The sequence below is a fragment of the Salarias fasciatus genome, unplaced genomic scaffold (assembly GCF_902148845.1).
Source record: "Salarias fasciatus unplaced genomic scaffold, fSalaFa1.1, whole genome shotgun sequence".
NCBI classification, from domain to species: Eukaryota; Metazoa; Chordata; class Actinopteri; order Blenniiformes; family Blenniidae; genus Salarias; species Salarias fasciatus.
Genome location: NW_021941404.1, coordinates 47,050 through 118,530, shown reverse-complemented (window position 1 = coordinate 118,530; position 71,481 = coordinate 47,050). Strand labels below are relative to the sequence as shown.

Below are 71,481 nucleotides of genomic sequence, written 5' to 3'. Positions count from 1 at the left end.
CTTACCTCATTCATATGCTGTCAAACACATAATTGAAACAATAAAATAAAAAAGTTAGGCATGATTCAGTTCTGTTAATTAACAAAGGCCTCATCAGGCACCTACAGTCTGAATGGAAAACAATAAATGATTAGAACACTGATCAGGTTATTGAATGAAATGAAGAAAAAGGACATCCAAAGTCTTTCTCTGCTTCACACGTTGCTGAAAGTCAGGACACAGTAAACAGGATCATGGTAGCTGTGATATGATCTCAGGACACCAGACTGGACACAGTGGTCGGGCTGTGAAATGAAAATCAGGTCCAGCAGTGTGTTCTTCTCTGTGGTGGAAGCAGTGATGAATTGAGCGTAACCTCTGGTCTGAAACAGCTCTAGAATGGGCTTCTTGGCTGTGGATGAAAGGTTTTCATTAAAGTCTCCACAGACAATGATGGGCTGACAGTCGAGAATCTCCAGAGAGTCCAGAAAGCTGCTGAGATTAGCCAGGAAAGAAGTCACATCATAGTTAGGAGGTCTGTACACTGCTGCGATGATAGCACTCACTGGAGCATCAAGCTTCAAGGCCACAAACTCAAGATCAGTGACATTCAGCAGATACTGCTTCTCTCGAGCTTGGATGTGGTTTCTCACATAGATGGCTACTCCTCCACCACCTCTGCTGGCAATCTGAGGGAAGTTGCTGTAGGACAGGTGTCTGTTACGTCTGAACAGGTTGTAGCCTGGTAACTGAAGACTGTCAGCAACAAAGGAGCCCTGCAAATGGGTTTCAGTGAGACACAAGATGTCAGCCAAACACATTTCATGGTGGCTCTTGATGTCATTGATGTGAGCCGGTAATCCCTCAGTGTTATGGTGAATGATGGTCAGGGTATCAGGTCTGCTCAGGGTTTCTCTCATCTGTAGAAGGGGCATCATCTCAGCTGGACTGGCTTGTCTCATGCTCTCCAGTGCTGCAGTGATCTGTTGACTGGCATAGAACTTACTCTCATCCATGTCTACAATGTAGAGTCCACTGAGGGAAGTGACTCTGCTCACAGCAACATAAGCCATCCCAGGTTCAAAGATGTTCTTCAGTGACACCACAGCAGACTGCATACTCATTCCCTGGACCTTGTGGATGGTACATGCAAAAGCCAGCTTGATGGGGAACTGTCTGCGCACCACACCTTTCTGCTTCAGGTTGTCTTCCTCTCTCTGAATATAAACCACATCATCATTTTCTTCTGAAGACACATGGCTGTCCATTCGGAGACCCAGCTTAGTGACATGATCATTTTCTGAGATGCACCGCACCAGAGTGCCAAAACTTCCATTGACAAGACCACTTTGCACATCAATGTTTCTGGTCAGCATGACTCGAACGCCCTCAGCAACCTGTAGAGAATCTGGTAGCTCATTTCTGCCTCCTTTCACTGGTGTTTGTTTCCGTGTCATTCTGCCAGTCTGAGGATCTTTCTCGAAGTCATCTGCATCAACTGTGATTATGTTGTCAAACAGTTCAGCCAGCCTTGCAGAGTTGTGTGCATCTACCTGTTTGTTCGTAGCATAGATGTGCAGGACATCAGTTGGACAAAGAGCTGGTTCTGTTACAGTCTGATAAATCAAAGCTCGGTCAGCTTCAGACAACTCAGCAGACTTGTCTTTGACTCGGATCCTGTTCAGCATCTCTGCAAAAGCAACATCATCTTTCTGCCGCATGATCTCAGTCAGAGTGATCATCTGGAAGTGCTCGTGCCACAAGTCGATTTCAGAGGGGTCAAACACACACAGAGGAGTGGAATGCCTCACTGGAGGAAGTTGATAAAAATCTCCAACAGCAATGACAGAAACTCCTCCAAAAGGTCTCTGACTGCCTTTGATCTGCTTTAGTCGAGCATCAACATAGACAAACAACGGCCTGGAAACCATGGACACCTCGTCAATGATCAGGATTTCAGCGTTGAGGAGCTCTGCTCTGACTTCATCCAGCTTGTTACCAAGACCTTGGATTGGAGGTTTGAGACTTCTGGGCAGCTTCAGCAGTGAATGGAGAGTTGAACCTGAAATGTTAAACGCTGCTGTTCCAGTGAAAGCCGTCAGCAGGACAGTAGGCTTACTGATGTCAACCTCGTCACAATGTCGTGGAACATTCCTCAGGATCTTCGATGCTTCTGAGTGAATACATTTGATGAGATGGGATTTACCTGTCCCAGCCCCCCCATTAATGTAATAGAAGAACTGCTCTGGACGAAGGCCACAGACTCTGCGAATGCACCATTCTCTCACAGTGTAAAAGAAACTAGCCTGCTTTAGGTTAAGACTCTGATACATGTGTCTTAACACAGCTGGATCGATCACAGGAGGCTCTCTGGTCACTCTGGCTTCACTGACTGCATCAACTTGACGGCTGTACTCAGGGACATTTTCCTGCTCAGGATCATCAGGATGTGGTTGTTCTGCATCATCATCGTAGTCCACTCTCACAACTTCAGACTGAGGAGCAAGGTTACACCACTCATCCATCACACCTTGATTCTCTTGAAACTCTTCAACAGCTTTCTCAATCTCTTCACTGTTTTTCTCATATTTTTCTCTGTTCTGTTTGACGATCACTTGCACCGACTGGCCGTGGTTCCAGCCTGGCAGCTGAACCCAGCCGGCTCTGTAAAAGCTCTGGTAGGTTGGAAAGCCTGGTCTCTTTAGATCCTCATCTGATCTGTGTGGAAGGTACAGCTTCAGTAATCTGCCATGGAAGTTCTCAGAATCTCTTTCCTCTGAGCAGCGGTAATATCTGATCACAGCTGGCTTATCGTTCTTCCTCCTCTGTACAAAGCCCATGTCATTCAGCAGTGGAAACACATCTGTTCCTTTGCTCTCACGGACAAACCTGCAGGTGGCAGCAAACTCAGCCATGCACATTTCCTCAAACTCTGGTGTTTCTGGTCTGTTCTTATACTTATCCGCCAAAGACGTCATCCAGATGTTTGTACATTCATCAGTGGTGTTCTCAAGGAAGGAGAGAGGGCGACTCATTCTCAGTGGGTTCTCATCCGTTGGTATGAAAACTACAGCTCGGGAACACTTCTTCATCTTCAGTCCACATGCTCTGGCAACACATTCTTGTGCACTGATTTCTCGTTTCTTGGAGTAGGCCTGCATGACTGCTTTCATCTCCTCACTGTCATTCATGTTGCTGGCGTTGGAGTTATTGATCACTGTTTTCAGGTACTCTGAGAGTCCAGCTTCCTTCTTGGTGATGTACTTGGTCAGATAATGAATACAGCCATAGGCATTCAGGATGTAGGACACGTCAATGTTAGCATCCCAGGCTGTGAGTAGGTGTGGATTGTAGGCATTGATCCAGCAATCCTTTGGATCTCGCTTCAGCAGGACAGCACTGGATTTGTTCAGTTCATTCAGGTAAAACTCATATTCAGCCACGGTTAAATCACACTGAGCCAGAAGCTGATCTAAACTCATGGAAGCTGCTTCAGATTCATTCAGGAGTCTGTTCAGAGGTCTCAGCTTAGTCTTTGCAGTTGCAGTATGTTTACCACCATCAGGTCTCGTGATCATTACGTTTCTGCAGGGAGGTTTGGGAAACCCAAAACGGCACCCAGAGCCAACACTTTTGAAACACGTCTTGGTGTGTGTACGACTGTGTTTCTGGACTTCACTGACTTTCTTGTACAGGTCAGGTTGAGTGTGAGGGTCAGGGAGCTGAGCTGTGATGTATCTGGACACAAAATCACACACAGTCTGATCATCATCCTTTTCAAACACAGGTGCACCTTCAACCCAGAGCAGACAGTGAATGTGAGGACTTCCTCTGTGCTGAAACTCCACTCGATAAAAGAAGTCCACAACTTTACCCAGTGGCTGAGCAGGCGAAAGCAGCAAATCTCTGAATAAGGCCTCCACTCGCTTATCAAACATGCGCATTGCTGTCACAGGATTACTTCTCAGGATGTCACATTTTTCTGACCAGTCAAGCTCTTCAAAATTCACCTCCTCACCTTGTTGTCTCTTGATTGCTTCAATCACTTCAGGCCATCGCATCTCAGCAGCTGAAAACGTGCAAAAGAAGGTGGGAGTGCCCAGCTGTCTTATCATAGCAAACAGTTCACTGGTTTTCTGGTGCCAGTAGGCCGGAGTACCACGTAATGCTCTCATGAAGCGAAAAGCCTCGCGGTTTCTCACAAGTTTCTCTACTTCACGTCTGTCTTGCAGCATCCCAGAGGTTATTTTTCGTCCATCTCTGGTCATGGGTTTGCCTTTTCTCAACTGGATGGTCATGCTGTTGGTAGCCAGGTGAACCTCAATCACAAACTGTGCAAAGAACAAATAATTAGAGTCTCTGGCAAATCTGTCATCAATGGAGAAAAGTCTGGATTTGAAGTAACTGCTGGGTGATAGTTTGACACGTCTGCTCTCATCCAGGGTGTTTTGACCTGTAGGAAACTGAACAGGGAAAGCCATGGCCTCAAGTTTTGGGGTCATAAAAAAGCCGACTGGACTGTTTCTCTCAGCAGGAGCAACACAGTAGATTCCTTCACTGAAAGACATGATTTCCTCTGCTACATTAGGAGGTTGAAGACAAGATTCCAGAGCAAAGCCACCATTGGGCATGTCACCTTCCTGCTGTTCTTCAGGTCTGTTCTCTGGTTCTTCACCATCACATGACAGAACATCTAAACCATCCTCAGCCTCATTTTCACACAGAGCATCTTTCTCAAACCTGTCAATCTCCATCAAGTCTGCTTCATCAAACTCCTCCTCCATCCCTTCATCATCATCATCATCATCATCATCAGGCAGGGTGGGGTCACACAGCTCAGCTTCTTCTCTGATAGTGATTTCAGAATACTGTGGGTGAATGTGTTTGAGTTTATGCAGGGCCTGCATCAGTTTAGACCAGGTGACAGTCTGGAAGAGCTGATGTCCTCGGTAACACAGGCGTCTCTTCAGTTTCACTCTCATTATCTGGGATTCACTTCTCAGTCTGGGCAAAGCTTCAACCGTTTCCTGGATCTCAGATGGGACACACACCACATTTCCACGGATTGCACTCTGTCTGCCTTTAGGAAGAGGAATGATCTTAGCAAAAGGAATGCACTTGCTGATCAGATGTCTCTCTAAAATGTTCAAGTCTGACAGCTCTGATGGGATGTCAACAAGCTCCAGGTTATTGTGTATAGCCAGCGAGGGCATGGCTCCACGTCTCAGGTGATCATGGCAGGTATGACAGATCCACTCTTTCTTCCTTTCATCAGGAACTTTGCACTGTTTTTCACTTCTGCAGCTCTCATTACAGTGATGAACAAACTTTCCAGTGAGACAAGCTGCCACCAAGTTGGGATTTTTCAAATACTTTGTTCTGGTACAAACTTTAACTTGATTAGGAAATGAAGCTTTATGACACACAGTACATACGGATGTTGGTCCAGCCTTGATCTGAGACCTGAAAATGGATATGGCCTGTCCAATCAAACTGTTGTCTTGTTCCTGTGGTTGTCGCTGAATGTGACGGTATTTACGTCTTATCTTCAAAGCACATCTCATTCTGTGCATTAGTCTAAACACCTCATTGTTTCGATAACGGTCTTGCATGATCTTTTTCATTAGCAGCCTGTGTTTACTTCTGAATGTTTGGTCCTGGAAATAACGTTGTGTCACATAAGATTTCTGCCGTTGTCTGAAGACCTCAGAGTTTCTATATTGTGACGTGATGTATTGTTTTTGTTTCTGCTGGAATACAGGATCACTTCTGTACTGATCTCTGATGTATTGTTTTTTCTTCTTCTGGATCAAAGGATCATTTCTATAGAGTTCTCTTAAGTACTGCCTTTTCTTATGTCGGATTACAGCACTGCTTCTGTATAAATTTCTCATGAGGTCTCTGTGTTTTTGTCTGACAGCTGCACTGTTTCTGTAGGACTTTTTAACTTGATTTCTCTTTCTCTCTTTCAGTGTTGCAGTTGCATAAATTCTTCTGGAATAACACTTTTTACTTTCTCTGTATGTTGGGTTTGAAGCATACTTCTCTCTTCGTTTCCTATTTTGATCTGTTCTGAGGGAATTCTTTTCTGAAGCCAACCTTCTCTGAATCTTTCTTCTTTCATGTTTACTATGTTTTGACAGTTTATCAGAGGTTTCTTTCACCACAGCTTGTCTTTCAGTTTCTGGTTGCACTGAAGGGACATCAACTTGCTGATGCAGGGACACTGACACTTGACTTGAGCTGCTTTCCAAACAAACCTCAGTGGTTGTTGTGTTCAGACTGTGTGAGTTTGATTCATCAACAACAACAGGTGTCTGTACAGCGTGTGAAGCAGCAGGTTGTGGACTTACAGGTCTGATGCTGACAAATGTCACAGGTTTGAACTCATATTGGGTCATGGATGAGGCGCCATGCTCTCTGTAGCAGCGGAGGAGTCGATTCACCATGTCCTGGAGATGTTTGAACGTCACCATCACAGCTGTTCCAGCCTCTTTCTTTGAACCGTCATCTTTTCTGGAGTGAGGATCAAAGAAGCCATATCTGCCACTGGGAGTCCTGAACACTGCAATGCACAAGCTTGACATGATCAACAGAGCATACTGCACATCATCAGTCAAACAGTTCAGCCTGGAAGACAGGGAAAGGTAGGTATCAATATATCCAGATGGTGGGTTTCCAAAGCTGCCAAAGACAGGAAGTATTGAAAGATCAGCTGTGAGAGTAGAGCTGCGAGAAGGAACGAGGTTAGGAAGTTCATCAGTAGCCAAATATCCAGTACCATCAGTGGGGTGTATCTTAATAGCCTGTTGATATAAAACGTTCCCTTTATCCAGAACAAGGTCCAGGTCTGCTTTTGAGATCATCTCGTTCTCATGGAGGAAAGCCAGAAATGTCAGAGAGTTACATGTACACTGTTTGTTTCTATTGTCACCATACCTGGCAGAGCTCTGGCTGCGGGAAGCACAAACACGGATCTCAGAGGGCAGTTCTGTTATCATCATATTACCTTCATCACATGGGGTCATCATCACCTCACTGCTCACATCTTTGACTTCATCAGGAACCAGTACCACAGCTGCCATGTTCTCACAGAGATCAGAAGAACGCTCTGCTAACTCAGGAGTTGGATTGTGGGATTCAGTCTGCTGCTGGAACCGACGTTTCTGAGCTTGAGATCTCTTGTTGGTGCGAGGCATTGTGACAACAAAACTGGAAAATATAAAGAAGGCAGACAAGTGTAGATCAACGCAGAATGTATTATGTCAACACAAGTAGTTTGATATGAGTTTTTTTTGTTTGTTTTTGAAATAGAAGGGTTTTTTGTTGGGGGGACACTCAAAATTCGGGTCGAGTCCCAAGTTCAGAAGGGCCCCAATAAATTGAGTTGTCGACGGAGGCGTGTTCCCAATAAATTGAGTAGGTCGACACACAAGCTTGACTGGAAAAAAATTATGAGTCAAGTAACTTTTGACCAAAAATAAAACAAAAAACCAGGGAGAGTGGGACAGAGGAGAGGGACAGAGGAGATGGACAGCTAGACAGAGGTCCAGACAGAGAAGGAGAATGACAGGACAGATAGAGTGTTCAGACAGAGCAGGAGAATGACAGGAAAGACAGAGATTGTTTTTTAGACAGAGTGGGATAGATTAGAGGGACAGGGGGAGATGGACAGCAAGACAGAAATATAGAGGAGAAGAGGTCTTCAATGAAGATGGGTGGAGTTGATCCGGGTACCTGCAGGACAGAAATAATAAAATGAGTCGACTGTTTAAGGAAACAGCAGAACCAGCAGACAAAATGATCAGAACAATCTGTCACAGAAGGCAAAACTGTAAAAACACCGCAGAATTCATGACTTCACTGATAATTCTTTGACACATTCCAAGATTTAAAATGTGATTTTTACACGAGGGATAATTTAGCTCATTTTAACAGTTGTTGAATCCTTTAAGGTCCCCGATTTTACAGTATAATGGAGCAAATGAAGCAATTTTAACAGATTGACCTTCGACGGAACTGTGGTTTGTCCATCTGCAACAGTGGTCTGATCTCCACCTTCAGCTGAGGACATGTATGTTTCAGTAGAGTCTTCTCTGGGGATGTACTCGCTCCAATACTGTACTCGTACTTGTTAAAAACTGGCTCATGACAGTAACCGATACCTACAACACGTCAACCAGTGATTTCTCAGTACCAGTGAATCAGCTGCTGCTGTACAACACTTCTGTATGTGGTCAGGAGAGCAGCAGTAAGAGCTGGAGCCAGAGGATGTGGTGTTTGTTCAGAGGATTAAATAATGCTGGAAGGTTTCCTAATGCGCCGGTCTGTGCTTGGCCTGCTGGCTGCATGTCGGGGTTTGTTTTGGGGGTTTTTTTCAGGCTACCTGCTGCCACTCTGTCGCCACTCTCTGGATTTTTTTAAGCTGTCTTTCAGGCCAGCAGCATGAGAGAAGGACAAAAAAGATGATTGGTTTGTTTTGATTAACACCCCAACAGTCCTGTCAGTCACACAGACAGTGTGTGTGTACGAGGGGGTGTGTTGCATGTGTGTCTATGGGGTACCTGCGTGTGGCTCCTGTGAGTGTGTGTGTAAGTTTGTATGCTGTATATATGTATATTTTGTGGGTGGGTGGGATGGGTTTATTTTGTAATGTTGTCATTATTTTCTTCTTTTTTTTTTCTTCCCATCGTGGGACCAATAAAGTTTTATCGTATCTTTTGAAATGCTGTTGCTTTTATTACATGAAAGGTGCTTTATCAGTAAAGATTGAATATAACTTCTAGTCTCTGTTGGGCTGGGGATCTTATAACAGAGTGAAAGACTCTTGTTTCACCTGTCTTTCACCAAACGTGTTTCAAGATTCAGTAACAAGACGAGTAGCTTGAAATAAGAATCATGCAAAAGGAATTCATTCAAAATAGAACAACTGACTTCAAGCATGACTGACATCATAAAAGAGAAACCAGACAACTTTCCTCACAACTCATATGATCACACATGTTCAATGTTGACAACAGGATTCAAGTATTTAGGAGGTTCTGGAATGATTTCATCTTCTGTTTCTGATTTTTGGTTTTCACACAATATATATTTTCATTTACAGTTTTCTTTCAGAAACCATCCTGGATATATTGTAAGAACATCCAGACTTATTAAAAGAACAGAGCAGCTTTATGAACCAGACATTTATTAAAAACCTTCCTTTACTGTTTGAAGAGAAACTTTTCTATGAAGTAAACATCACTAAAACCTTGGAAGAAGCTTCAGTAATAAGAACAATAGAGACATTACTGCTCAAAAATAGATTTCACACTGGATCTCAACCAAAATGCTGAGCAGTGATTTAAAAAAAATTAGATTGTGAAGAAACAAATAATTCCTCAAAATCTTAGTTAAAATGAAAAAATAGAGATACAGTTTTTCCGTCTTTTATTTTTAAACAAAAGAGGTCACCCAAACCTGTTTCAATTGGGTGAATTCTACAATTCTACAATTTCATTCAGCAGATGCTTTTGTCCAAAGCGACGTACAACACAAGCAAGAATACAGACATAAGAAAGAAAGAAACCATTAGTAAATGCTTCAATTGCTTCAAGTGCGATTGGTCAAGGGAGTTGCCATCAAGTTGCAGAAGAGGAGCCACTACCCCCCCCCTTTTTTTTTTTTGTTTTTTGTGTGTCAACTTAGTCAGTGGTACATAAGTGCTGGGTTTTAGAACACCTGATCTATTCTTCCCCGAACATGGGATCGGATTAAGACCCTAGGTGTTCTCTGAACAATTGAGTCTTCAATTGTCTTTTGAAAGTAAAAAGAGACTCGGCGGAACGCACCGAGTTAGGTAGTTCGTTCCACCATTTGGGAACAACAGAGGAGAATAGAGAAAAAAGAACACTTCTTTTAAAAAACAGAGAGAATCAATTTTTTATAGTTTACTATTGAGCTTTCTTTAATCTAAAAATCAGCTTTATTAATAAAAAAAAAAAAAAAAGGATTTAAACTCTTGGATACTTGTCTGACAAATTTCTACATTTAAAAATCTTATTTCAACATTTCTTCTCCAATAAAATATATTCCCTGCACATACATGTGATTAGTTTTAAGTGATTTCATTCACATAATCTGTATTTCTATCTCATACTTGGGCTTCCTTTTTGTTGCAGTACCAAAAGAGGATGAAATGTGTTTCACTGGTTAAAAAGACATTTGTCTTGATCCCAGAGAGAAACTGTTTGTCTTCCTGGTCCACACCAGTGTTCTCTGGCCCTGTTCCTGCAGAGCCTCTATCCAGCAGCTTCCAGCTCAGTCTCTGCTTCAACACACCTGAGTCTAATGACTGTGTCCTCAGCAGCTCCCAGCAGAGCCACTAACAGCCTGTTACTGCAGCAGGTGTGTTGAAGCAGGCTGGACTCCACTGAGCCACACAGAGCAGACACTGAAAATAGGCTTCTATTTGAATAAAAATAACTGAACCACTATTAAACAGTCATGTGTGTGAAGTGTGACACTCACCAACAAACAGCAGACCAACACAGTTCTCTGTGTGAAGAGAGACATGAATTAAACCTCTGGTCAGCAGGAAACTGATGAAGAAAACTGCTGAGTCATGCTACATCTACTTCAAGCCTTACTGTTGACAGCTCATGTTAACAACAGCAGCTGGTGAGAAAAGCTCACAATGAAGCTAAGCTTTAGAGACAGCAATGAACACTTTAACACCCCTGAAACATTAATTAACATGACCAACCTGGCTTCATGTTAGCCACTTAGCTTCTGATAGCAGCTAACGTTAGCTCGAGCGTTAGCTGTCATTGATATCATCAAACACACTTTTAAAGACAACATAACTGTCATTCATTTGACCCAAGAGAGACCCCAGAGACTGGAGAGGCTCTTTGAAGCCAGTGGAAGTGAGCCACATGCTGTTTTATGAAGTTTAAACCGAGTTTTGACAGAGTTTTTCAGAGGAGCAGCGGACTTACCTCTCAGCTGCAGCAGCGGAGTGACAGGCTGACGGAGCGCGGTGCGTTCAGGGACGCTCCGGACAACAGAGCGTCAGCCGAGAAGTTCAACTTCTGAGCTTTTTTCAATCAAATAAAGTTTTCTGGTTCAATAAAATATCGTGAAGATACTGAAGATGGATAAACTTTATTAAAATAAAAAAAAACATGTTCATCTTGCATCTGCAAATAAACAGTTTTTATTTTTCACTCAGAAAATGGATGAATGTAAGCTGTGCATTACTTTTTCTTTCACACAAAGCTAATGAGGAACGCGCACACACACACACACACACACACACACACACACACACACACACACACACACACGCGCACACACACACACACACACACACACACACACACACACACACACACACACACACACACACACACACACACACACATCTCAGAGACAGACTAAGACAGAGTGTGTGTGTGAGAGAGAGAGAGAGAGAGAGAAAGAGAGCAGTGTTGTGCTTGGAGTAGTTTGAGTGTTGCTTTGATATTTCTACACATTATTGTGTTTTTCCACTGTCTGGGTTCTTTGTGTAAAGTTAACAGGTGTTTCATTCATCACTTTCAGCTTAAAGGGAGCACAGTCACTTTTCTCATAGTTTATGTTGGAGGAGTCATGGAGTCCCTCCCTGCGCAGCGCTCGCTGTCTCTGACCATCAGGCACAGGTCCGCGGTGGAGGCTGAGCCCTGGTACTCTGTGGACAGGTGCTGCTGGACATAGGAACCCAGATGGGACATATTAATGTTATGAGCTGCTTTCAGTGGAATCACTGGGCTGTAAACACGACATTGCTCTGCAGACAGAGCTTCATGTTCCTGAGCGACCGGGATAACACTCTGGAGGAATCTGGATATGACTGTCTGTCAGCTCCGGACTTATGGCTTTGATTGTGGACACCCGTCCATCCATCCATCCATCCCCGCTTATCTGGGGCCGGGTCGCGGGGGTAGCAGTCTCAGCAGGGATGCCCAGACTTCCTGTCCCCAGACTCTTCCTCCAGCTCCTCTGGGAGGATCCCAAGGCGTTCCCAGGCCAGCTGAGAGACATAGCCTCTCCAGCATGTCCTGGGTCTTCCCCATGATTGTGGACACGTGGGACACAAATGTTAACAACGTCCAAACAGAGAGCGTCCTGCATTGGCTCCACGGGCCACGACGCGTGAACATTTAAAGCAGTAGAGCGCTCAATCCCGATGAGCCAGCAGCAGAGACATCCTCAGCGACAGCAGCTCACCAGGACAGAGCGCTCTGCTGTCATAAAAGCTGTAATAAAAATGTTGACATATCCATGAAAGACTGAAACCATAAAAAAGTTGATAGAATAAGTAAAAAGTTTAAAAAGTCTGGTTTTTAAAACATAGTTTAAATAACCCGAAAACGTTGACACACACGAACACACATCAGAGACAGACTAACATACCACAGACAGACCGACTCACACACCACACACAGAGACAGACTGACACACACACACACACACACACACACACACACACACACACACACACACACACACACACACACACACACACACAGACTGACACAAACAGACACACACACCACAGAGACAGACAGACTCACACACACACACATCACAGAGACACACACACCACACACAGAGACAGACTGACACACACACACACACACACATCACAGAGACACACACACACATACACACACACACAAAGAGATCTTCAAAAAAAGATGAAAAAAGCATTAATATGCATAAAAAGTTAGATGTCTTAAAAGTGGAATTGTGAAAGTTAAGATATTGTTAAAAATCAAGAAAAAAACATTGAAATTATTGAAATGAAGAAGGCAATGCCATGAAAAAGTGTAAAATTAAAAAAAGAAAACAACTGAAAAAGCTGGAAGTCCTAAAAGTTGAAATGAAAAAGTTAAAAAAATGTCAAAATACGCTGAAAAATTAACATGTAAAACTTAAAAATCTGAAGAACGTTGAAGAAAGTATTAAAATCACTTAAAAATTTGAATGTCTTCATAATAAAAATGTTAAACTTACAATATCATTAAAAAACATGAAGCTGAAAACACTGAATATCTGTACAGTTGAAATGAAAAAGTTGAAAACATAAAACACTCGAAGTTATTTTAAAAAGCTGTCAAGAGTAAATAAAAAAAACTCGAAAATTTGTAGAAATGGACATGAGAAAGTTGAAAAAAGTTCAACAAAGCTGAAAAACATTGGAAAAGGGTGAAAAACATGAAAAAGTTTTAAAAAGGTGAAAAAAGTCAAACAAAAAAGGTCGAAAAAGTTGAAAAAAACTCAAAAATGTTCCAAAATACTGAAAATAGTTTACAATCGCTGAAAAAGTTGGAAAAAAACAGAAACAATTTTGAAAAATGGGAAAGAAGTTGGAAAAAACAATTAAGAAAAACCTGAAAAGAGTTGAAAAACTTTTGAAAATGTGAAAAACCTGGAAGAAGTTGAAAAATGCTGAAAAACTTTGAAAAAGCTTGAAAAAGTTTAAAGTTTGTAAAAGACTAAAAAAAAGTTGGAAAATATTAAAACTTCACTTAAAAAGTTCTTAAAACTTCAAAATGACTGAACATAGTTGAGAAAGATTGAAAAAGCTACAGAAAGCTGAAACATCGATTTTTAAGTTGAATGAAGTTGGAAAAGTTCACAAAAGTTGGTTACGTTACAGAAACCTGAAAAAAGTTGAATAAAGCTGAAAACAGTTCAAATCGGCTTAAAAAGTTGGAAAAAGCTGAAAAAGTTTTGAAAAAGCAGAAAAAAACATGAGATAAAGCTGTAAAAAGTTGTAGAACTTAAAAAAGTTGAAAATGATTAAAAAAGCTGAAAAAGTTCTCAAATACTGAATAAATTTGAGAAAGTGGAAAGAATTTGGAAAAGTTCGAAGAAAAAACTGAAAAGTTTAAAAACTGAAAAAGATGAAAAGCATCTAAAAAGCTGAAACACGTTGAAAAAATCTGAAGAAGGTTGAAAAGACTTTAAGAAGTTCAAAAATACTGAAAATAGTTGAGAAAGGTTGGAAAAGTTCAAAAAAGCTGATAAAAGTTAGAGAAACAAACATTCAATAAAACTGACAACAGTTGAAAAAAGTTGAAAAGGGTTACAAAAGCCAAAAAATCTTGAGAAAAGCTGAAAAAACTTGTAAAAATGTGAAAATGCTGAATAAAAGTTGTAAACCTTGAGAAAAGATTAAAAGGGTTAAACAGGCTGAAAAAAAACTTGAAAAAAGCTAAAAAAAAAAATTGTAAAAGGTTGAAAATGGTTAAAAAAAAAGGCTGAAAAAACTTGAAAAAGGTTGAAAGGGGCAATAAAAAGGCTTAGAAGTTGAAAGAGTAAAAGAGAGCAGTAAACAGCAGTAGAGTCAGTGTCAGAGTAACAGAGGATCAATAGATCTCCAGTCTTAATGGAAAAATCCAGACTAATCAAGCAGCAGCAGCACAACAGGTGTGTCTGTTGCAATGGAGACCAGCTGCACAGCAGCCATGACAGTGAATCAGCACTTTTTAATGGAGTGCGCATGGTTGAAGAAATGGCATTTCTCGGGGACCAAGATGTGAAATTGAAAAAGATTTTCACACAGTCAGATTCAGAAGCCTTTCATGAATTTAATGGTGCAGGAATCATGTCTGTAGGATCATCCATTCAGCCACGGCAATTGTGCGAACACGAGTGAAGTTTTGGATTCAGGCGTCTCAAAAATGCATTGGAGCGGATGGGAGAAAATTCTGCACTCTCCTCAAACAAATGCCTCTGGAGAGAGAACCGTTTGAGATTGAGACAAAGTGACTCAATTTTACGGGTCACAAGAAAAATTCCTACGTTTAGAGGGGTTATTGTGCAGATTGAGCCAGAAATGTGGCCGTATGGACGAGAAAATAATTTTTTTTTTGGTTAAAATTCAGAGCCTCCCGCACTCTAAATTTGATTCTCCCACTCTAGCTTTTCCAATACACACCCATTATAAACTTCAGAAATGGCTAAAATTCCCTCCATACTTGAAGCCTCACAGTTTAAATTTGGTAAAAGATCTTGAGATGATACTACATACCTGAATAGAGGACAAAAATGCCTACATTTTAAAAGTAAAATGACTTGTCTATGTGAAAGTATGACAAAGTAGTAAGGGTTCAAAGTTGAAGGAGTTGAAAGGTCAGTTGAAGGGTTTTCCCATCCACTTCAATGTTAAAAATAATTTTAAAAAGTTGAAATATTTCAAAAAGTTGAACAAAGTTGAAAAAGTTTAAAAAGGTTGAAGAAAGGGTTTAAAAAGTTGAATATTTTAAAAGTTGAATGGTTAAAATCGGTTAAGATTTGAAGGAGTTGAAGGGTTTCAAAGTTTGAAAAAATCTCCATCCGTTAACATGGGGCAAAAACTTGCACAAAAGTTGAAATATTTCAAAAAGTTTAAAAGGTTTTAAAAAGCTAGAACAAAGCAGGAATGTCCTTAAAAAGCTGAACATTTTGATATATGAATGGTTCAAATCGGACAAAAACTGTAAGAGTAGTTAAGCGTCAAAAAATGGGGGAAGAAGTCAGAAGAATAACTAGAAAAATTTGCAGTTCCTGAAGAAACTGCAAGTGTGAATGCTGAGCTGAAAATGCTAAACTGTAATGCAGAAGAAGTTCAAGAAGAAAGGTTGAAAAGGAAGTTGAAAAATTTTGACAAAGCTTGAAAACACTGCAAAGACTTGAAAAAGGTTGATAAAGGTTGAAAACCTTTGAAAACACTGCAAAAAGTTGAAAAACCTTGAAAAAGGTGAAAACGCTGCAAAAAGTTGAAAAAGGTTGAAAAGACTGCAAAAAGTTGAAAAAGGTTGAAAAAGTTTTAAAATACTGCAAAAAGTTGAAAAAGTTTTAAAAAAGGTTGGAAACACTCTAAAAAGTTGAAAAAGGTTGAAAACACTTCAAAAAGTTGAAAAACACTGTAAAAAGTTGAGAAAAGTTGAAAACGCTGCAAAAAGTTGAAAATCGTTGAAAAAGTTGAAAAACGCTGCAAAAACTTGAAAAAAGTTGAAAAAGTTTGAAAACGCTGCAAAAAGTTGAAAATCGTTGAAAAAGTTGAAAAACGCTGCAAAAACTTGTAAAAAGTTGAAAAAGTTTGAAAACGCTGCAAAAAGTTGAAAATTGTTGAAAAAGTTTGAAAACACTACAAAAAGTTGAAAATCGTTGAAAAAGTTCAAAAACGCTGCAAAAACTTGAAAAAAGTTGAAAAAGTTTGAAAACGCTGCAAAAAGTTGAAAATCGTTGAAAAAGTTGAAAAACGCTGCAAAAACTTGAAAAAAGTTGAAAAAGTTTGAAAACGCTGCAAAAAGTTGAAAATCGTTGAAAAAGTTGAAAAACGCTGCAAAAACTTGAAAAAAGTTGAAAAAGTTTGAAAACGCTGCAAAAAGTTGAAAAATGCTGCAAAAAGTTGAAAAAGGTTGAAAAAGTTTGAAAACGTTGCAAAAAGTTGGAAAAGGTTGAAAAAGTTTGAAAACGCTGCAAAAAGTTGAAAATCGTTGAAAAAGTTGAAAAACGCTGCAAAAACTTGAAAAAAGTTGAAAAAGTTTGAAAACGCTGCAAAAAGTTGAAAATCGTTGAAAAAGTTGAAAAACGCTGCAAAAACTTGAAAAAAGTTGAAAAAGTTTGAAAACGCTGCAAAAAGTTGAAAATCGTTGAAAAAGTTGAAAAACGCTGCAAAAACTTGAAAAAAGTTGAAAAAGTTTGAAAACGCTGCAAAAAGTTGAAAATCGTTGAAAAAGTTGAAAAACGCTGCAAAAACTTGAAAAAAGTTGAAAAAGTTTGAAAACGCTGCAAAAAGTTGAAAAATGCTGCAAAAAGTTGAAAAAGGTTGAAAAAGTTTGAAAACGTTGCAAAAAGTTGGAAAAGGTTGAAAAAGTTTGAAAACGTTGCAAAAAGTTGGAAAAACTTTAAGAATGTTGAAGAAACAACAGAGTCAGTGTCAGAGTAACAGAGGATCAATAGAGCTCCAGTCTTAATGGAAAAATCCAGACTAATCAAGCTGCAGCAGCACAACAGGTGTGTCTGTTGCAATGGAGACCAGCTGCACAGCAGCCATGACAGTGAATCAGCACTTTTTAATGGAGTGCGCATGGTTGAAGAAATGGCATTTCTCGGGGCCCGAAAGGCAAAATTGAAAAAGATTTTCACACAGTCAGATTCAGAAGCCTTTCATGAATTTAATGGTGCAGGAATCATGTCTGTAGGATCATCCATTCAGCCACGGGGATCGTGCGAACATGAGTGAAGTTTTGGATTCAGGCGTCTCGAAAATGCATTGGAGCGGATGGGAGAAAATTCTGCACTCTCCTCAAACAAATGCCTCTGGAGAGAGAACCGTTTGAGATAGAGACAAAGTGACTCAATTTTACGGGTCACAAGAAAAATTCCTACGTTTTGAGGGGTTATTGTGCAGATTGAGCCAGAAATGTGGCCGTACGGACGAGAAAAGAATTTTTTTGGGGGTTAAAATTCAGAGCCTCCCGCACTCTAAATTCCTTTCTCCCACTCTAGCTTTTCCAATACACACCCATTGTAAACTCCAAAAACGGCTGAAATTCTCTCCGTACTTGAAGGTTCACAGTTTAAATTTGGTAGAAGATCTTGAAATGATACTACATACCTGAATAAAGGACAAAAATGCCTACATTTTAAGCGTTAAATGACTTGTCTATGTGAAAGTATGACAAAGTTTTAAGGGTTCAAAGTTGAAGGAATTGAAAGGTCAGTTGAAGGGGTTTTCCATCCACTTCAATGTTAAAAATAATTTTAAAAAGTTGAAATATTTCAAAAAGTTTAAAAAAGTTTAAAAAGTTTAAAAAGGTTTAAGAAAGGGTTTAAAAAGTTGAATATTTTAAAAGTTGAATGGTTAAAATCGGTTAAGATTTGAAGGAGTTAAAGGGTTATAAAGTTTAAAAATTTCTCCATCCGTTAACATGGGGCAAAAAGTTGCACAAAAGTTGAAATACTTCAAAAAGTTTAAAAGGTTTTAAAAAGCTAGAACATAGCAGGAATGTCCTTAAAAAGCTGAACATTTTGATACTTGAATGGTTCAAATCGGACAAAAACTGTAAGAGGAGTTAAGTGTCAAAAAACGGCGGAAGAATACAGAATAATAATAAAGAAACAGGAAAACAAAGGTGTGAATGCCTTCAGCATTCACACAACTAGAAAAAATTTGCAGTTCCTGAAGAAACTGCAAGTGTGAATGCTGAGCTGAAAATGTTAAACTGTAATACAGAAAAACTGAATAAGAAAAGGTGAAAAACCCTGAAATAAAGTTGAAAAAGGTTGAAAAACTTTGAAAACACGGCAAAAAGTTGAAAAAGGTTGGAAACGGTTGAAAAACACTGCAAAAAGTTGAAAAAGGTTGAAAACACTGCAAAAAGTTGAAAAAGGTTCAAAACACTACAAAAAGTTGAAAAAGGTTCAAAACACTACAAAAAGTTGAAAAGGGTTGAAAAAAGTTGAAAAAGGTTGAAAAAGTTTGAAAACACTGCAAAAAGTTGAAAAAGTTTGAAAACACTGCAAAAAGTTGAAAAAGTTTGAAAAAGGTTGAAAACACTGCAAAATGTTGAAAAAGGTTGAATGAGGTTGAAAAATGTTGAAAACACTGCAAAAAGTTGAAAAAGTTTTAAAAAAGTTGAAAAAGTTTTAAAACACTGCAAAAAGTTGAAAAAGGTTGAAAAATTTTGAAAAAGGTTGAAAACACTGCAAAAAGTTGAAAAATGTTGGAAAAGATTGAAAGCGCTGCAAAAAGTTGAAAAATGTTGAAAAAAGCTGAAAACACTGCAAAAAGTTGAAAAAGGTTGAATGAGGTTGAAAAATGTTGAAAACACTGCAAAAAGTTGAAAAAGTTTAAAAAAAGTTGAAAAAGTTTGAAAAAGTTTGAAAACACTGCAAAAAGTTGAAAAAGGTTAAAAAAAAGTTGAAAAGGTTGAAAAAGTTTGAAAACACTGCAAAAAGTTGAAAAGGGTTGAAAAAAGTTGAAAAACGTTGAAAACACTGCAAAAAGTTGAAAAGGGTTAAAAAAGTTTGGAAACACTGCAAAAACTTAAAAAAGTTGATAAAGGTAGAAGAAGCAGTAGAGTCAGTGTCAGAGTAACAGAGGATCAATAGAGCTCCAGGCTTAATGGAAAAATCCAGACTAATCAAGCAGCAGTCAGCACAACAGGTGTGTCTGTTGCTATGGAGACCAGCTGCACAGCAGCCATGACAGTGAATCAGCACTTTTTAATGGAGTGCGCATGGTTGAAGAAATGCCGTTTCTCGGGGACCGAGATGTGAAATTGAAAAAGATTTTCACACAGTCAGATTCAGAAGCCTTTCATGAATGTAATGGTGCAGGAATCATGTCTGTAGGATCATCCATTCAGCCACGGCGATTGTGCGAACACGAGTGAAGTTTTGGATTCAGGCATCTCAAAAATGCATTGGAGCGGATGGGAGAAAATTTTGCACTCTCCTCAAACAAATGCCTCTGGAGAGAGAACGGTTTGAGATAGAGACAAAGTCAGTCAATTGTACGGGTCACAAGAAAAATTCCTACGTTTTGAGGGGTTATTGTGCAGATTGAGCCAGAAATGTGGCCGTACGGACGAGAAAAGCATTTTTTTTTTGGTTAAAATTCAGAGCCTCCCACACTCTAAATTTGATTCTCCCACTCTAGCTTTTCCAATACACACCCATTATAAACTTCAAAAATGGCTGAAATTCTCTCCATACTTGAAGGCTCACAGTTTAAATTTGGTAAAAGATCTTGAAATGATATTACATACCTGAATAGAGGACAAAAATGCCTACGTTTTAAAGGTTAAATGACATCTCTGCGTCAAAGTATGACAAAGTTTTAAGGGTTCAAAGTTGAAGGAGTTGAAAGGTCAGTTGAAGGGTTTTCCCATCCACTTCAATGTTAAAAATAATTTTAAAAAGTTGAAATATTTCAAAAAGTTTAAAAAAGTTTAAAAAGTTTTGAAAGGTTTAAGAAAGGGTTTAAAAAGCTGAATATTTTAAAAGTTGAATGGTTAAAATCGGTTAAGATTTGAAAGAGTTAAAGGGTTATAAAGTTTAAAAATTTCTCCATCCGTTAACATGGGGCAAAAAGTTGCACAAAAGTTGAAATATTTCAAAAAGTTTAAAAGGTTTTAAAAAGCTAGAACATAGCAGGAATGTCCTTAAAAAGCTGAACATTTTGATATATTAATCGTTGAAATCGGACAAAAACTGTAGGAGGAGTTAAGCGTCAAAAAACGGCGGAAGAATACAGAAGAAGAATAATAAAGAGAAACAGGAAAATAAAGGTGTGAATGCCTTCAGCATTCACACAACTAGAAAAAATTTGCAGTTCCTGAAGAAACTGCAAGTGTGAATGCTGAGCTGAAAATGTTAAACTGTAATGCAGAAAAACTGAATAAGAAAAGGTGAAAAACCCTGAAATAAAGTTGAAAAAGGTTGAAAAAATGTTAAAACACGGCAAAAAGTCGAAAAAGGTTGAAAAAGGTTGAAAAACACTGCAAAAAGTTGAAAAAGGCTTAAAACACTGCAAAAAGTTAAAAAATGTTGAAAACGTTTGAAAACACTGCAAAAAGTTGAAAAAGTTTAAAAAAAGGTTGAAAAAACTGCAAAAAGTTGAAAAACGTTGAAAAAGGCTGAAAACACTGTAAAAAGTTGAAAAAGGTTGAATGAGGTTGAAAAATGTTGAAAACACTGCAAAAAGTTAAAAAAGGTTAAAAAAAGTTGAAAAGGTTGAAAAAGTTTGAAAACACTGCAAAAAGTTGAAAAGCATTGAAAAAAGTTGAAAAAGTTTGATAAAGTTTGAAAACACTGCAAAAAGTTGAAAAGGGGTAAAAAAAAGTTGAGCAAGGTTGGAAAATTTTGAAAAATGTTGAAAACACTGCAAAAAGTTGAAAAATGTTGAAAAAGGTTGAAAGCGCTGCAAAAAGTTGAAAAATGTTGAAAAAACTTGAAAAAGTTTGAAAACACTGCAAAAAGTTGAAAAGTGTTGAAAAAAGTTGAGAAAGGTTGAAAAATTTTTAAAAAGGTTGAAAACACTGCAAAAAGTTGAAAAATGTTGAAAAAGGTTGAAAAATGTTGAAAAAGGCTGAAAACACTGCAAAAAGTTGAAAAAGGTTGAAAAAGGCTGAAAACACTGCAAAAACTTGAAAAAGGTTGAAAAATGTTGAAAACACTGCAAAAAGTTGAAAAAGTTTGAAAAAGATTGAAAACACTGCAAAAAGTTGAAAAATGTTGAGAAAAGTTGAAAAAGTTTGAAAAAGTTTGAAAACACTGCAAGAAGTTGAAAAGGGTTGAAAAAAGTTGAAAATAATGCAAAAAGTTGAAAAAGTTGAAAAAAAGTTGAAAAAGTTTGAAAAAGTTTGAAAACACTGCAAAAAGTTGAAAAATGTTGAAAAAAGTTGAAACAGGTTGAAAACACTGCAAAAAGTTGAAAAGGGTTGAAAAAAGTTGAAAAAGGTTGAAAACACTGCAAAACATTTAAAAATGTTGAAATACCTTGAAGAAGCAGTGGAGTCAGTGTCAGAGTAACAGAGGATCAATAGAGCTCCAGTCTTAATGGAAAAATCCAGACTAATCAAGCAGCAGCAGCACAACAGGTGTGTCTGCTGCAATGGAGACCAGCTGCACAGCAGCCATGACAGTGAATCAGCACTTTTTAATGGAGTGCGCATGGTTGAAGAAATGGCATTTCTCGGGGACCGAAAGGTGAAATTGAAAAAGATTTTCACACAGTCAGATTCAGAAGCCTTTCATGAATTTAATGGTGCAGGAATCATGTCTGTAGGATCATCCATTCAGCCACACCGAGGGTGCGAACACGAGTGAAGTTTTGGATTCAGGCGTCTCAAAAATGCATTGGAGCGGATGGGAGAAAATTCTGCGCTCTCCTCAAACAAATGCCTCTGGAGAGAGAACCGTTTGAGATAGAGACAAAGTGACTCAATTTTACGGGTCACAAGAAAAATTCCTACGTTTTGAGGGGTTATTGTGCAGATTGAGCCAGAAATGTGGCCGTACGGACAAGAAAAGAATGTTTTTTTTGGTTAAAATTCAGAGCCTCCCGCACTCTAAATTCCTTTCTCCCACTCTAGCTTTTCCAATACACACCCATTATAAACTCCAAAAACGGCTGAAATTCTCTCCATACTTGAAGGCTCACAGTTTAAATTTGGTACAAGATCTTGCAATGATATTACATACCTGAAAAGAGGACAAAAATGCCTACGTTTTAAAAGTTAAATGACTTTTCAATGTGAAAGTACGACAAAGTTTTAAGGGTTCAAAGTTGAAGGAGTTGAAAGGTCAGTTGAAGGGGTTTTCCATCCACTTCAATGTTAAAAATAATTTTAAAAAGTTGAAATATTTCAAAAAGTTTAAAAAAGTTTAAAAAGTTTAAAAAGGTTGAAGAAAGGGTTTAAAAAGTTGAATATTTTAAAAGTTGAATGGTTAAAATCGGTTAAGATTTGAAGGAGTTGAGGGGTTTCAAAGTTTGAAAAAATCTCCATCCGTTAACATGGGGCAAAAAGTTGCACAAAAGTTGAAATATTTCAAAAAGTTTAAAAGGTTTTAAAAAGCTAGAACATAGCAGGAATGTCCTTAAAAAGCTGAACATTTTGATACTTGAATGGTTCAAATCGGACAAAAACTGCAGGAGGAGTTAAGTGCCAAAAAATGGGGGAAGAAGTCAGAATAAAAACTAGAAAAAATTTGCAGTTCCTGAAGAAACTGCAAGTGTGAATGCTGAGCTGAAAATGTTAAACTGTAATGCAGAAAAAGCTCAATAAGAAAAGGTGAAAAACCCTGAAATAAAGTTGAAAAAGGTTGAAAAAGGTAGAAAAACACTGCAAAAAGTTGAAAAAGTTTGAAAACACTGCAAAAAGTTGAAAAGGGTTGAAAAAGTTGATAAAGGTTGAAAAATGTTGAAAACACTGCAAAAAGTTGAAAAGGTTGAAAAAATTTGAAAACACTGCAAAAAAAGTTGAAAAATGTTGAAAAAGGTTGAAAGCACAGCAAAAAGTTGAAAAAGGTTGAAAAATGTTGAAAACACTGCAAAAAGTTGAAAAAATGTTGAAAAAGGTTGAAAACACTGCAAAAATTTGAAAAAGTTTGAAAAAGTTTGAAAACACTGCAAAAAATTGAAAAAGGTTGAAAAAATTTGAAAAGGTTGAAAAAGTTTGAAAACACTGCAAAAAGTTGAAAATGGTTGAAAAAAGTTGAAAAAGGTTGAAAACACTGCAAAAAGTTGAAAAGGTTTAAAAAAGTTTGAAAACACTGCAAAAAGTTGAAAAAGTTTAAAAAAGGTTGAAAACACTGCAAAAAAACTTTACAAGGTTGAAAAAGGTTGAAAACACTGCAAAAAGTTGAAAAAGGTTGAAAACACTGCAAAAAGTTGAAAAAGGTTGAAAAAGGTTGAAAAATGTTGAAAACACTGCAAAAAGTTGAAAAAAGGTTGAAAAAGGTTGAAAACACTGCAAAAATTTGAAAAAGTTTTTAAAAAGTTGAAAAAGTTTGAAAAAGTTTGAAAACACTGCAAAAAGTTGAAAAAGGTTAAAAATTTTGAAAAGGTTGAAAAAGTTTGAAAACACTGCAAAAAGTTGAAAAGAGTTGAAAAAAGTTGAAAAACTTTGAAAAAGTTCGAAAACTCTGCAAAAAGTTGAAAATGGTTGAAAAAAGTTGAAAAAGGTTGAAAACACTGCAAAAAGTTGAAAAAGTTTGAAAAAGGGTTAAAAACACTGCAAAAAGTTGAAAAAGTTTGAAAAAGGTTGAAAATACTGCAAAAACTTTAAAAAAGTTGATAGAGGTAGAAGGAGCAGTGGAGTCAGTGTCAGAGTAACAGAGGATCAATAGAGCTCCAGGCTTAATGGAAAAATCCAGACTAATCAAGCTGCAGCAGCACAACAGGTGTGTCTGTTGCAATGGAGACCAGCTGCACAGCAGCCATGACAGTGAATCAGCACTTTTTAATGGAGTGCGCATGGTTGAAGAAATGGCATTTCTCGGGGACCGAGATGTGAAATTGAAAAAGATTTTCACACAGTCAGATTCAGAAGCCTTTCATGAATTTAATGGTGCAGGAATCATGTCTGTAGTATCATCCATTCAGCCACGGTGATTGTGCGAACACGAGTGAAGTTTTGGATTCAGGCGTCTCCAAAATGCATTGGAGCGGATGGGAGAAAATTCTGCACTCTCCTCAAACAAATGCCTCTGGAGAGAGAACCGTTTGAGATAGAGACAAAGTGACTCAATTTTACGGGTCACAAGAAAAATTCCTACGTTTTGAGGGGTTATTGTGCAGATTGAGCCAGAAATGTGGCCGTACGGACGAGAAAAGAACGTTTTTTTTGGTTAAAATTCAGAGCCTCCCGCACTCTAAATTCCTTTCTCCCACTCTAGCTTTTCCAATACACACCCATTGTAAACTCCAAAAACGGCTGAAATTCTCTCCGTACTTGAAGGCTCACAGTTTAAATTTGGTACAAGATCTTGCAATGATATTAAATACCTGAATGGAGGACAAAAATGCCTACGTTTTAAACGTTCAATGACTTTTCTATGTGAAAGTATGACAAAGTTTTAAGGGTTCAAAGTTGAAGGAGTTGAAAGGTCAGTTGAAGGGGTTTTCCATCCACTTCAATGTTAAAAATAATTTTAAAAAGTTGAAATATTTCAAAAAGTTTAAAAAGGTTTAAAAAGTTTAAAAAGGTTTAAGAAAGGGTTTAAAAAGTTGAATATTTTAAAAGTTGAATGGTTAAAATCGGTTAAGATTTGAAGGAGTTGAAGGGTTTCAAAGTTTGAAAAAATCTCCATCCGTTAACATGGGGCAAAAAGTTGCACAAAAGTTGAAATATTTCAAAAAGTTTAAAAGGTTTTAAAAAGCTAGAACATAGCAGGAATGTCCTTAAAAAGCTGAACATTTTGATACTTGAATGGTTCAAATCGGACAAAAACTGTAAGAGGAGTTAAGCGTCAAAAAACGGCGGATGAAGTCAGAATAATATTAAAGAGAAACAGGAAAATAAAGGTGTGAATGCCTTCAGCATTCACACAACTAGAAAAAATTTGCAGTTCCTGAAGAAACTGCAAGTGTGAATGCTGAGCTGAAAATGCTAAACTGTAATGCAGAAAAAGCTCAAGAAGCAAAGTTGAAAAACCCTGAAATAAAGTTGAAAAATGTTGAAAAAGTTTGAAAACATTGATAAAAGTTGTAAAAAGGTTGACAATGTTTGAAAACACTGCAAAAGTTAAAAAAGCTTGAAAACACTGTAAAAAGTTGTAAGACGTTGAAAAAGGTTGAAAAGACTGCAAAAAGTTGAAAAAGGTTGAAAAAGTTTGAAAACACTGCAAAAAGTTGAAAAAGGTAGAAGAAGCAGGAGAGTCAGTGTCAGAGTAACAGAGGATCAATAGAGCTCCAGTCTTAATGAAAAAATCCAGACTAATCAAGCAGCAGCAGCACAACAGGTGTGTCTGTTGCAATGGAGACCAGCTGCACAGCAGCCATGACAGTGAATCAGCACTTTTTAATGGAGTGCACATGGTTGAAGAAATGGCATTTCTCAGGGCCCGAAAGGCAAAATTGAAAAAGATTTTCACACAGTCAGATTAAGAAGCCTTTCATGAATTTAATGGTGCAGGAATCATGTCTGTAGGATCATCCATTCAGCCACGGCGATTGTGTGAACATGAGAGAAGTTTTGGATTCAGGCGTCTCCAAAATGCATTGGAGCGGATGGGAGAAAATTCTGCACTCTCCTCAAACAAATGCCTCTGGAGAGAGAACCGTTTGAGATAGAGACAAAGTGACTCAATTGTACGGGTCACAAGAAAAATTCCTACCTTTTGAGGGGTTATTGTGCAGATTGAGCCAGAAATGTGGCCGTACGGACGAGAAAATAATTTTTTTTTGGTTAAAATTCAGAGCCTCCCGCACTCTAAATTTGATTCTCCCACTCAAGCTTTTCCAATACACACCCATTATAAACTCCAAAAACGGCTGAAATTCTCTCCATACTTAAAGGCTCACAGTTTAAATTTGGTAAAAGATCTTGAAATGATGTTACATACCTGAATAGAAGACAAAAATGCCTACATTTTAAAAGTAAAATGACCAGTCTATGTGAAAATATGACAAAGTAATAAGGGTTCAAAGTTGAAGGAGTTGAAAGGTCAGTTGAAGGGTTTTCCCATCCACTTCAATGTTAAAAATAATTTTAAAAAGTTGAAATATTTCAAAAAGTTGAACAAAGTTGAAAAAGTTTAAAAAGGTTGAAGAAAGGGTTTAAAAAGTTGAATAGTTTAAAAGTTGAATGACTAAAATCGGTTAAGATTTGAAGAAGTTATAAGGTTCCAAAGTTTGAAAAAATCTCCATCCGTTAACATGGGGCAAAAAGTTGCACAAAAGTTGAAATATTTCAAAAAGTTTAAAAGATTTTAAAAAGCTAGAACATAGCACCCATGTCCTTAAAAAGCTGCACAATTTGATATATGAATGGTTCAAATCGGACAAAATTTGTAGGAGGAGAAGCGTGCCAAAAAACGGCGGAAGAAGTCAGAGGAGGAATGTAATTGTGTGAATGCCTTCAGCATTCACACAACTAGAAAAATTTGCCGTTCCTGAAGAAACTGCAAGTGTGAATGCTGAGCTGAAAATGCTAAACTGTAATGCAGAAGAAGTTCAAGAAGAAAGGTTGAAAAGGAAGTTGACAAATTTTGACAAAGCTTGAAAACACTGCAAAGAGTTGAAAAAGGTTGATAAAGGTTGAAAACCATTGAAAAGACTGCAAACAGTTAAAAAAAAACCTTGAAAAAGGTGAAAACGCTGCAAAAAGTTGAAAAAGGTTGAAAAGACTGCAAAAAGTTGAAAAAGGTTGAAAAAGTTTTAAAATACTGCAAAAAGTTGAAAAAGTTTTAAAAAAGGTTGAAAACACTCTAAAAAGTTGAAAAAGGTTGAAAAAGGTTGAATACACTTCAAAAAGTTGAAAAAGTTTGAAAAAGTTGGAAAACACTGTAAAAAGTTGAGAAAAGTTGAGAAAGGTTGAAAACGCTGCAAAAAGTTGAAAATCGTTGAAAATGTTCGAAAACGCTGCAAAAACTTGAAAAAAGTTGAAAAAGTTTGAAAACGCTGCAAAAAGTTGAAAATCGTTGAAAAAGTTGAAAAACGCTGCAAAACCTTGAAAAAAGTTGAAAAAGTTTGAAAACGCTGCAAAAAGTTGAAAAAGTTTGAAAACGCTGCAGAAAGTTGAAAATCGTTGAAATAGTTGAGAAATGCTGCAAAAAGTTGAAAAAGGTTGAAAAAGTTTGAAAACGTTGTAAAAAGTTGAAAAAACTTTAAGAAAGTTGAAGAAACAGCAGAGTCAGTGTCAGAGTAACAGAGGATCAATGGAGCTCCAGTCTGAATGGAAAAGTCCAGACTCATCAAGCAGCAGCAGCACAACAGGTGTGTCTGTTGCTATGGAGACCAGCTGCACAGCAGCCATGACAGTGAACCAGCAGTTCTTATGGAGTGCGCATGGTTGAGAAAATGTCATTCCTCGAGGACCCAGAGGTGACATTGAAAAAGATTTGTTCACAATCAGATTCAGAAGTCTTTCATGAATGTAATGGTGCAGGAATAATGTCTGTAGGATCATCCATTCAGCCACTGTGATGGTACGAACATGAGCGAAGTTTTGGATTTGAGTGAGAAAATCTCTCTCCAAAATGCATTGGAGCGGATGGGAGAAAATCCTGCGCTCTCCTCACAGAAATGCAGCTGAAGAGAGAACCGTTTGAGATAGAGACAAAATGACTCAATTGTACGGTTCACAACAAAAATGGCTACGTTTAGAGAGGTAATTGTGTAGATTGAGCCAGAAATGTGGCCAGGGGGACGAGAAAAGAATTATTTTTTCGGTTTAAATTCAGAGCCTCCCGCACTCTAAATTCCTTTCTCCCACTCTAGCTTTTCCAATACACACCCATTGTAAACTCCAAAAACGGCTGAAATGCTCTCCGTACTTGAAGGCTCAGTTTAAATTTGGTAAAAGATCTGGACATGATATAACATCCCTGAATAGAGGATAAAAATGCCTACATTTTGCAAGTAAAATGACGTGTCTACGTCAAAGTATGACAAAGTTGTAAGGGGTCAAAGTTGAAGGAGTTGAAAGGTCAGTTGAAGGGTTTTCCCATTGACTTCAATGTTAAAAATAATTTTAAAAAGTTGAAATATTTCAAAAAGTTGAACAAAGTTGAAAAAGTTTAAAAAGGTTGAAGAAAGGGTTTAAAAAGTTGAATATTTTAAAAGTTGAATAGTTAAAATCGGTTAAGATTTGAAGAAGTTATAAGGTTCCAAAGTTTGAAAAAATCTCCATCCGTTAACATGGGGCATAAAGTTGCACAAAAGTTGAAATATTTCAAAAAGTTTAAGAGATATTAAAAAGTTAGAACATTGCCAGAATGTCCTTAAAAAGCTGCACAATTTGATATATGAATGGTTCAAATCGGACAAGATTTGAAGGAGTAGAAGCGTGTCAAAAAACGGCGGAAGAAGTCAGAATAATAATAATAATAATAAAGAAACAGGAAAATAAACGTGTGAATGCCTCAGGCATTCACACAATAATAAAGAAACAGGAAAATAAAGGTGTGAATGCCTTCAGCATTCACACAACTAGAAAAAATTTGCAGTTCCTGAAGAAACTGCAAGTGTGAATGCTGAGCTGAAAATGTTAAACTGTAATGCAGAAAAAGTTCAAGCAGAAAGGTTGAAAAAGTTTTGAAAATAATTGAAAAAGGTTGACAAAGTATGAAAACGCTGCAAAAAGTTGAAAAAGTTTGAAAACACTGCAAAAAGTTGAAAAGAGTTCAAAAAGGTTGGACAAGTTTGTAAACGCTGCTAAAAGTTGAAAAACTTTGATAAAGGTTGAAAAAAATTGAAAAAAACCTGAAAAAAGTTGAGGAAATCTTAAAAAACCTGATAAAGTTAAAAAACCTGAAGGTTGTAAAACTTGCAAAAGGCTGAAAAAGTTGACGAAGTTAGAAAGACCTGAAAAACAGTTTTAAAAAAAGTAAAAAAAAGAAACCTTAAAAAGGTTTAGAAATACTTAAGTTGGAAAAGATTAAAAAAGCTGAAAAAAAAGCTGAAACAAAGCTCAAAAAATTATAGTTATCAAATTTTGAAAAAGCTGAAAGTTAGAAAGACATGGACAACACTGAAAAAGGTTGAAAATTTTTCAAAAAACCTAAAAAAGTTTTAAAGTTGAAAAACTGAAAAAGTTTACAAAAGTATAAAAGTTTGACGCTGTAGAGGTTAAAGAAGCATCATAAAGTTATGTCTTAAAAGTTTGAATGTTAAATATTTAATCAAAGTTAAACTGATTTAAAAGTAATTTCATATAATGTCTTGTTAAAACAGAGTTAAAGCCTGAATAATTTTGGATACGCCTAAAAAAAAGGCAGCAATGTTGAAGTAAAATACACATTTTATTAAATGTTCAACAACATCAAAACTTAAATATTTACAACAGAAAATATAATATATTTAGTGTTAACCAGCGCTCAGTCTGACATTGCAATGAATAAAAGAACACAATTGTGTCCATTTGTCTTGTTTTAAGAGACAAAAAACAGAACTGAAACCCAACAGATCCACATGAGCAAGCATCAGCGACAGTGGAAAGGAAAAACTCCCTGTTAACAGGAAGAAACCTTTGCAGAACCAGGCTCAGAGGTGGCGGCTTTCTGCTATTCCGGTTGGGCTTCAGGGACAAAGAAGAACATGCAGTAGAGGCTCGTCGTACCTCCCAGATCAATCAGTCAGGACAGCTTTCCTCTTCTGAGTCCTTCAAGAGTCAGACTTTTTTCACACAATTTTACTGAGCAGACGCTTTGTCCAAAGCGACGTACAACAGTGGGGGCAATTCAGGGTTCAGTGTCTTCCCCAAGGACACTTCGACATGCAGACAGGAGGAGACAGGAATTGAACTCACAACCTCCAGACTGAGTTCTGAATGTCCAGCAGCTCAGACCAGCTGTTTCCTCCAGATGAAGCTTGTTCTGTCCTTGGCTGGACGGCTGCTGCTCTCACAGCTCTTGTCCATGTTGTGGGAGAGGCAGAGAGAACAGGAGACCCAACGAGACCCTGTTGTGTGGTTGAGTTGTTCATGATGGAGGAAACAGGAATCAGTCCTCCTCTTCATCAGCGCTGCAGAGTCCCGTCACTTTGATGAGGAGAGACTTGCAGCAGCAGCAGCTCCACAGTGAGGCCGTCAGCATGGAGGCTCCTCTGAGGTGAAGGTGGAGGGCAGAGGGAAACACTCCATCCTGCTGACAGAAGGTGGATGTTAGTGGGAGAACAAGACACATTCAGAGGTTCCACCTTCAACAAGTCCATGAAATACCTCGAGACGCTGCAGTGCAGGCCCACGTCAGGACTGGAGTTGAAGTTTGTTCCTCTTAGTTCAGTCAGAGTGTCTGCAGACAACAAGGCAGGACAGACAGAGGACAGATGAGCGAGGATTCATGAGACATGTGGGAACAATCTCACTGCATGTTTCAATATTGGTGAAGTACCTGCAGCTCCGCTGAGAGGACACATGGGGACTGACTGGAGAACCTCTGGTCTGGACACGATGCAGCTGAGATGATCCCAGCAGTGTCCTCAGAGCAGCAGGACGTCTTCTGCTCTCAATGCAGAATCAAGGCCGGCAGGCGCCGTCCCGTCTCACGTCTCTCTCATGTCCAGCACTGATGACTGCTTTATGGCTGATGGACATGCTGGGACTAAAGACACTGATGCTCTGCAGGACCTGACAGGTGAATCTGACAGGCACTCTTGGAGACGGCTCAGACAGGTGACTCAGAGGACCCCACAGTGGACAGTCTGGAGGTCGTCCAGCTCCAGTCCTCAAAGGGGACTGAAGAAGGATTCAAACTACTGGGCAGGTGTTAGTTACACCACAGAGCATGTGACTGAATGAAGCTCTGACCCAGAAGAGTGTTGTGGCCTGTGCATTCACCAACCCTGACCCAGACCCACCCACATGATGAATGCACAGGCCTACAGTCTTTTAGTCATTTGCATATTAGATATATCTATAATCAATTAGGGAGTGATATCAATGCAATAATCACTTTAACATGATTACAGGATTATTTTAGACATTTACAGATTAGATTTACATGATGTCATTTAGAAAGTGGGGATCTCAATTCATTAATCAATTTTAAAAAAATTATTATAGAACATTGTTGCCGCAATTATGGATGATCAAACATGACAGTGAAAAATCAGAAATCTGTTATTCACACTGCAGGAATTCAATTCAATGATCACTTCAAGAGGAGCATGATGGCTTTCACATACCTTACCTCATTCATATGCTGTCAAACATGATTGAAACAATAAAAAAGGTTATTCATGATTCAGTTCTGTTAACAAAGGCCTTACCTCATCAGGCACCTACAGTCTTAATGGAAAACAATAAATGATTAGAACACTGATCAGGTTATTGAATGAAATGAAGAAAAAGGACATCCGAAGTCTTTCTCTGCTTCACACGTTGCTGAAAGTCAGGACACAGTAAACAGGATCATGATAGCTGTGATACGTTCTCAGGACACCAGACTGGACACAGTGGTCGGGCTGTGAAATGAAAATCAGGTCCAGCAGTGTGTTCTTCTCTGTGGTGGAAGCAGTGATGAGTTGAACATAACCTCTGGTCTGAAACAGCTCTAGAATGGGCTTCTTGGCTGTAGATGAAAGGTTTTCATTAAAGTCTCCACAGACAATGATGGGCTGACAGTCGAGAATCTCCAGAGAGTCCAGAAGGCTGCTGAGATTAGCCAGGAAAGAAGTCACGTCATAGTTAGGAGGTCTGTACACTGCTGCGATGATAGCACTCACTGGAGCATCAAGCTTCAAGGCCACAAACTCAAGATCGGTGACATTCAGCAGATACTGCTTCTCTCGAGCTTGGATGTGGTTTCTCACATAGATGGCTACTCCTCCACCACCTCTGCTGGCAATCTGAGGGAAGTTGCTGTAGGACAGGTGTCTGTTACGTCTGAACAGGTTGTAGCCTGGTAACTGAAGACTGTCTGCAACAAAGGAGCCCTGCAAATGGGTTTCAGTGAGACACAAGATGTCAGCCAAACACATTTCATGGTGGCTCTTGATGTCATTGATGTGAGCCGGTAATCCCTCAGTGTTATGGTGGATGATGGTCAGGGTATCAGGTCTGCTCAGGGTTTCTCTCATCTGTAGAAGGGGCATCATCTCAGCTGGACTGGCTTGCCTCATGCTCTCCAGGGCTGCAGTGATCTGTTGACTGGCGTAGAACTTACTCTCATCCATGTCTACAATGAAGAGTCCACTGAGGGAAGTGACTCTGCTCACAGCAACATAAGCCATCCCAGGTTCAAAGATGTTCTTCAGTGACACCACAGCAGACTGCATACTCATTCCCTGGACCTTGTGGATGGTACATGCAAAAGCCAGCTTGATGGGGAACTGTCTGCGCACCACACCTTTCTGCTTCAGGTTGTCTTCCTCTCTCTGAATATAAACCACATCATCATTTTGTTCTGAAGACACATGGCTGTCCATTCGGAGACCCAGCTTAGTGACATGATCATTTTCTGAGATGCACCGCACCAGAGTGCCAAAACTTCCATTGACAAGACCACTTTGCACATCAATGTTTCTGGTCAGCATGACTCGAACACCCTCAGCAACCTGTAGAGAGTCTGGTAGCTCATTTCTGCCTCCTTTCACTGGTGTTTGTTTCCGTGTCATTCTGCCAGTCTGAGGATCTTTCTCGAAGTCATCTGCATCAACTGTGATTATGTTGTCAAACAGTTCAGCCAGCCTTGCAGAGTTGTGTGCATCCACCTGTTTGTTCGTAGCATAGATGTGCAGGACATCAGTTGGACAAAGAGCTGGTTCTGTTACAGTCTGATAAATCAAAGCTCTGTCAGCTTCAGACAACTCAGCAGACTTGTCTTTGACTCGGATCCTGTTCAGCATCTCTGCAAAGGCAACGTCATCTTTCTGCCGCATGATCTCAGTCAGAGTGATCATCTGGAAATGCTCGTGCCACAAGTCGATTTCAGAGGGGTCAAACACACACAGAGGAGTGGAATGCCTCACTGGAGGAAGTTGATAAAAATCTCCAACAGCAATGACAGAAACTCCTCCAAAAGGTCTCTGACTGCCTTTGATCTGCTTTAGTCGAGCATCAACGTAGACAAACAACGGCCTGGAAACCATGGACACCTCGTCAATGATCAGGATTTCAGTGTTGAGGAGCTCTGCTCTGACTTCATCCAGCTTGTTACCAAGACCTTGGATTGGAGGTTTGAGACTTCGGGGAAGCTTCAGCAGTGAATGGAGAGTTGAACCTGAAATGTTAAACGCTGCTGTTCCAGTGAAAGCCGTCAGCAGGACAGTAGGCTTACTGATGTCAACCTCATCACAATGTCGTGGAACATTTCTCAGGATCTTCGATGCTTCTGAGTGAATACATTTGATGAGATGGGACTTTCCTGTTCCAGCCCCTCCATTAATGTAATAGAAGAACTGCTCTGGACGAAGGCCACAGACTCTGCGAATGCACCATTCTCTCACAGTGTAAAAGAAACCAGCCTGCTTTAGGTTGAGACTCTGATACATGTGTCTTAACACAGCTGGATCGATCACAGGAGGCTCTCTGGTCACTCTGGCTTCACTGACTGCATCAGCTTGACGGCTGTACTCGGGGACATTCTCCTGCTCAGGATCATCAGGATGTGGTTGTTCTGCATCATCATCGTAGTCCAGTCTCACAACTTCAGACTGAGGAGCAAGGTTACACCACTCATCCATCACACCTTGATTCTCTTGAAACTCTTCAACAGCTTTCTCAATCTCTTCACTGTTTTTCTCATACTTTTCTCTGTTCTGTTTGACGATCACTTCCACCGACCGGCCGTGGTTCCAGCCTGGCAGCTGCACCCAGCCGGCTCTGTAAAAGCTCTGGTAGGTTGGAAAGCCTGGTCTCTTTAGATCCTCATCTGATCTGTGTGGAAGGTACAGCTTCAGTAATCTGCCATGGAAGTTCTCAGAATCTCTTTCCTCTGAGCAGCGGTAATATCTGATCACAGCTGGTTTATCATTCTTTCTCCTCTGTACAAAGCCCATGTCATTCAGCAGTGGAAACACATCTGCTCCTTTGCTCTCACGGACAAACCTGCAGGTGGCAGCAAAATCAGCCATGCACATTTCCTCAAACTCTGGTGTTTCTGGTCTGTTCTTATACTTATCAGCCAAAGATGTCATCCAGATGTTTGTACATTCATCAGTGGTGTTCTCAAGGAAAGACAGAGGGCGGCTCATTCTCAGAGGGTTCTCATCTGTTGGAATGAAAACTACAGCTCGGGAACACTTCTTCATCTTCAGTCCACACGCTCTGGCAACACACTCTTGTGCACTGATTTCTCGTTTCTTGGAGTAGGCCTGCATGACTGCTTTCATCTCCTCACTGTCATTCACGTTGCTGCTGTTGGAGTTATTGATCACTGTTTTCAGGTACTCTGAGAGTCCAGCTTCCTTCTTGGTGATGTACTTGGTCAGATAATGAATACAGCCATAAGCATTCAGGATGTAGGACACGTCAATGTTAGCATCCCAGGCTGTGAGCAGGTGTGGATTGTAGGCATTGATCCAGCAATCCTTTGGATCTCGCTTCAGCAGGACAGCACTGGATTTGTTCAGTTCATTCAGGTAAAACTCATATTCAGCCACGGTTAAATCACACTGAGCCAGAAGCTGATCTAAACTCATGGAAGCTGCTTCAGGTTCATTCAGGAGTCTGTTCAGAGGTCTCAGCTTAGTCTTTGCAGTTGCAGTGTGTTTACCACCATCAGGTCTCGTGATCATTACGTTTCTGCAGGGAGGTTTGGGAAACCCAAAACGGCACCCAGAGCCAACACTTTTGAAACACGTCTTGGTGTGTGTACGACTGTGTTTCTGGACTTCACTGACTTTCTTGTACAGGTCGGGTTGAGTGTGAGGGTCAGGCAGCTGAGCTGTGATGTATCTGGACACAAAATCACACACAGTCTGATCATCATCCTTTTCAAACACAGGGGCACCTTCAACCCAGAGCAGGCAGTGAATGTGAGGACTTCCTCTGTGCTGAAACTCCACTCGATAAAAGAAGTCCACAACTTTACCCAGTGGCTGAGCAGGCGAAAGCAGCAAATCTCTGAATAAGGCCTCCACTCGCTTATCAAACATGCGCATTGCTGTCACAGGATTACTTCTCAGGATGTCACATTTTTCTGACCAGTCAAGCTCTTCAAAATTCACCTCCTCACCTTGCTGTCTCTTGATTGCTTCAATCACTTCAGGCCATCGCATCTCAGCAGCTGAAAACGTGCAAAAGAAGGTGGGAGTGCCCAGCTGTCTTATCATGGCAAACAGTTCACTGGTTTTCTGGTGCCAGTAGGCCGGAGTACCACGTAATGCTCTCATGAAGCGAAAAGCCTCGCGGTTTCTCACAAGTTTCTCTACTTCACGTCTGTCTTGCAGCATCCCTGAGGTTATTTTTCGTCCATCTCTGGTCATGGGTTTGCCTTTTCTCAACTGGATGGTCATGCTGTTGGTAGCCAGGTGAACCTCAATCACAAACTGTGCAAAGAACAAATAATTAGAGTCTCTGGCAAATCTGTCATCAATAGAGAAAAGTCTGGATTTGAAGTAACTGCTGGGTGATAGTTTGACACGTCTGCTCTCATCCAGAGTGTTTTGACCTGTAGGAAACTGTACAGGGAAAGCCATGGCCTCAAGTTTAGGGGTCTTAAAAAAGCCGACTGGACTGTTTCTCTCAGCAGGAGCAACAGAGTAGATTCCTTCACTGAAAGACATGATTTCCTCTGCTACATTAGGAGGCTGAAGACAAGATTCCAGAGCAAAGCCACCATTGGGCATGTCACCTTCCTGCTGTTCTTCAGGTCTGTTCTCTGGTTCTTCACCATCACACGACAGAACATCTAAACCATCCTCAGCCTCATTTTCACACAGAGCATCTTTCTCAAACCTGTCAATCTCCATCAAGTCTGCTTCATCAAACTCCTCCTCCATCCCTTCATCATCATCATCATCAGGCAGGGTGGGGTCACACAGCTCAGCTTCATCTCTGATAGTGATTTCAGAATACTGTGGGTGAATCTGTTTGAGTTTATGCAGGGCCTGCATCAGTTTAGACCAGGTGACAGTCTGGAAGAGCTGATGTCCTCGGTAACACAGGCGTCTCTTCAGCTTCACTCTCATTATCTGGGCTTCACTTCTCAGTCTGGGCAAAGCTTCAACTGTTTCCTGGATCTCAGATGGGACACACACCACATTTCCACGGATTGCACTCTGTCTGCCTTTAGGAAGAGGAATGATCTTAGCAAAAGGAATGCACTTGCTGATCAGATGTCTCTCTAATATGTTCAAGTCTGACAGCTCTGCTGGGATGTCAACAAGCTCCAGGTTATTGTGTATAGCCAGGGAGGGCATGGCTCCACGTCTCAGGTGATCATGGCAGGTATGACAGATCCACTCTTTCTTCCTCTCATCAGGAACTTTGCACTGTTCTTCACTTCTGCAGCTCTCATTACAGTGATGAACAAACTTTCCAGTGAGACAAGCTGCCACCAAGTTAGGATTTTTCAAATACCTTGTTCTGGTACAAACTTTGACTTGATTTGGAAATGAAGCTTTATGACACACGGTGCATACAAATGTTGGTCCAGCCTTGATCTGAGACCTGAAAATGGATATGGCCTGTCCAATCAAACTGTTGTCTTGTTGCTGTGGTTGTCGGTGAATCTGACGGTATTTACGTCTTATCTTCAAAGCACATCTCATTCTGTGCATTGCTCTAAACGCCTCATTATTTCGATACCGCTCTTGCATGATCTTTCTCATTATCAACCTGTGTTTCCTTCTGAATGTTTGGTCCTGGAAATAACGTTGTATCATATAAGTTTTCTGCCGTTGTCTGAAGACCTCAGAGTCTTTATATTGTGACGTGATGTATTGTCTCTGTTTCTGCTGGAATACAGGATTATTTCTGTACTGGTCTCTGATGTACTGCCTTTTCTTCTGACGGACGACGTCACTGTTTCTGTAGAAATTTCTCATGAATTCTCTGTGTTTTTGTCTGACAGCAGCACTGTTTCTGTATGACTTTATCGATTGATTTCTCTTTTTCTCTTTCAGTGTTTCATTTTCATAAGTTCTTCTGGAATGACACTTTTTACTTTCTCTGTATGTTGGGTTTGAAGCATACTTCTCTCTATGTTTACGATTCCGATCATCTTTTCTGAGGGAATTCTTTCCTGAAGCCAACCTTCTCTGAATCTTTCTTCTTTCATGTTTACTATGTTTTGACAGTTTATCAGATGTTTCTTTCACCACAGCTGGTCTGTCATTTTCTGTTTGGACTGAAGGGACATCAACTTGTTCATTCAGGGACACTGACACTTGACTTGAACTGCTTTCTAAATAAACCTCAGATGCAGTTGTGTTCAGACTGTGTGAGTTTGATTCATCAACAACAGGTGTCTGTACAGAGTGTGAAGCAGCAGGTTGTGGACTTACAGGTCTGATGCTGACAAACGTCAGAGGTTTGAACTCATATTCAGTCGTGGATGAGGCGCCATGCTCTCTGTAGCAGCGCAGGAGTCGATTCACCATGTCTTGGAGATGTTTGAACGTCACCATCACAGCTGTTCCAGCCTCTTTCTTTGAACCATCATCTTTTCTGGAGTGAGGATCAAAGAAGCCATATCTGCCACTGGGAGTCCTGAACACTGCAATACACAACCTCGTCATGATCAACAGAGCATACTGCACATCATCAGTCAAACAGTTCAGCCTGGAAGACAGGGAAAGGTAGGTATCAATATATCCATCTGGTGGGTTTCCAAAGCTGCCATTGTAAGGAAGTAGGGAGAGATCAGCTGTGAGAGTCGAGCTGCGAGAAGGAACGAGGTTAGGGAGTTGATCAGAGGCCAAATGTCCAGAACCATCAGTGTGGATGTCCGGGGTGTTAATAACCTGTTGATATAAAACATTCCCTTTATCCAGAACCAGGTCCAGGTCTGCTTTTGAGATCATCTCGTTCTCATGGAGGAAAGCCAGAAATGTCAGAGAGTTACAAGTACACTGTTTGTTTCCATTGTCACCATACCTGGCAGAACTCTGGCTGCGGGAAGCACACAGTCGAATCTCAGAAGGCAGTTCTGTTATCACATTACCTTCATCACATGGGGTCATCATCACATCACTGCTCACATCTTTGACTTCTTCAGGATTCAGCACCACAGCCGCCATATTGTCACAGAGATCAGCAGAACCTTCTGCTGACTGAGGAGTTGCACCATGGGATCCAGTCTGCTGCTGGAACCGACGTTTCTGAGCTTCAGATCTCTTGTTACAGCGAGGCATTTTCACAGGCAAACCTAAAATATAATGAAGTGAAGCAGATGTAGAGAGACACTCCAAACAACGTTACCAGATTCACAACAGGAAACACTCAACAATTGACTGACAACGCTGAGGTGTCAACACACAAACAGGAATCACAGTATTGCTTTTCAGTATTTCTCAAATGAATGCGCAGGTGGGATTTCCTGCAGGTTTATCCCAATCATTCGTTGGAGGACCACCAGGTCTCTCGGGTGGGACTCAAAAAATTGAACGAGTCCCCAAATTTCACAACGGCCCCAATAAATTGAGAAGTCGACTGAGGCGTGTTCCCAATAAATTGAGTAGGTCGACACACAGGCTTGACTGGAAAAAATTTATGAGTCAAGTCACTTTTGACCAAAAATAAAACAAAAAACCAGGCAGAGTGGGACAGAGGAGAGGGACAGAGGAGATGGACAGCTAGACAGAGGAGATGGACAGAGGAGGAGAATGACAGGAAAGATAGGATTGGTTCAGACAGAGCAGGAGAATGATAGGAAAGACAGAGATTGGTTTGAGACAGAGGGGGACAGAGGAGAGGGACAGGGGAGATGGACAGCAAGACAGAAATGTAGAGGAGAAGAGGTCTTCAGTGAAGATGGGAGGGAGTAGATCCGGGTACCTGCAGGACAGATACAAAGAAGTGACTGTTTAAGGAAACAGCAGAACCAGCAGACAAAATGATCAGAACAATCTGTCACTGAAGGCAAAACCATGAAAACAACCCAGAATTCATGCTCTCACTGATCATTCTTTGACACGTTCCAAGATTTAAAATGTGATTTTTAGATGTAAGGGAGGATTTAGCTCATTTTAAAAGTTGTTGAATCATTTAAGGTCCCCGATTTTACAGTATAATGGAGCAAATGAAGCGATTTTAACAGATTGTTTGACCTTTGACAGAACTGTGGTTTGTCCATTTGTAACAGTAGTCTGATCCCCACTTTCAGGTGAGGACATGTACGTTGCAGTAGAGTCTTCTCTGGGGATGTACTCACACTGATACTGGCCTATTTTGCTGTACTTGTTAAATATTGGCTCATGACAGCAACCGATACCTGCAACACGTCAACCAGTGAGTTCTTAGTACCAGTGAACCAGTTGCCGCTGTAAAACACTTCTGTGTGGTCAGGAGAGCAGCAGTAAGAGCTGGAGCCAGAGGACGTGGTGTTTGTTCGAAGGATTAAATAATGCTGGGAGGCTTCCTAATGCGCCACTCCATGTTTGGCCTGTTGGCTGCATGTCGGGGTTCGTTTATTTTTTTTGTTTTTTTTTTTCTGTCTACCTGCTGCCACTCTGTTGCCACTCCCTGAAATTTTTTTAAGCTGTCTTTCAGGCCAGCAGCATGACAGGAGGACAAAAGATGATTGGTTTGTTTTTGTTTTTTTTGTTTGTTTTTTTCAAAGATATTTTTATTGTGGTTTTCACAAAATAATGGAAATATTTCCACTGAAGTGTAGAATGTCTCTAAGCCATGCTTCAAACTGTGGAGGCGATGGGGACTTCCAGCACAATAAGATTATCCTTCTTGCTAATAATGTAAGAAAAGCAGCGAGATCTGGTTTCAATTTAGACAAGTTCAGAGTTTCAGAGAGTGTTCCAAATAATGCTCATAGTGGATCTAGGTTAAGAAGTACTTGAAGAACAGTCGACAACACTGAAAAAAAATCTGAGTCCAGTAGGATTGAAGGCATGGACATGACCATGTATTGAATTTGCAGGTGACTGATGACAGCAGACACAGTCTGAAGTCACGGTAGGAAAAATACGAGAGAGTTTACGTTTGGTCCAGTGAGTGCGATGTAAAATCTTGCACTGAATTAAACCATGCCTGGCACATGATTGGTTTGTTTTTGATTAACACCCCAACAGTCCTGTCAGTCACACAGACAGCGTGTGTGTCGGAGGGGGTGTGCTGCATGTGTGTCTGCGTGGTACCTGCATGTGGCTCCTCTGAATGTGTGTGTGTGTGTGTGTGTGTGTGTGTGTGTGTGTGTGTGTGTGTGTGTGTGTGTGTGTGTGTGTGTGTGTGTCTGTGTCTGTGTCTGTGTGTCTGTGTGTGTGTGCACGTTTGTATGCTGTATATACTGTAAATACTGTACATATTGTGGGTGGGAGGGTTGGGTTTATGTTTTAATGTTGTCATTTTTTTTCTTCTTTTTCTTTTCTTCCCATCATGAGACCAATAAGTTTCATCTTATTTTTTGAAATGCTGTTGCTTTTGTTGTATGAAAGGTGCTTAATCAGTAAAGATTGATTGAACATAACTTTGTAGTCTCTGTTAGGCTGGGGATCTTATAACAGACTAAAAAACTGTTATTTCTCCTGTCTTTCAAACGTGTTTCAAGACTCAGTAACAAGACGAGTAGCTTGAAATAAGAATCATACAAAAGGAATTCATTCAAAATAGAACAACTGACTTAAAACATAAGCAACATCATAAAAGAGAAACCAGACAACTTTCCTCACAACTCATATGATCACACATGCTCAGTGTTGACACAGGATTCAAGTATTTATGAGGTTCTGGAACGATTTCATCTTCTATTTCTTATTTTTAGTTTTCAAACAAAAAATATATATGTAATTTACAGTTTTATTTCACAAATCCTCCTAGAGACATTGTAAAAACATCCAGACTTATTAAAGGGGCTGTATCATGCAAAATTCACTTTTTGTATGTTTTAACCTTGTTATATAGTTATGTACTCATCAAAAACACCCCAAAGCGTTTTTGTCCTTCGTGCCTGTGTGTTTGAGCTTTCCTTGCATTTGTGCTGCTCAGAGAGGCAGCCCCTCCCCCACCGTGAAAACTCTCTGCTGTCCCACATTGACATCACACGGACAAGATGGCTCCCCCGAGCACCCCCCCTCCCGCAGGCCCTCGGCAATCAGCGTTGCCGCTTTTTGTAACTCTGATTACAGAGATAAACTTTAACCATCGTCTGAAAGCGACAATCAAGCAAGAGCAAGAGTCTGAAGGGTCTGAAGGGTCTGAAGGATCTGCGCTTGGTGAGTTTCTAACAGGAAAAGACGTTTTCGTGTGTCTTTGCGTGTAGAGAAGCTAGAGCTAAAGAGCTAAAGCTAGCCAGCGTATTTGTTTTGAAGCGCTGATTGGTTGAAGTAGCTGTCAGTCAAAGTCCACAGGGGGGGAGGCGGGATTTCAGTGAAACAGAGCGTTTTCTCTTCCGGGTTTCACAATTAGCCCCAGAAAATCTTTTAGTTCACACAAAATTACTTTAACTTAGCACCAAAAATAAACTATTACCATGTTAATGCCATTTCTAGGGTTTGGACTTGCTAAAAAAGCAGGATACAGTCACTTTAATGGGCCACAGAGTAGCTTTATGAACCAGACATTCATAAGAAATCTTCCTTTACTGTTCGAAGAGAAACTTTTCTATTAAGTAAACATCACTAAAACCTTGGAAGAAGCTTCACTAATAACAACAGAGACAGATTACTGCTCAAAAATAGATTTCACACAAACTGGATCTCAGCCAAAATGCTGAGCAGTGATTTATAAAAAGAGTTATATTGTGAAGAAACAAATAATTCCTCAAAATCTTAGTTAAAGTTAAAATTAAAAGGTAGAGGTACAGTTTTTGTTTTTTAATTTTTTAAGCAAAATAAGAGGTCACCCAATCCTGTTTCAGCTGGGCGAATATAGAAATAAGAACATTTCTTTAAAAAAAACCAGAATCAATTGTTTATAGTTTACTATTTATTTATTTTTTTTAATCTAAAAATAAGCTTTATTTAAAAAAGTGCTTCAACTCTTTTGAATACTTGTCAGACAAATTTTTACATTTAAAAATCTTATTTCAACAATTCTTCTCCAATAAAATATATTTCTTGCATAGACATATGCTCATTAGATTTAAGTAATTTAATTAACATAATCTGTATTTCTATCTCATACTTGGGATTATTTTTTTGTTGCAGTACAGAAAGAGGATGAAATGTGCTCAGTGGTTCAATAGAAGACAATACTTTCTTGATCCCAGAGAGAAACTGTTTCTCTTCCTGGTCCACACCAGTGTTCCCTGGCCCTGTTCCTGCAGAGCCTCTATCCAGCAGCTTCCAGCTCAGTCTCTGCTTCAACACACCTGAGTCTAACGACTGTGTCCTCAGCAGCTCCCAGCAGAGCCACTAACAGCCTGTTGCTGCAGCAGGTGTGTTGAAGCAGGATGGACTCACTGAGCCACACAGAGCAGACACTGAAAATATGTCTCTATTTGAATAAAAATAACTTAAATACTATGAAACAGTCATGTGTGTGAAGTTTGACACTCACCAACAACCAGCAGACCAACACAGTTCTCTGTGTGAAGAGAGACATGAATTAAACCTCTGGTCAGCAGGAAACTGATGAAGAAAACTGCTGAGTCATGCTACATCTACTTCAAGCCTTACTGTTCACAGCTCATGTTAACAACAGCAGCTGGTGAGAAAAGCTCACAATGAAGCTAAGCTTTAGAGACAGCAATGAACACTTTAACACACCTCAAACATTAATTAACACCACCAAGCTGGCTTCATGTTAGCCACTTAGCTTCTGCTAGCAGCTAATGTTAGCTAGAGCGTTAGCCGTCATTGATATCATCAAACACACTTTTAAAGACAACATAACTCTCATTCATTCGACCCAAGAGAGACCCCAGAGACTGGAGAGGCTCTCTGAAGTCAGTGGAAGCGAGACACACGCTGTTTTATGAAGTTTAAACCGAGTTTTGATGGAGTTTTTCAGAGGAGCAGCGGACTTACCTCTCAGCTGTAGCAGCGGAGTGACAGGCTGACGGAGCGCGGTGCGTTCAGGGACGCTCCGGACAACAGAGCGTCAGCCGTGAAGTTCAACTTCTGAGCTTTTTTCAATCAAATAAAGTTTTTCTGGTTCAATAAAATATCGTGATGATACCGAAGATGGATAAAATTTAATAAAATAAAAAAAACATGTTCATCTTGCATCTACAAATATACAGTTTTTTATTTTTGACTCAGAAAATAGATGAATGTATGCTGTGCATTACTTTTTCTTTCACACAAAGCTAATGAGGAACACACATGCACACGCACACACATCTCAGAGACAGACTAAGACAGAGTGAGCGAGAGAGAGAGAGAGAGAGAGAGAGGTGTTGTGTTTGGAGTAGTTTGAGCGTTGATTGATATTTCTACATATTAAAGGTATACTGGAGGATCCTTAGACCAATCCGAATTGTATGGTTCCAACTTGTGATTGGGCAGTCATAATGCCAATCAATGTGGGAACGCATTTGCGTGATGACGTATCATGTCGAGTCGCCGCCTCTGTGCGTGCGCTTGTTTTGAGCCGCGCATTGTTTAGGAAGTGACATGCAGCAGGAGCAACCATAGCAGAAACAGAAGCCGCAGAAGCGGCTTGTTCCCCCCGTGAACACCTCCGAACAGGGCCACCGGGAGGTTCGGGAGGTTTTCCGAACGGCCGGTGTGTTCCGGGCCGGCAGTCACAAGCCCCCCCGCGCCTGCTCTCCCGGTATATTATATATTTGCTCCCAGTCTGCGCGTCGAAGTATGAGCAGTCCCCCCCCCCCCCCCCCCGCTCTTCATATTATTGGATAAAACAGGTCTCCAAATGAAAGGAAGCTCCCAGAGGATAGAAGAAAGGCCATAGAAAAGAAGGGCAAAACTTGTGTTTTACTGGGAGATTCCTTTACGAAGTGGCGGACATTCAAAGCACAAACGGGATTTAGGACTGATCACGACGTGGGGAAGTTTCTGCTGGACAGGTAACATGCTTATTATCCCATTCTAATGTGTTTCTGCTGCATAAACAGACACTGCTGTACGGATGGTATTCTTATGTATGATTGGAAGAAGAGTCCGACATGATTACAAATGCGTTTCAATCATATGCGGAAAGACGATGCTCCAGTGCGTGGATGTAAACAAACTGACATGCGGCTGACGTGCGCGCTCCCACAGTCCTCATGGGGAGGGAGCCGCGCATGCGCAGTGCTCCAAAAATGGCAAATATGCCATGTTGTACGAAATCTGTGGCAAATCCTCCAACATACCTTTAAAGTGTTTTTCCACTGTCTGGGTTCTTTGTGTAAAGTTAACAGGTGTTTTATTCATCACTTGTAGTTTTAAGGGAGCACAGTCACTTTTCTCATAGTTTCTGTTGGAGGACTCATGGTGTCCCTCCCTGCAGAGCGCTCACTGTCTCTGAGCATCAGACAGGTCTGGGGTGGAGGCTGAGCCCCGGTCCTCTGTGGACAGGTGCTCCTGGACATAGGAGCCAGATGGGACATATTAATGTTATGAGCTGCTTTCAGTGGAATCACTGGGCTGTAAACATCACGATGCTGCTCTGCCGACAGAGCTTGATGTTCCTGAGTGACCCAGATCGCACTCTGGAGGAAACTGGATAGACAGTCTGTCTGTCAGCTTTGATTGTGGACACGTGGGACATAAATGTCAACAACGTCCAAACAGAGAGCATCCTGCATTGGCTCCACGGGACGCGGCGCGTGAACGTTTAAAGCCGTAGAGCGCTCCGTCCCGGTGAGCCAGCAGCAGAGACATCCTCAGCGGCAGCAGCTCACCGGGACAGAGCGCTCCACTGTCATAAAAGCTGTATTAAAAATTTTGCCATATCTATGAAAGACTGAAACCATAAATAGAGTTGATAGAAGAAGTAAAAAGGTTAAAAAGTGTGGTTTTTAAACATAGTTTAAATAATCTGTAAACACTGACACACACGTACACACATCACACACACACAGACTGACAAACCACAGACAGACCGACTCGCATGCCACACACAGAGACAGACTGACACACACACACACACACACCACACAGAGACAGACACACACACATCACAGAGACACACACACAGCACACAGACAGACTGACACACACACACACACACACACACACACACACACACACACTTTTCCAATACACACTCATTGTAAACTCCAAATACGGCTGAAATTCTCTCCATACTTGAAAGCTCACAGTTTAAACTGGGTTAAACATCTTGAAATGATATTACATACCTAAATAGAGGACAAAAATGCCAACGTTTTGCAAGTAAAATTACATGTCAATGTGAAAGTATAACAAAGTTATTATGGTTCAAAGTTGAAGGAGTTGAACTGTCAGTTGAAGGGTTTTTCCATCCAATTCAATGTTAAAAATAATTTCAAAAAGCTGAAATTTTTCAGAAAGTTGAAAAAAGTTGAAAGAGTTTAAAAAGGTTGAAGAAAGGGTTTAAAAAAGTAAATAGTTCAAAAGTTGAATGGTTAAAATCAGTTAAGATTTGAAGGAGTTAAAGGGTTATAAAGTTTAAAAACACTGAAGAAAAACAGTTTGAAAACACTGCAAAAAGTTCTGAATATGTTGACAAAGGTTAACAAATCATGCTGCAAAAAGTTGAAAAAGGTTAAAAAAGTTTGAAAACACTGCAAAAAGTTGAAAAAGGTTGAGAAAGTTTAAAAACACTGCAGAAAGTTGAAAAAAGTTGATAAAGCTTGAAAACACTGCAAAAAGTTGGAAAAAGTTGGAAAACATAGCAACAAGTTGATAAAGATTTAAGAAGTTTGAAAACACTGTAAAAAGTTGAAAAAAGTTGAAAAAGGTAGAAAAAACTGCAAAAAGTCGAAAAGGTTGAGAAAGTTTAAAAACACTGCAAAAAGTTGAAAAAGGTTGTAAAAGTTTGAAAACACTGCAAAAAATTGAAAGAATTTAAAAAAAAGGTTGACAAAGTTTGAAAACACTGCAAAAAAGTTGAAAAGTGTTGGAAAAGTTTAAAAACACTGTAAAGAAGTTGAAAAGGGTTGAAAACACTGCAAAAAGGTTGTAAAAGTTTGAAAACACTGCAAAAACTTGAAATAGGGTTGAAAAAGGTTGAAAAAGTTTGAAACCACTGTAAAAAGTTAGAAAAAAGTTGAAAAGTGTTGAAAAAGTTTGAAAACACTGCAAAAAGTTGAAAAAAGGTTGATAAAGGTTGAAAACACTGCAAAATGTTGAAAAAAGTTGAAAAAGGTTGAAAAGTTCGAAAACACTGCAAAAAGTTGAATAAGGTTGAAAAATGTTGAAACCGATGCAAAAACTTGAAAAAAGTTGAAAAAGGTTGAAAGAGGTTGAGAACGCTGAAAAAATGTTGAAAAAGTGTGAAAAAACACTGCAAAAAGTTGAAAAAGGTTGAAAAAGTTTGAAGACACTGAAAAAGTTGAAATAGGTTGAAAACATTTGAAAACACTACAGAAGTTGAAAAAGGTTGAAAAAGTTTGAAAACACTGTCATAAAGTTGAAAAGGGTTGAAAAAGTTTGAAAGCACTATAAAAAAAGTTTAAAAAGGTTGAAAAACTTTGAAAACACTGCAAAAACTTAAAAAAGTTGATAGAGGTAGAAGGAGCAGTGGAGTCAGTGTCAGAGTAACAGAGGATCAATAGAGCTCCAGTCTTAATGGAAAAATCCAGACTAATCAAGCAGCAGCAGCACAACAGGTGTGTCTGTTGTTATGGAGACCAGCTGCACAGCAGCCATGACAGTGAATCAGCACTTTTTAATGGAGTGCGCATGGTTGAAGAAATGGCATTTCTCGGGGACCGAAAGGTGAAATTGAAAAAGATTTTCACACAGTCAGAATCAGAAGCCTTTCATGAATTTAATGGTGCAGGAATCATGTCTGTAGGATCATCCATTCAGCCACGGCGATTGTGCGAACACGAGTGAAGTTTTGGATTCAGGCGTCTCGAAAATGCATTGGAGCGGATGGGAGAAAATTCTGCACTCTCCTCAAACAAATGCCTCTGGAGAGGGAACCGTTTGAGATAGAGACAAAGTGACTCAATTGTACGGGTCACAAGAAAAATTCCTACGTTTTGAGGGGTTATTGTGCAGATTGAGCCAGAAATGTGGCCGTACGGACGAGAAAATAATTTTTTTTTGGTTAAAATTCAGAGCCTCCCCCACTCTAAATTCGAATCTCCCACTCTAGCTTTTCCAATACACACCCATTGTGAACTCCAAAAACGGCTGAAATTCTCTCCGTACTTGAAGGCTCACAGTTTAAATTTGGTAAAAGATCTTGCAATGATATAACATACCTGAAGAGAGGATAAGAATGCCTACATTTTAAAAGTTAAATGACTTTTCTATGTGAAAGTATGACAAAGTTTTAAGGGTTCAAAATTGAAGGAGTTGAAAGGTCAGTTGAAGGGTTTTTCCATCCACTTCAATGTTAAAAATAATTTTAAAAAGTTAAAATATTTTTAAAAGTTTAAAAAGCTTTAAAAAGTTGAAAAAGGTTTAAGAAAGGGTTTAAAAAGTTGAATATTTTAAAAGTTGAATGGTTAAAATCGGTTAAGATTTGAAGGAGTTGAAGGGTTTCAAAGTTTGAAAAAATCTCCATCCGTTAACATGGGGCAAAAAGTTGCACAAAAGTTGAAATATTTCAAAAAGTTTAAAAGGTTTTAAAAAGCTAGAACATAGCAGGAATGTCCTTAAAAAGCTGAACATTTTGATACTTGAATGGTTCAAATCGGACAAAAAATGTAAAAGGAGTTAAGTGTCAAAAAACGGCGGAAGAATACAGAATAATAATAAAGAAACAGGAAAACAAAGGTGTGAATGCCTTCAGCATTCACACAACTAGAAAAAATTTGCAGTTCCTGAAGAAACTGCAAGTGTGAATGCTGAGCTGAAAATGTTAAACTGTAATGCAGAAAAACTGAATAAGAAAAGGTGAAAAACCCTGAAACAAAGTTGAAAAAGGTTGAAAAACTTTGTAAACATGGCAAAAAGTCGAAAAGGGTTAATAAAGGTTGAAAAGACTCCAAAAAGTTGAAAAAGGTTGAAAACATTGCAAAAAGTTGAAAAAAGCTGAAAAAGCTTCAAAACACTGCAAAAAGTTGAAAAAGGTTGAAAACACTGCAAAAAGTTAAAAAATGTTGAAAAAGGTTGAAAGCGCTGCAAAAAGTTCAAAAATGTTGAAAAAGGCTAAAAACACTGCAAAAAGTTGAAAAATGTTGAAAAAGGCTGAAAACACTGCAAAAAGTTCAAAAAGGTTGAATGAGGTTGAAAAATGTTGAAAACACTGCAAAAAGTTGAAAAAGTTTAAAAAAAAGGTTGAAAACACTCAAAAAAACTTGAAAATGTTGAAAAAGGTTGAAAACACTGCAAAAAGTTGAAAAATGTTGAAAAAGGTAGAAAACACTGCAAAAAGTTAAAAAATGTTGAAAAAGGTTGAAAGCGCTGCAAAAAGTTCAAAAATGTTGAAAAAGGCTGAAAACACTGCAAAAAGTTGAAAAATGTTGAAAAAGGCTGAAAACACTGCAAAAAGTTGAAAAAGGTTGAATGAGGTTGAAAAATGTTGAAAACACTGCAAAAAGTTGAAAAAGTTTAACAAAAGTTGAAAAAGTTTGAAAACACTGCAAAAAGTTGAAAAAGCTTAAAAAAAAGTTGAAAAGGTTGAAAAAGGTTGAAAACGCTGCAAAAAGTTGAAAAAGGTTGAAAAAGTTTGAAAATGCTGTAAAAAGCTGAAAAAGGTTGAAAAAGTTTGAAAACACTGCAAAAAGTTGAAAATGATTGAAAAGACTGCAAAAAGTTGAAAAAAGTTGAAAAAGGTTGAATGAGGTTGAAAAATGTTGAAAACACTGTGTAACAGATATTTCGGTTACGTTATGATAATTTATCACCACTGAGGTGAGTATATTAAGCGGGCTAGTCAAAAGATTCTGGGTTCGACTACTGGAGGGCGGAGGACAGTAAAACACAACACCAGGTAAGTTTAAGTGCAAGCATAATATATTAAATGTGACAACAAAACAGAACTATTAAACAAACAACCCAAAATATTTACAGTGAACGAGCAAACAAACTAAGTAACTCAAAATAAAGAAAATAAATTCAGAGTCCAGCAGGTATCGGGTTTCTTCTCACTCGGGGTCCATTTTTCACCACCAATTGTCCATATATGAATTATTGCAGTGGTGGGGTTTGGCGAAAGCGCAAATGTCCAGAGTGAATGTGAATATTGGGGAAAGTGGTGTAATGGAGGAGTGAGTAGGTGGGGGCAAGAGAGCAGGCTGCACCAGCCTCCTACCCGACAATTTATTTGGGAACTGAGGGGGTCTCTTCAGGCTCCTGGCCGCTGAACCACTGGCTCGCCATCCACTACTCAATTCAGAGTAGGACACCTGGCCTGGATAAATAAACAAGGCCAAACAAAAAAGAATCATCCATCCATAAATAAAAATTCATTCATCCAACTCACACCGAGTCAAATCATAATCTTGTGCACACATTTGCAATCACCATGGTTTATCATCATTTCACATTGTTCAGCAGTCCATAAACCCCAAACATGAAAAGCTAATTGCCAATGCTAAGATAACAGTTAGCATTCCGTAGCAATACAGCAAACAATACAATGAGGCTTCACATGAGGCCTAGAGAACACAAGTGCTAGCTTGTTAGCATGTTAGCATATTAGCGTTAGCCGCCATAGCATTAGCCGCTAATGCCACCACATGGTTCAAACAAATCCACACTCACCAATTCCCTTCACACAGGCACATGTCCTGACAAAGTCCCCCAATCCAAAGCTCCAGGCAGGCAGAGATCTAAAAGTGTGCATTTGGATTAGCTATAAGTGAAGGGATTGTCATCAAGGTGTAGATGTGGGAACTAACCTGTGCACTGCTGCTCCCTCAGCTCCTCTCCCCACACAACTGACTGGAGAGGAAGTGAGGTCGCAGGTAACTTTCCCTCCAATACCTTGGATTGGTCATGGGAAACATGTGACCTGTGAGGTGTGTGTGTGGTGCATTCAAGGGACTTGCAGAAAGTGGGAATTTTGAGATTTTCACCCAGGGTTACACCCTCCCCCCTTTAGTCTATGCACGTCCCGTTGCATAATTCAATGAGATGATGTACCCAAGGCATCCGACAGACTGTTTATCCAAGTTTGAACAACTGAGATCAGTGGATTGCCCAGGGAAACATAACGTAATCTGTCAGGTAGTTGTCGGAGACGATTTGAGCGTCTGAGACCGGCTTCAGCAGCTTGATCATCTACGCTGTCATTGTCAGTAGCAGGCAAGGTGTTTATGCCATCCAAGTTTGTTGGATCAATGAGACTGGATCGAGGATTGTTTTTTTCTTCAGGTTCTTCTACCACAGGTGCATTGGCAGAGACTGGACTCTCAGAACCGGATAACTGCTCAGGCAGATGTATCTCTATAGGCTCAGTTTCTGCACCAGCTTCTGCCGAAGTTGAAATTTCAGGTAAGTGAGCTTCCATAGGTATCTCTAGTGGTTGAGCTCCGGGTTCCAAGGAAGGTAAGTGATCTGCAGGCAAGTGTGGTTCAGGAAAAGTTCCACGATCCTGAACAGATATGTTCTCTGGAGCTTGAAACGTCTCCACCGAAAATCTTACTGCATCAGGAACAAAACAGCTAGACATGTCCTCAAACCGTTCATCTTCCTCCGCAGAGTCTTCAGACTGAAGCTGAGCTCGTTTTTGCTGACGAGTCAGTCTGGATTCTTCAACAGGAAGGACCTCTGAAGTTGCACCCATGTCCACTTCAGGAAGAAACCCACACGGCAACAGCAAATCACGGTGTAAAGTCCGTGTTGGACCGTCTTTCCCTTCTGGTCTCACGGTGTAAACAGGTAAGTCTCCAGCTCTCTTCACAACAATGTAGACATCTGCTTCCCACCTGTCAGTCAACTTCTGTTTGCCTCTAATTCGCACATTGCGAACCAGCACTCTGTCACCAACTTCAAGCTGAGATGGTCGAACATATCTATCAAAACGAATTTTATTCCGGTCGTTGCTCTTTACGGTGTTCTTTGAGGCAATTTGATAGCTCTCCTGAAGTCTTGATTTCAGGTCTCGCACATACTGAGTATGCGATTGGTGTCTCTCTTCACGTACTGGTAACTTGAAGGCCAGATCCACAGGAAGGCGAGGGGACCTCCCAAACATTAGCTCGTAGGGGGTGAATCCGGTGACTTCATTTTTTGTGCAGTTGTAGGCATGCACCAACGGCTTGACAAATTCACGCCACTTTAATTTTTGTTTTGTCTCCAGAGTCCCCAACATGTTTAACAAAGTCCGATTAAATCTTTCAACAGGGTTTCCTCTGGGGTGGTAAGGTGTTGTTCTACCCTTCTGAATTCCAACAAAAGAACAAAGTTCACGAATCAGCTTAGACTCAAAGTCAGGGCCTTGATCAGTGTGTAACCTTTCTGGGATACCATAATAGACAATGAAGTTGTCCATAAGGCATTTTGCCACAGTCTTGGCCTTCTGATTGGGAGTTGGAATTGCCACAGCAAACTTTGTAAAGTGGTCAGTAAGTACCAGAACATCCTTTGTATTGCTTGTGTCTGGTTCTATACTGAGGAAATCCATGCAAAGGAGTTCTAATGGACGAGATGTTTGAATGCTGACTAAAGGGGCAGCTTTTTCTGGTTGCGCCTTTCGCCTCACACAGCGTCCACAGGTCTTGACTTTTTGTTCGACATCAGCAGCCATTCTAGGCCAGTAGAACCGGGTGCGAGCTAGATCAAGAGTACGCTCTTTTCCCATGTGGCCCATATGGTCATGCAGGTTCTGGAGAACGGTGGGACGGAGTTCTTCAGGCAGAACAAGTTGATAAGATAGTCGTTCATTGTCATGACGCCTGCGATACAAGATGCCATCGACAATTTCTAACTTGTTCAGTTCTCTCAGGAGGAGTGGGAGCTCCGGCAACTCTTCTCTGGCTGTCAGAGGAACACTCTCACCAAACTCCAACTGATGAATTACCTCCCGGATACTTGGATCAGCCCTTTGTTTGTCTTGAAGATCGAGGTGAGACAAAGGGGGAACAACTGGAAGTCCGTACGAATCTTCCGCAAAGGCGTCAGGAACCGAGTCAGCCGTGATGGAAAGAGATTCAACCAGCGTGGTTTCAGCCTGACAACGGGAAAGAGTACTTTGGCATACTGCTTCCACTACCTCAGGCGGAATCTTCTCATCACAATCCAGGAGATGTTCAGCAAACTGATGAATGAGCTCATGATCTTTTTGCGCCATATCACAACTGGGACCGTCATGTGGCCGTCGGGAAAGCGCATCTGCATCCAAATTCTGCTTCCCCGCTCTGTACTGGATATGGAATGAAAAGGTTGACAGGGCAGCCAGCCAACGATGGCTGGTAGCATCTAACTTGGCAGATGTTAAGAGGTAAGTGAGAGGATTACTGTCAGTAACTACTGTGAAGTTTGCCCCATACAGGTAATCTTGGAACTTTTCTGTCACACTCCATTTAAGCGCCAGAAATTCCAGTTTATGTGCTGGGTAACGGCTCTCGCTCTGTGATAACCCTCGGCTAGCAAAGGCAATTACCCTCAGGACTCCCTCCTGTTCCTGGTAAAGGGCCGCTCCAAGCCCAGTCGTGCTGGCGTCTGTATGGAGGATGTACGGCAGGGAAGGATTAGCGAATCCCAACACAGGAGCGGTGGTGAGCTTGTCGATGAGAGTGGAAAATGCCTGCTCACATTGGGGAGTCCATCGAGCACCGAAGGATTGCTTTGGATCAAAGAGTGGTGTGGGATCTTTACCCTTTGAGGTTTTCCGAGTAGGCGGGTAACCACGAGTCAGGTCGTTGAGTGGCTTCACAATGGCAGCATAATCTTTTATAAAGCGCCGATAATAACCCGCGAAGCCCAGGAATGAACGCAAGGTCTTGAGATTATGCGGAATTGGCCAGGATTTCAAGACAGCGACCTTGGCAGGATCTGTGTCAACGCCCTTTTCGGAAACCACATGCCCTAAATACCGGACAGACGTTTGCAAGAACATGCACTTGTCCGGTGAAAGTTTCAGCCCATACTCTTTGAGTTTATCCAGTACTCGCAGTAGGCGTCGTTCATGCTCCTCGAGGGTATCAGCAAAGATGATAAGATCATCGATAAACACAAGCACCTCTTTCAGATGCAGACTTCCCATGCACTTCTCCATCAGGCGTTGAAATGTTGAGGGTGCATTTGTAACACCTTGGGGCATCCGATTGAATTCCCAGAACCCCAAGGGAGTGACAAAGGCTGTTTTGGCCTTATCTGCTTCATGCATCTCAATCTGATAATAGCCTGATTTGAGGTCAAGAACAGAGAACCACTTGGCACCATTGAGCGCAGAAAAACACTCTTCCAGATTGGGTAATGGGTAAGCATCTTTAATCGTCTGTAAATTCAGTTTTCGGTAATCAATGCACAACCGGACATCTCCATTCTTCTTTTTCACAACCACAATAGGAGATGAAAATGAGGATTCAGACTCTCGTATCACCCCCGCATCAAGAAGCTCTTGAAGATGTTTCCGAACTGCTTCGATGTCATGAGGATGGATGGGTCGTGCACGATGCTTGAAAGGAGTATTGTCACTAAGATTAATGTGATGTTTAACATGACTGGTGCATCCAAAGTCAAGAGCATGGTGTGCAAACACTTCTGGTATAGCTTTCAATTTGGCAGTGAGTCGCTCTCGCCACTCTGATGGAGCTGGACTGTCACCAAAATTGAAAGCCAATGGAATCTGCGATGATTCACTCACAACATGGTGATCTGAGACTGTACATTCGTATGTGCCAAGTTCTGCAATCACCAAGAATGGAGAAATGCAGACGTCCTGCTCCGACTCATTTGTCACCACAACAGGAACTATGTGGGGTGAGTGGGATGGCATTGCAACCAAACAGCTGCTCACACACAAGCCACCCGGCAGGCCTGAATCCGGGTGCTGAATGATTGCAGACTGACTGGTTGTGGGAGCGGACACCTTGGCTGAGCCTTTGACCACAATAGTGCAACCTGCTGGAACAAGTACAGGTGTCTTGCTGCACAATGTGACAAGCCCAATATGATCCTCAGCCTTGCTCTGGTGTCTCAGCTGGAGAGTTTGCAGGACGACTCTGTAGCTATGTGAACTCGGCTGGAAAGCATGAGAACCACTGCTGCAGAACTGCTCATAGGCAACCTCAAGAGTGTTCATGCCAACTAACATTGAAGTAGGCAAACTGGGTCTGACATCTGGAACTACAAGTGCCAGAGTGTCAATTACAATAGTAGACCCAAGAAAATCTTCTGGGAATGTTACTGTAGTCTCAACATATCCAAGGTAAGGAACACTTTGACCTGCGGCACCTTCGATATGGAGTAGCTCACTCAGTGAATGAATGGGTCGATCTGATAGGTGTTCATTGTAGAATGACACAGGGATGGTGGTTACCTGTGATCCGGTATCAAGAAGACACAGGCAAGTATGACCGGCAACATCAATTTCCGCCATACACCGGGAACCAACTAATCCCTTAGGCAACCTCTTCTTCACTTTCAGGTCGGACTTCATCTCTGCACACTGGACAGGTTTTCTTGGTGTGGGACAGGTTTTGTCCAACACAGCTCCTGATTGTCCCTCAGCAGGAGCTGAAACTAGTTTAAATGTCCAGAAGTGCGTGGGTGTTGCCACTTTTGTTTATCACTAAACTGTTTCCTTTTGACACTCACTAGGGATGAATTTGGAGGATTTTCACATTGTGGCTTAATGTGTCCATCTTCTCCACAGCGGAAACAGAAACCTGGCTTTGATGGAGTAGACTTCGGATTGCTGGCCCTTGGTCCCTTAAAGGTCTTCATAGCAGTGTGTGGCACCATTCTGGCCTGACTTGCAGTAAGGCCTGCGAGTTGTTTCTGAATGGCAGCCATCTGTTCAGTTAACTGCTTTGTAAAGGACATGATGGTAGAACACAGGTTGGGTTCCTCTTCAGCTCGTACAACTTGTGAGTGACTGGTAACTTTTTGCCTTGTTGCACCCAAATGCTGCTTCATTCTCATGTTCTTCGTGGCGTCTTGATCTTCCTCTGTACGAAGGAGTAGTAAAAGTTCGGCGAATGGAGGTGGATTACTCTTTTTCTGCTTCAGCTGCAATTCAACAAGAAGGTTGTTATCCCAACATCCTCGGCAAAATTGGGTCAGCAACCGCTTGTCAACATCTCTTTCAGAAACTCCTCCTCTTCTCACCGCATGCTGCAAGGCCACTTGGAGTCGCTGCAGGTAAGTAGATGGTTTTTCACCTGCATCCTGGTAAGTATCAAGGAACTTTGCATACAGTTCATCTCCATCTTGCACAGTTCCATATGCAGATTCCAGTTGTTGTAGGTACACCCATGGCAAAGTGTCGGGACTAAGATGTTTCACAATATCCGCAGCAGGGGGCAGCAGACTATCCCGGATCAATCTGGTGCGTTGCAGATCTGAAATGGCTGGATCTCTCAGGACTAACTCAACACCAGCTCTCCAGGTATCATAGTCAGTCTCATGCGCTGGCCTTGGCACTTTCCCAGAGAATGTTCGGAACCGATGGGATGAATGCGCGCCGTCTCCACTCCTCACAACATGTTCCACCACGTAGCGCTGCACTTCCGGAGGGGTGAGATCGCTGGCAGTCACGTTTGTTGTAGATCGCCTTTCTTCCCTCTGGGTACTCTCAGCATGAGGAACAAAGCTGGGCCTGGAAGCAGAGGTAGCATGCACCGCAGTAGATTGTGAGGGGTTTACTGATACCGAGGGGGTTGACTGTTCTGCACCACCAGCATCGACATCTGCAGCAGGACGGTCGAGATCAGCGATTGACTTCTGAATCTGCGATAACATTTCCTGGAGAATTTCTCCATATTCCTTCCCAGACAGTTTAGCCATATTCTTCGCATCCCTCATAAAGGTTTCAGTTTTTGTGGCACAACCCTCTGAAGCATAAATGTCAGACAGACTCTCAATAAAGAATTTATTGCCTTTACCCGGTTTGTAAGTATATGGTAAGGATGGAAAACTCGCAAAAGCTGAACCGGACTCATATTCAACTACTAGTCGGCCAAAATAATCTGAATCTCGATCATTTATTATGAGGTGTTGTTTTATCGCACCATATGACTCAAGGAATGTAAGAATACTGTCACATGAATCAGACTCTGTGATGCCATCAACCAAAATTGCATTTGGGATTTTTACACCAAGGGATTCAAATGTTTCCATGTTGTGACACAAGAATTGGTGAGTAGGAATAAACAGTTGAACAGATTACTGTACCTTTCACCCTCCTGGCTGGCTCGCCAAAAATGTAACAGATATTTCGGTTACGTTATGATAATTTATCACCACTGAGGTGAGTATATTAAGCGGGCTAGTCAAAAGATTCTGGGTTCGACTACTGGAGGGCGGAGGACAGTAAAACACAACACCAGGTAAGTTTAAGTGCAAGCATAATATATTAAATGTGACAACAAAACAGAACTATTAAACAAACAACCCAAAATATTTACAGTGAACGAGCAAACAAACTAAGTAACTCAAAATAAAGAAAATAAATTCAGAGTCCAGCAGGTATCGGGTTTCTTCTCACTCGGGGTCCATTTTTCACCACCAATTGTCCATATATGAATTATTGCAGTGGTGGGGTTTGGCGAAAGCGCAAATGTCCAGAGTGAATGTGAATATTGGGGAAAGTGGTGTAATGGAGGAGTGAGTAGGTGGGGGCAAGAGAGCAGGCTGCACCAGCCTCCTACCCGACAATTTATTTGGGAACTGAGGGGGTCTCTTCAGGCTCCTGGCCGCTGAACCACTGGCTCGCCATCCACTACTCAATTCAGAGTAGGACACCTGGCCTGGATAAATAAACAAGGCCAAACAAAAAGAATCATCCATCCATAAATAAAAATTCATTCATCCAACTCACACCGAGTCAAATCATAATCTTGTGCACACATTTGCAATCACCATGGTTTATCATCATTTCACATTGTTCAGCAGTCCATAAACCCCAAACATGAAAAGCTAATTGCCAATGCTAAGATAACAGTTAGCATTCCGTAGCAATACAGCAAACAATACAATGAGGCTTCACATGAGGCCTAGAGAACACAAGTGCTAGCTTGTTAGCATGTTAGCATATTAGCGTTAGCCGCCATAGCATTAGCCGCTAATGCCACCACATGGTTCAAACAAATCCACACTCACCAATTCCCTTCACACAGGCACATGTCCTGACAAAGTCCCCCAATCCAAAGCTCCAGGCAGGCAGAGATCTAAAAGTGTGCATTTGGATTAGCTATAAGTGAAGGGATTGTCATCAAGGTGTAGATGTGGGAACTAACCTGTGCACTGCTGCTCCCTCAGCTCCTCTCCCCACACAACTGACTGGAGAGGAAGTGAGGTCGCAGGTAACTTTCCCTCCAATACCTTGGATTGGTCATGGGAAACATGTGACCTGTGAGGTGTGTGTGTGGTGCATTCAAGGGACTTGCAGAAAGTGGGAATTTTGAGATTTTCACCCAGGGTTACACCTGCAAAAAGTTGAAAAAGTTTAACAAAAGTTGAAAAAGTTTGAAAACACTGCAAAAAGTTGAAAAAGCTTAAAAAAAAGTTGAAAAGGTTGAAAAAGGTTGAAAACGCTGCAAAAAGTTGAAAAAGGTTGAAAAAGTTTGAAAATGCTGTAAAAAGCTGAAAAAGGTTGAAAAAGTTTGAAAACACTGCAAAAAGTTGAAAATGATTGAAAAGACTGCAAAAAGTTGAAAAAAGTTGAAAAATGGTGAAAAATGTTGAAAAAGGTTGAAAAAGTTTGAAAACACTACAAAAAGTCGAAAAAAAGCTGAAAACACTGCCAAGAGTTGAAAAAATTAAACACAGTTGACGAAACTGACACATTTTCAAAAACTTAAAAGTTGACAAAGGAGGAGAGAGCAGTAAACAGCAGTGGAGTCAGTGTCAGAGTAACAGAGGATCAATAGAGCTCCAGTCTTAATGGAAAAATCCAGACTAATCAAGCAGCAGCAGCACAACAGGTGTGTCTGTTGCAATGGAGACCAGCTGCACAGCAGCCATGATAGTGAATCAGCACTTTTTAATGGAGTGCGCATGGTTGAAGAAATGGCATTTCTCGGGGACCAAGATGTGAAATTGAAAAAGATTTTCACACAGTCAGATTCAGAAGCCTTTCATGAATTTAATGGTGCAGGAATCATGTCTGTAGGATCATCCATTCAGCCATACCAATTGTGCGAACACGAGTGAAGTTTTGGATTCAGGCGTCTCGAAAATGCATTGGAGCGGATGGGAGAAAATTCTGCACTCTCCTCAAACAAATGCCTCTGGAGAGAGAACCGTTTGAGATAGAGACAAAGTGACTCAATTGTACGGGTCACAAGAGAAATTCCTACGTTTAGAGGTGTTATTGTGCAGATTGAGCCAGAAATGTGGCCGTACGGACGAGAAAATAATTTTTTTTTTGGTTAAAATTCAGAGCCTCCCGCACTCTAAATTTGATTCTCCCACTCTAGCTTTTCCAATACACACCCATTATAAACTTCAGAAACGGCTAAAATTCCCTCCATACTTGAAGCCTCACAGTTTAAATTTGGTAAAAGATCTTGAGATGATACTACATACCTGAATAGAGGACAAAAATGCCTACATTTTAAAAGTAAAATGACTTGTCTATGTGAAAGTATGACAAAGTAGTAAGGGTTCAAAGTTAAAGGAGTTGAAAGGTCAGTTGAAGGGTTTTCCCATTGAATTCAATGTTAAAAATAATTTTAAAAAGTTGAAATATTTCAAAAAGTTGAACAAAGTTGAAAAAGTTTAAAAAGGTTGAAGAAAGGGTTGAAAAAGTTGAACATTTTAAAAGTTGAATGGTTAAAATTGGTTAAGATTTGAAGAAGTTATAAGGTTCCAAAGTTTGAAAAAATCTCCATCCGTTAACATGGGGCAAAAAGTTGCACAAAAGTTGAAATATTTCAAAAAGTTTAAAAGATATTTAAAAGTTAGAACATAGCAGGAATGTCCTTAAAAAGCCGCACAATTTGATATATGAATGGTTCAAATCGGACAAAATTTGAAGGAGGAGAAGCGTGCCAAAAAATGGGGGAAGAAGTCAGAATAATAAAAATAAAGATACGGAATGTAATAGTGTGAATGCCTTCAGCATTCACACAACTAGAAAAAATTTGCAGTTCCTGAAGAAACTGCAAGTGTGAATGCTGAGCTGAAAATGTTAAACTGTAATGCAGAAAAACTGAATAAGAAAAGGTGAAAAACCCTGAAACAAAGTTGAAAAAGGTTGAAAAACTTTGTAAACATGGCAAAAAGTCGAAAAGGGTTAATAAAGGTTGAAAAGACTCCAAAAAGTTGAAAAAGGTTGAAAACATTGCAAAAAGTTGAAAAAAGCTGAAAAAGCTTCAAAACACTGCAAAAAGTTGAAAAAGGTTGAAAACACTGCAAAAAGTTAAAAAATGTTGAAAAAGGTTGAAAGCGCTGCAAAAAGTTCAAAAATGTTGAAAAAGGCTAAAAACACTGCAAAAAGTTGAAAAATGTTGAAAAAGGCTGAAAACACTGCAAAAAGTTCAAAAAGGTTGAATGAGGTTGAAAAATGTTGAAAACACTGCAAAAAGTTGAAAAAGTTTAAAAAAAAGGTTGAAAACACTCAAAAAAACTTGAAAATGTTGAAAAAGGTTGAAAACACTGCAAAAAGTTGAAAAATGTTGAAAAAGGTAGAAAACACTGCAAAAAGTTAAAAAATGTTGAAAAAGGTTGAAAGCGCTGCAAAAAGTTCAAAAATGTTGAAAAAGGCTGAAAACACTGCAAAAAGTTGAAAAATGTTGAAAAAGGCTGAAAACACTGCAAAAAGTTGAAAAAGGTTGAATGAGGTTGAAAAATGTTGAAAACACTGCAAAAAGTTGAAAAAGTTTAACAAAAGTTGAAAAAGTTTGAAAACACTGCAAAAAGTTGAAAAAGCTTAAAAAAAAGTTGAAAAGGTTGAAAAAGGTTGAAAACGCTGCAAAAAGTTGAAAAAGGTTGAAAAAGTTTGAAAATGCTGTAAAAAGCTGAAAAAGGTTGAAAAAGTTTGAAAACACTGCAAAAAGTTGAAAATGATTGAAAAGACTGCAAAAAGTTGAAAAAAGTTGAAAAAGGTTGAATGAGGTTGAAAAATGTTGAAAACACTGCAAAAAGTTGAAAAAGTTTAACAAAAGTTGAAAAAGTTTGAAAACACTGCAAAAAGTTGAAAAAGCTTAAAAAAAAGTTGAAAAGGTTGAAAAAGGTTGAAAACGCTGCAAAAAGTTGAAAAAGGTTGAAAAAGTTTGAAAATGCTGTAAAAAGCTGAAAAAGGTTGAAAAAGTTTGAAAACACTGCAAAAAGTTGAAAATGATTGAAAAGACTGCAAAAAGTTGAAAAAAGTTGAAAAATGGTGAAAAATGTTGAAAAAGGTTGAAAAAGTTTGAAAACACTACAAAAAGTCGAAAAAAGCTGAAAACACTGCCAAGAGTTGAAAAAATTAAACACAGTTGACGAAACTGACACATTTTCAAAAACTTAAAAGTTGACAAAGGAGGAGAGAGCAGTAAACAGCAGTGGAGTCAGTGTCAGAGTAACAGAGGATCAATAGAGCTCCAGTCTTAATGGAAAAATCCAGACTAATCAAGCAGCAGCAGCACAACAGGTGTGTCTGTTGCAATGGAGACCAGCTGCACAGCAGCCATGATAGTGAATCAGCACTTTTTAATGGAGTGCGCATGGTTGAAGAAATGGCATTTCTCGGGGACCAAGATGTGAAATTGAAAAAGATTTTCACACAGTCAGATTCAGAAGCCTTTCATGAATTTAATGGTGCAGGAATCATGTCTGTAGGATCATCCATTCAGCCATACCAATTGTGCGAACACGAGTGAAGTTTTGGATTCAGGCGTCTCGAAAATGCATTGGAGCGGATGGGAGAAAATTCTGCACTCTCCTCAAACAAATGCCTCTGGAGAGAGAACCGTTTGAGATAGAGACAAAGTGACTCAATTGTACGGGTCACAAGAGAAATTCCTACGTTTAGAGGTGTTATTGTGCAGATTGAGCCAGAAATGTGGCCGTACGGACGAGAAAATAATTTTTTTTTTGGTTAAAATTCAGAGCCTCCCGCACTCTAAATTTGATTCTCCCACTCTAGCTTTTCCAATACACACCCATTATAAACTTCAGAAACGGCTAAAATTCCCTCCATACTTGAAGCCTCACAGTTTAAATTTGGTAAAAGATCTTGAGATGATACTACATACCTGAATAGAGGACAAAAATGCCTACATTTTAAAAGTAAAATGACTTGTCTATGTGAAAGTATGACAAAGTAGTAAGGGTTCAAAGTTAAAGGAGTTGAAAGGTCAGTTGAAGGGTTTTCCCATTGAATTCAATGTTAAAAATAATTTTAAAAAGTTGAAATATTTCAAAAAGTTGAACAAAGTTGAAAAAGTTTAAAAAGGTTGAAGAAAGGGTTGAAAAAGTTGAACATTTTAAAAGTTGAATGGTTAAAATTGGTTAAGATTTGAAGAAGTTATAAGGTTCCAAAGTTTGAAAAAATCTCCATCCGTTAACATGGGGCAAAAAGTTGCACAAAAGTTGAAATATTTCAAAAAGTTTAAAAGATATTTAAAAGTTAGAACATAGCAGGAATGTCCTTAAAAAGCCGCACAATTTGATATATGAATGGTTCAAATCGGACAAAATTTGAAGGAGGAGAAGCGTGCCAAAAAATGGGGGAAGAAGTCAGAATAATAAAAATAAAGATACGGAATGTAATAGTGTGAATGCCTTCAGCATTCACACAACTAGAAAAAATTTGCAGTTCCTGAAGAAACTGCAAGTGTGAATGCTGAGCTGAAAATGTTAAACTGTAATGCAGAAAAACTGAATAAGAAAAGGTGAAAAACCCTGAAATAAAGTTGAAAAAGGTTGAAAAAGGTAGAAAAACACTGCAAAAAGTTGAAAAATGTTGAAAAAGGTTCAAAACACTGCAAAAAGTTGAAAAAGGTTGAAAAACTTTGAAAACACTGCAAAAAGTTGAAAAAAGTTGAAAAAGGTTGAAAACACAGCAAAAAGATGAAAAAGTTAAAAAAAAAGTTTGAAAACACTGCCAAAAGTTGAAAAAGGTTGAAAATACTACAAAAAGTTGAAAAAGGTTGAAAAGACTGCAAAAAGTTGAAAAAAATTGAAAAAGGTTGAAAATACTACAAAAAGTCGAAAAAGGTTGAAAAAGGTTGAAAACACTGCAAAAAGTTGAAAATTGTTGAAAACACTGCAAAAAGTTGAAAAGGGTTGAAAAAAGTTGAAAAAGGTTGAAAAAGTTTGAAAACACTGCAAAAAGTTGAAAAAGTTTGAAAAAGGTTGAAAACACTGCAAAAAGTTGAAAAATGTTGAAAATTGTTGAAAACACTGCAAAAAGTTGAAAAGGTTGAAAAATGTTGAAAACACTGCAAAAAGTTGAAAAGGGTTGAAAAAAGTTGAAAAAGGTTGAAAAAGGTTGAAAGCGCTGCAAAAAGTTGAAAAAGTTGAAAAAAAGTTGAAAAAGTTTGAAAAGCTTTGAAAACACTACAAAAAGTTGAAAAAGGTTAAAATAAAGTTGAAAAGGTTGAAAAAGTTTGAAAACACTGCAAAAGTTGAAAAGGGTTGAAAAACGTTGAAAAAGTTTGAAAAAGTGTGAAAACACTGCAAAAAGTTGAAAAGGGTCGACAAAAGTTGAAAAAGGTTGAAAACACTGCAAAAAGTTAAAGGGTTGAAAAAAGATGAAAAAGGTTGAAAACACTGCAAAAAGTTGAAAAAGTTTGAAAAAGGTTGAAAACACTGCGAAAACTTAAAACAGTTGATAGAGGTAGAAGGAGCAGTGGAGTCAGTGTCAGAGTAACAGAGGATCAATAGAGCTCCAGTCTTAATGGAAAAATCCAGACTCATCAAGCAGCAGTCAGCACAACAGGTGTGTCTGTTGCAATGGAGACCAGCTGCACAGCAGCCATGACAGTGAATCAGCACTTTTTAATGGAGTGCGCATGGTTGAAGAAATGACATTTCTCAGGGACCGAAAGGTGAAATTGAAAAAGATTTTCACACAGTCAGATTCAGAAGCCTTTCAGGAATTTAATGGTGTAGGAATCATGTCTGTAGGATCATCCATTCAGCCACGGCGATTGTGCAAACATGAGAGAAGTTTTGGATTCAGGCGTCTCAAAAATGCATTGGAGCGGATGGGAGAAAATTCTGCACTCTCCTCAAACAAATGCCTCTGGACAGAGAACTGTTTGAGATAGAGACAAAGTGACTCAATTGTACGGGTCACAAGGGAAATTCCTACGTTTTGAGGGGTTATTGTGCAGATTGAGCCAGAAATGTGGCCGTACGGACGAGAAAATCATTTTTTTTTTGGTTAAAATTCAGAGCCTCCCGCACTCTAAATTTGATTCTCCCACTCTAGCTTTTCCAATACACACCCATTATAAACTTCAAAAATGGCTGAAATTCTCTCCATACTTAAAGGCTCACAGTTTAAATTTGGTAAAAGATCTTGAAATGATGTTACATACCTGAATAGAGGACAAAAATGCCTACGTTTTAAATGTAAAATGACTTGTCTATGTGAAAGTATGACAAAGTAGTAAGGGTTCAAAGTTGAAGGAGTTGAAAGGTCAGTTGAAGGGGTTTTCCATCCACTTCAATGTTAAAAATAATTTTAAAAAGTTGAAATATTTCAAAAAGTTGAACAAAGTTGAAAAAGTTTAAAAAAGTGGAAGAAAGGGTTTAAAAAGTTGAATATTTTAAAAGTTGAATGGTTAAAATCGGTTAAGATTTGAAGAAGTTATAAGATTCCAAAGTTTGAAAAAATCTCCATCCGTTAACATGGGGCAAAAAGTTGCACAAAAGTTGAAATATTTCAAAAAGTTTAAAAGATATTAAAAAGCTAGAACATAGCACCCATGTCCTTAAAAAGCTGCACAATTTGATATCTGAATGGTTCAAATCGGACAAAATTTGGAGGAGTAGTTAAGCGTCAAAAAATGGGGGAAGAAGTCAGAAGTCGGAAGAAGAATAATAAAGATTTGGAATGTAATAGTGTGAATGCCTTCAGCATTCACACAATAAAGATTTGAAAAACAAAGGTGTGAATGCCTTCAGCATTCACACAATAAAGAAACAGGAAAACAAAGGTGTGAATGCCTTCAGCATTCACACAATTATAATAAAGATACGGAATGTAATAGTGTGAATGCCTTCAGCATTCACACAACTAGAAAAAATTTGCAGTTCCTGAAGAAACTGCAAGTGTGAATGCTGAGCTGAAAATGTTAAACTGTAATGCAGAAAAACTGAATAAGAAAAGGTGAAAAACCCTGAAATAAAGTTGAAAAAGGTTGAAAAAGGTAGAAAAACACTGCAAAAAGTTGAAAAGGGTTAAAAAAAGTTGAAAAAGGTTGAAAAAGTTTGAAAACACTGCAAAAAATTGAAAAAGGTTGAAAAAGGTTGAAAACACTGCAAAAAGTTGAAAAAGTTTAAAAAAGGTTGAAAACACTGGAAAAAAACTGGAAAATGTTGAAAAAGGTTGAAAACACTGCAAAAAGTTGAAAAAGGTTGAACAATGTTGAAAACACTGCAAAAAGTTGAAAAGGGTTGAAAAAAGTTGAAAAAGGTTGAAAAATTTGAAAAAGGTTGAAAACACTGCAAAAAGTTGAAAAATGTTGAAAAGGTTGAAAACACTGCAAAAAGTTGAAAAAGTTTAAAAAACGTTGAAAAAGTTTGAAAAAGTTTGAAAACACTGCAAAAAGCTGAAAAAGTTTAAAAAAAGTTGAAAAAGTTTGAAAAAGTTTGAAAACACTGCAAAAAGTTGAAAAAGATTTAAAAAAAAGTTGAAAAGGTTGAAAAAGTTTGAAAACACTGCAAAAAGTTGAAAAGGGTTGAAAAAAGTTGAAAAAGTTTGAAAAAGTTTCAAACACTGCAAAAAGTTGAAAAGGGTTGAAAAAAGTTGAAAAAGGTTGAAAAAGTTTGAAAACACTGCAAAAAGTTGAAAAGGGTTGAAAAAAGTTGAAAAAGTTTGAAAAAGTTTCAAACACTGCAAAAAGTTGAAAAGGGTTGAAAAAAGTTGAAAAAGGTTGAAAACACTGCAAAAAGTTGAAAAAGTTTGAAAAAGGTTCAAAACACTGCAAAAAGTTGAAAAAGTTTGAAAAAGGTTAAAACACTGCAAAAAGTTGAAAAAGTTTGAAAAAGGTTCAAAACACTGCAAAAACTTAAAAAAGTTGATAGAGGTAGAAGGAGCAGTGGAGTCAGTGTCAGAGTAACAGAGGATCAATAGAGCTCCAGTCTTAATGGAGAAATCCAGACTCATCAAGCAGCAGCAGCACAACAGGTGTGTCTGTTGCAATGGAGAACAGCTGCACAGCAGCCATGACAGTGAATCAGCACTTTTTAAGGGAGTGCGCATGGTTGAAGAAATGGCATTTCTCGGGGACCAAGATGTGAAATTGAAAAAGATTTTCACACAGTCAGATTCAGAAGCTTTTCATGAATTTAATGGTGCAGGAATCATGTCTGTAGGATGATCCAGGCAGCCACGGCGATTGTGCGAACACGAGTGAAGTTTTGGATTCAGGCGTCTCCAAAATGCATTGGAGCGGATGGGAGAAAATCCTGCACTCTCCTCAAACAAATGCCTCTGGAGAGAGAACCGTTTGAGATAGAGACAAAGTGACTCAATTTTACGGGTCACAAGAAAAATTCCTACGTTTTGAGGGGTTATTGTGCAGATTGAGCCAGAAATGTGGCCGTACAGACCAGAAAATAATTTTTTTTTTGTTTAAAATTCAGAGCCTCCCGCACTCTAACTGCCACTCTCCCACTCTAGCTTTTCCAATACACACCCATTATAAACTCCAAAAACGGCTGAAATTCTGTCCGTACTTGAAGGCTCACAGTTTAAATTTGGTAAAAGATCTTGAAATGATATTACAAACCTTATTAGAGGACAAAAACGCCTACGTTTTAAGAGTAAAATGGCATATCAATGTGAAAGTATGACAAAGTTATTATGGTTCAAAGTTGAAGGGTCAGTTGAAGGGTTTTCCCATTGACTTCAATGTTAAAAATAATTTTAAAAAGTTGAAATATTTCAAAAAGTTGAACAAAGTTGAAAAAGTTTAAAAAGGTTGAAGAAAGAGTTTAAAAAGTAGAATATTTTAAAAGTTGAATAGTTAAAATCGGTTAAGATTTGAAGAAGTTATAAGGTTCCAAAGTTTGAAAAAATCTCCATCCGTTAACATGGGGCAAAAAGTTGCACAAAAGTTGAAATATTTCAAAAAGTTTAAAAGATATTAAAAAGCTAGAACATAGCAGGAATGTCCTTAAAAAGCTGCACATTTTGATATATGAATGGTTCAAATCGGACAAAATTTGTAGGAGGAGAAGCGTGCCAAAAAACGGCGGAAGAAGTCAGAAGAGGAATGTAATCGTGTGAATGCCTCAGCATTCACACAATAATAAAGAAAACAGGAAAACAAAGGTGTGAATGCCTTCAGCATTCACACAATAATACAGAAGAAGAATAATAAAGATACGGAATGTAATAGTGTGAATGCCTTCAGCATTCACACAATAATAATACCATTTTTAAAAAAATAAAAGTAATTTCTAATGTAATTTCTATCATTTCTAATATCCATAATTTTTTGTTGTTATAGGAGTGCGGCGGGGCTTAAAGGGCCAAGGGGTATCCCAATTCATAGTGCTGCAAAGATAGCCCTCGCCCTCAGCCCTATTCTAAAAGGGGTAGGAGAGTGATAGGGGTAGGGCTAAGGGCTAAGGGGTAGAATTGGGATTGGCCCTTAATTTGAACATGCACTGGGACAGAAAAGCCATGCCTCGACTTCTGAACAGCAGAAATGCCATTTATTGAGTCCACACAAATACTTTTTAAATGATCCTCGATTGTAACATCTTTACATTTTTTGGCATGTTTTCTTTGTATGTGTTTGGAGATATTCTTTTTATAAAGAAGAAGATTACAGTGGGGACACTTTGTTTTTTTCTTTTGAAGCAGCAGACTATTATCTACCTGAGAAGCAGTGTCAACAGACGATATGGGATTGGTGTGTTGATGTTGAGGGCTGACCACTGGTGAAACAGAGACTTCAGTCTTTGGAAACGTGGGGGGTGGTGAAGTATTTGGGCTCTGTTGGATTGAAAAAGAGGCCTGTTCAGTTGATAAATCCAATGGGGCAGGGGTAGATGGTGGTACATTGGGATCTGAGGTACTCTCTGTTGCCGGAGAAGGCGTTTGCACAACTTTCCCTCGGCAACCGTTTAAGTGTCCTTCCATATCACTTCTTTTGAGCACTGTTTTGTGGCACACAGGGCAATGAAAATGTGCTGCAGTCCTACAGTTAAGACTGCACTTGCATATCTTTTTATCTGAGGAAAAAAAAAAACAAAGAAAAATGATGTCTTTCAATAAATAGTGCAGCATGTCGGTGTGGTGCTACAGACACAACAATAGGCTTCACTGTTCATGCACACTTACCTTCAAACGAAATGGCATTGCTGATGTGGACTTTAAGGTGACTCTGGATCCTGTTCAGTTTTGCTGGTTTAAATCCAGGGCACAGGGGACAGTGATACAGTTTGCAGCATGATGTGCAGCGGTTAGCTGCTATTTGTGTGCCACTCAATACGATCGAATGATGCATCTACGTAAGGACAGAAAAAAAAATTGTAAGGCAATGTTCAAATGACAGACCAACTTAAGACTGAACATAATTTAAACATGATACTCTGAAATTTAGGCTGATTTAATGCTAAAACAGATATTTCTAGTGAACTCTTAGTCCGAACACCCTAAATAACAGGACAAACTTTTCCAGCCATCTAACAAATTTAACACTTCCCTTTGGTCAGATAGCTACCCAGACCCAAAGCCAACCTACTCAGTATGCTTCCGAAACACACTCGTCCTTGGTCAAACGTGTACGTTAGGTTGAAGACGGTCGTGAAAACACCATAGCAGCGAACGAACAAAGGCGCTAGCAGCTGCTAACGCTATTGTTCGCTGCTAACACAAGTCTATGCTCTCGTGGATGCAAAACTTTAAAGAAGTTATGCAAAAGACAGAGGTACCATCTGGTCGTTTTACTAAAAACTGACAATATTTATATCAAGGTTAAAAACACTACATTCACCTGATTGTTTAAAGTTTTTCACGGACTAGTCACTTACCGTCTTTTCGCTCGGCTCCGGTCCAAATGTACAGGAAGTTACGTCATTTCTGGGCTGGACTGACGCCACAGGGGCTTGAGAAATGCGGTAGAGGTCTGCAGGACAGGGGCTTGAGAAGTGCGGTGGAGGGGCCTGTAATGGAAATTTTATGTATTTGATGCAAGTGATGGTTATCAACTTTAAGTAGACTCCTTAGCAGACGGCCCCCCTGGACTCCTGACACCAAGAAACCCAAATGGGGGTTCTCTCCTGTTTGCCCTGTTGCATTTTAAGCAGATGTGTCTCCCCCTGACCGGGTGTAATCTCCAAATGGTATCTGTGGTGTATGCTGTTCTTCTCTGATGCATCAGCAGCCACAGGGGGTTGAAGTAGGTTGGGTGGTTGGAGTTTGTTCCTTTGTCACTTCATATGTTAAATATGTGTCCCTTCCTATCTGAGGGCAGCCTCTAAGACATGTTAATGACATTAACATGTCTGCCCCTGGCCCCAGGGGTTCAGGCCGGGGTATAAATATCAGTCTGTTTCACAGAACTTTAGAACTCACACTGACTGAGCAGTGGTGACTTCTCTCCTGTTGCAACTGGAAATAAAGGAACCAATAAGGAACTCATCGTTGGTGCATTTATTAATAGAATTTCCACAACAGTTTGGCGTTGTCGGCAGGATCCTACGAGTGAACCCCGGCGGCGGACGACGACCCGGTGACTGATCATCCTGCAGACAAATTACTGCAGCCCCCACTGCATTTGCTGGACCAGAAGGGGACTGGATCCAAGCCCACCGTCTGGGACACCGATAGGATCCACGAACAGATTTTTTTTTTTCTCCTCAGAGGAAATTCATCAGGCACCCGGTGAGTTCCTTTCATATTGGGTTGTTTGGGGGACTGAGATAGGAAGGGTGGCTGGACCACCTAGAGCATTTCCTATCTAAGTGGCTGGGCCACAGTGACCAGGTATCTAAGTGGCAGGACCACAGTGACTGGGTCACACTTATTTATTTTCCTATAAGAGATTGCAAGGTCAGGGATCTGGTCTCTAGGTAGATGAGGTATTTTTGTACTTTTTGCACCTGTGACTGGGTCACGAAGGCAGAAAAGGCCGGTGGAAGACGTTCCACATGAAAATGGGTAACAGATCTGTTAAAGTAGAAAGTCCTCCAGACAGTCCAATATGTAATGACATGTCTAAGAAATATGGGCCCGAGTGTGTGGAGTGTGTGAGAGAATGGTGTGAGAAGTTTGGCCTCCCCAAAAAGGGGGAAGTTTGAGTGTGAACCAGAAACTTTAAGAAAAAAAAAAGAGAAAATAAGAAAGCAACTAAGTGTATAATGGCAGGAGGTTTGGATGTGAGTTTAGATGTAGGAAACAGAAAGGAAACAGCTTTAAAGCCATCTGACACGGCCCCCGCCGTACACTAATTCAAACAGTGGTGCTTCACCTTCCTGGCCTATGCTCCTGCTATACAGGGACTGACTGCGCTGAAAGTGGACCCTGACCTGGACTCGCATTCCCCTCGCCACCACCAGCAGACACCATCAGCAGCAGCAGACGATCAAGCCAGAGGAAACGCTGATTCAGATTCTGCTACGAACAGATGCCGAGATCACAGTCCTGTGAGAGCTCCGCCACACACTCGCCAACGTCAGCGTTCTGCGTCCACCAGATCCCAGGGTGCAGATTCCACCATTACCGAAAATGGACAGGCATTTGGACATGAGTTTTAAGTATTCTGAAAAGAATTCAGACCCACTGGAGCAGAGATGAGAAAAGCCCTCGCCACCAGCAGCAACACCAGGCACCCTCACCCTCAGCAGGCGACCCAGCAGGAGATGGAGCCACATGAGAGACCTGGACTGGGACCACGCAGACAATGCCTCACATCGCATGGCCTTGACAGCCCTGAGAACCTTGAAGCAGGGCCCTCAGAAAATGGTGGAGGATTTCATGCATCGTGCAGAAGACATCGTCAATCTTCACTCTGGTCTGCAGCGTCCTACAACACTGGGGAATGACACAGGTTCCTGGGAAAGACTTCTGTGTGCTACAATCATGGATGGACTGTCTTCCAACACAGCAGCTCATGTGAGCCACCTCTACATGAGCCTGAGACCTGAGATCCGTCTCTGCTGAGGAGGCTTTGCAGCCATGCCCAAACACAGGCTCAGGAAACAGGCCGCTGCACAAACTGCCAAGTGAGATGCTGCACTTCATAAGGCGGCTCTGACCATGTGCTCCGGATCTGCACCTGTCCAAGGAAGTCAGAGAAGATGTGGCCACAAAAGAGGAGGTTGTGGAAGAGGAGGTCAACACAGAAGGGATTTTGGTTGCTGTTTCATGTGTTGACAGCATGGACGTTGGACAACCAAGAGCCGCAGACTGATGGTGTGAGAGGGGGGAGGCGACTCCAGGAAGGTGGATTCCATTGATGAGATTTCAACAGCGACAGAAAAGGGAAGTGAGACATGACACACACACAAGCATATGCGAGACATCACACACGTGCATATATAGACACTTAGCGATACAAGAAGTCACATTGTAGTATTTATGGTGGACACAGGAGCCACCCATTCAGTCATACAGCATGGCTTCCTCACTCCAGGTCTAAGACTGAGTGAGGATTCCATAAACTCCAGCCACATCTGAGCATCAGCAGAGAGAGTGGTTTACAGCGCCAGCAGCCTGTTCACCCTCTACAGGACCACAGTTCACTCACAAATTTCTTCTATCAAAATTATGCCCGATCAATCTACTGGGTAGAGGTCTAATAGTAAACTCAGGCTCGCGGTTGTGTCAGGACCTGAGGGGCTGGGCCCCAGTTGTTCCTGTGGAGGACAATATGAGCAAATTCACAATGGTGAAAGATTGTCCACTGACACCCAGCTGTGTGTAT

General features: G+C 40.0%; 1 protein-coding gene and 3 long non-coding RNA genes across 4 annotated transcripts; 1 reads left to right on the top strand and 3 right to left on the bottom strand.

Annotated features, from left to right (window-relative positions):
- The first annotated feature begins 18,933 nt into the window (after positions 1-18,933).
- On the top strand, positions 18,934-29,116 carry LOC115385772 (uncharacterized). The gene is made up of 3 exons (XR_003931173.1): positions 18,934-18,979; positions 26,926-26,944; positions 28,949-29,116. It is a non-coding gene; the product is annotated as an uncharacterized LOC115385772 (long non-coding RNA).
- Positions 29,117-49,149: 20,033 nt separating this feature from the next.
- Positions 49,150-51,299, bottom strand: LOC115385776 (uncharacterized). Its single transcript, XR_003931175.1, has 3 exons — positions 50,176-51,299; positions 50,039-50,106; positions 49,150-49,685 (listed from the first exon to the last, which is right to left on the bottom strand). It is a non-coding gene; the product is annotated as an uncharacterized LOC115385776 (long non-coding RNA).
- Positions 51,300-55,984: 4,685 nt separating this feature from the next.
- On the bottom strand, positions 55,985-57,864 carry LOC115385771 (uncharacterized). Its single transcript, XR_003931172.1, has 3 exons — positions 57,682-57,864; positions 57,545-57,612; positions 55,985-57,192 (listed from the first exon to the last, which is right to left on the bottom strand). It is a non-coding gene; the product is annotated as an uncharacterized LOC115385771 (long non-coding RNA).
- LOC115385766 (TRMT1-like protein) lies at positions 57,865-68,708 on the bottom strand. Its single transcript, XM_030087840.1, has 4 exons — positions 68,588-68,708; positions 67,896-68,061; positions 67,218-67,786; positions 57,865-57,870 (listed from the first exon to the last, which is right to left on the bottom strand). The coding sequence occupies exons 2-4, from the start codon at positions 68,059-68,061 to the stop codon at positions 57,865-57,867; spliced, it is 741 nt and encodes a 246-aa protein (XP_029943700.1). The 5' UTR covers positions 68,588-68,708.
- Positions 68,709-71,481: the final 2,773 nt, after the last annotated feature.

Excerpts from the sequence above, each read along its gene's own strand:
- LOC115385766 (XM_030087840.1), bottom strand. The coding sequence starts at position 68,061 with ATGCATCATTCGATCGTATTGAGTGGCACACAAATAGCAGCTAACCGC. Across the intron at positions 67,787-67,895 it reads CAATGCCATTTCGTTTGAAG|ATAAAAAGATATGCAAGTGC; the intron begins GTAAGTGTGCAT and ends TTTTTTCCTCAG.